The sequence below is a fragment of the Rosa rugosa genome, chromosome 7 (genome assembly GCF_958449725.1).
Source record: "Rosa rugosa chromosome 7, drRosRugo1.1, whole genome shotgun sequence".
NCBI lineage: Eukaryota > Viridiplantae > Streptophyta > Magnoliopsida > Rosales > Rosaceae > Rosa > Rosa rugosa.
In genome coordinates this window covers 25,354,603-25,420,379 of record NC_084826.1, presented here as the reverse complement: position 1 = coordinate 25,420,379, position 65,777 = coordinate 25,354,603, and the positions used below count along the sequence as shown (strand labels likewise).

Below are 65,777 nucleotides of genomic sequence, written 5' to 3'. Positions count from 1 at the left end.
AACTGTTGTTACCAGCATTTTACCTGACCCATCTTGCACTTTGGTTCCCGAAAGAAGAAAAGGGTTTTTTTCATATACATTCACTGGCTCACTCTCACCTGACAAGCTTGACTCATCAATCAACAAGCTGTAACCTGATATGAAAAGTCCATCTGCTGGAACTTGGTCACCCACTGCCAAATGAACAATATCTCCCACCAGCAAATCATAAATGGAAACTTTTTGTCTTTTCCCATCCCTAGTGACCTGAATAAAAATCTTTTTCTTCTCCCTGTCCAAATCCTTGAATTGCATGGATTGCCTGTAATCACTAATGGCAGTGACCAAAACAACTAAAATTATACTGAGTAAAATTCCCACCCCATCATACATGCCTTCTGGCCACCCTTCAGTAGCAAGTCCTACTCCAATTGAAACCACGGCACAAACCATAAGAATAATTAAAGTTAAATCCTGTAGAGCTTCCCATACAAACACCAAGAATGATCGGGGAGGTTTCTCCGTATAGCGGTTTAAGCCATAAACATTTTGCCTTGTTGGTATACTGCTACTCCTGACACCTTCATCTGGTACTACGGATACTTTTGTTAAAATCCCATCAACTCCACCGTGTCTTTTCAAGACCTTAATATCATGGCTGCGTATGATTGATGCAAGTTCATCTGGGTGAATGCTGAAACCCTCTTTTTCGGCCTCTTCAGACAGTTTGTATTCAACCTGATCAGTAACTGGTTGACTACCTCCAGCTTCATAAGATTAAAACACAAAATAAAAAAGGGATCAAATATATGAGATCACATACACATTAGTTGACTTAAAAGTTTAAAGATGATACCCTCAATGAATGTTAGTGCTGCTTTTTGAACATAAAGAGCAACTCGAATTTTTTCCTGCTAAAAAAATAAGAATAATAAAGTCAGTCAGTGTTCTAGTTGTAAACTGCAGTAAGAGTTCATGAGTTATGAATGAAACTGAGAATCACAGTAACAATCAGCTACATACCTACTTACGTTTTACATATCTGTAAATGCATAGCTTAATCATCATTTGTGTGTGGGTGTACACATATGTTCTATTGTTTCTCTTGTAAGGTTCTTGAATAATATTTTTAAATCAGCATCCTATTTCAGATTTAGACAACTCTCATATTGTCTAACATGCTTGTCTATATTGGAGAATGTCATTTGGATACAACTTTTGTTTGCAATGTGAAAATGAAAATAGGAAAATAAAAATATGTGTACATATATATATGTGTACATATATATATATATATAAACAAATTTATTGATTGAATATTGACTGAAAACAAATGAGGTAGAACTTAATTCTCCAATGTTCTTCCAATCCTTGTAAAAATTGATTTATTACTTCCCTAAGAATCACTTGTGAACAACAGTTAGACTGCCTATTTCTTGTTACAGGAAGGGTGATATAGTTGAATGTGAACAGAGTAAAGGACAGGTCCATGTCATGTAATGGTCACCCCAAACTCAGTAACTTCCTGTTGGGTTTCAGTTACAGTGTTAAAATTGTCTCCTCTAAAGAATTTAACAGAAGGTCAGCCAAAAGGTTTCTCAAAATGCTCCAATTGCACCTTATTATTTTTCAGATCATAGTTTTTCCCAACTCTGAAGCTGCTGCTTTCAAACAGAAAAAATTATTAAACTGTCCAAGAAATATTGGAAACTCCGACCAAAAGAGCTGAATTTTAGCAACATGGCGAAGTCCTTCCAGCCAATTCCAAAACATCAAAATCCTTTCCCACATTTGATAATACTTATAATGTTTGACCATCATTTGAAATACCACAAAAAAAAATAATAATAAAGAGAGATAAAAGGTGATGCTAATACTGTCCCAAGTGACTACCCCCCCCAAAAAAAATAACAAAAAAACAAAACCAAAACCCTTAACAAATCCATGGACATGGCTGATATAAAAAGTAACAAATATTATATACATTTTAATATTTTATACAGAACAAACCAAGGTTTTAGGAATCTTAGGAGGGCACTGTGACCAGTTCAGAGGTGCAGACAAGAAAACACCTAAAAACACTTTCTAATTTTTGAGTGAATGGACAATTACTGAATGTCATAGAGAGAGTAAACAAAACAAAGACCAGAAGACAAACTCATCCGTAATACTTGAGTATAGAATAAATCTAAGCATACATTTCTTTTATTTTTATAAAGCGAATCAAATATAAGTGCTGACAAAAACAGAGCGGCATTTTTGTTTGAGTGAAGTTCATTATCAACAGAAATTTAAAACTGATGTAATGTTTTGAGAATGAGCCAAATATTAGAACCAGTTTTTTTATTGCTTATAATCTAAACATGACATTGTTACAAAAACAATTTTCAAGGAAAGCCCAACAAACCGTGTGTAAGCCGCGTTCGAGTCAACATCATATCAAAGACTAACTGCCGTAACAGATTTCAAGACAAAAAATAATAAATGGTCCACTACGAATATGTAAGAATTTTTTTGTTATTTAACTTATTTTGGCCAATAGTAAGACCTTTTAAGGGGGTGTATGTTACATAAATGTATATGATAAAAAAAAGTATGAATAATTGGTAATGTGAGTGGGTAGGAAAGAGCACTGATGGCTATTCTAAAAGAATCATCCAAAAGAAAGAAGCTTATCTTAATTTTCTAGGGGACAAGTGGGGTGAAAAGAAAATGCAAAGTAGGTTTATCACTTTGTGAAGGGGAAATCTAAGCCTACCATTTAACCATTCAAGATGTTAAGGATCAAAGAATACGGCATCTTTATCAATATGCGCCCACTACCTGTACATAGGTCAATCTCATTTTCATCAAGTCTTTTTCTAATATCTACCCCCATACTAAACGCATTCCTTTTTCAATTTTTGCCGTAAAGCACGAAATTTCCAGGAAATTTCGTGGCTGTGGCTTGCCATTATTGGGAGAGAGGTCAGAAAGTCTTTTATTAAAATGCTACCCATGTTGATTGTTGAACAAACATAGGGGGTAACATGGGCCAACGGACCCAGCACCACTACCAACCCTTTCATATACGGTATCGAGTCACGTGGGTATTCTAGAAAACTTCCAAATGAGTAATAACTTTTATTTTTATTTAATAAAAATATTAAATAAAAATCTGTGATTTCATCTTCCCTCTCCCAAACATGAAAGACCAACTTATCTCAGTCAGTCAGACGAGCGTGGGTTCCCACCTAAGCCTGCCTGGAGCTTCAGAAGAATCAATCCATAATATTGGGGTCTTTGAGCTCTCTAGAACCACTATATAAATCAATAGATAATATTGAGCTTTTTGCAGGGTGTTTTTGATATATTGATTTATTAAAAAAGAGATAATTTTGAAATATATAAATTTTTTTTGTAATTTTAATTGGACAGCCCTGCGCTAGAGGCTCACATTTTTTGTTTGGAAGCTAGCGCCATGACTTGCTTAACCGGATATCCCCACGAAATTAGGATCCTCTTTCGCATGCAACTATTTCTATGTGGCAGTACGGCTGTCCTGCCTAAGACTCTCTGTGACGTAAACGACTACTATTTTCACTTATAAGAAAAGGGAGATTTTAATTCATCTTTTGTTTGTTTGACAAAAATATTATAAATATAAAAAGTCATATTAAACGACTAGGACCATCGCCGCGATGGTTCTAAGGACTGCCAAAGCTCGCCCCACAAATTTGAATCCCTCTTCCCTACTCCCAAAGGGCAGCGGAGAAAATCAAGCACGCAAAACAATTAAAATTACTTTTCATTTTTCTTATCTCAGTCCCTCCTAAATTCAAATGCTCTCATCTAAATCTCAGCCTAATAATCCTCCTCTATTCTGCTTCCACTACCGTAATAAAATCAAACTAAATGCTGGAAATTATTTCGGTTACTGAACACTAACACCTCTAGATCTAAAACGCACCGTTTGATCGCTCGCAATAGAAGAAAGAAAATAAGAGAGAAATTGAAGGTTGTACGGACCTGGATTTGCTTCTTCTTCCTCTCACCCTCGGCGCGCTTGGCAAGATCGGCGACATGTCGGAACCTCCTGGCGGGGTTCTTGACGACGCGGCCGACGGCTCTCCTCCAATTGTTTGAGGCCTCCGGCGAGAGGTGCTTGGCCTGGACGTCGAAGTCCTTGTGCAAGTAGCTTTCCATTGCGATCTTTTGGCTCGGAGGCTAGCTAACCCAAACCAACAGAGGAAGTTGTGGAGTCGTTTCCTTTCATATATATAGACGCGTAAATCAGACGATGGACCAGAAAGCCTTGACTTCCAAACCTTTTATGAGGCTCTCATCCAATAAATGGAGGCCATGTCATCAGCGTTGATCTTTTCTTTTTTTTTGGGTCAATCTGAACGAAAAGAGTTTTACTTTTCGTTTTTAAGGTTTTATGAAGGTTTTACTTCACTTTTCGACAAAGTCTCAAACAAAATGATTCGTGTTTTATAATAATCATGAATTTACCCACTAGATTTCGCAATTACAAAATTAACTCATGTTACATGACATAAACTGCCAATTTCAACCTCTTTAGTTGAATCAAACATTTATTTATTAATATTACTTGATGTGGCACTTGTAAGGTCTCCACTTGTTTGTTGATGTGGCTACTAGCTATAGTGACAAATTAAAGACTAAAAGTTAAAAGATTAAATCAAAATTATATAAGTTATTAAAACATTTTGGAAGAAGAAAAAGAACAAATGACTAAATATATGGATGAAAATACCTAATTTGATGAAGAAGATGTAAATTTAAGGACTTATGGATGAAAAATCTCTATTTAGAAGGAATCATGAACGGAACATTTCTAATGTCATGAAAATGGTGTAACTTGACAAGTTGTGTTAAGTAAAGGGTGCTAATTTTTGCAATTACAAGTTCGGAGTGTAAATCAACAATCATGACCAAGTTCAAGGGACATGTTCGATAATAAGCCTTATAAAAATGAATGTCTTTGACTTCATAAAATTATAAGATACTTATAATGCTCACGATTATAAGAAAGAAGAAGCTTGTAAAGATTCGATCTAATTGGTGATTATTGTATAATAACAGAGAAGAAAATTAAATACAAAAAGGAAAGGAAGAACGAGAGTGAGATTCTACACAACTATCTAAATTTATTGATTCTTTTTTTAACGTTTTTAGTAGAAATGCCAAAGTTACAATAATAATGATAAACTCAGAGCAATAGGCTAAAGTTGGGTAAAAGTTGTTACCAGAGTTGGTGTATCGTGCCTCCTTATATAGGAGATTACATGTCAAGATAAGATGGTCTTTGCCTAACCTAACCCTAAAAAGGTTACTTGTCTTTCAAGTAAATGAGATAGAATTTGATTCTACATTCCTTACTTAGGCTATCCGAGGGTAACTCAAATACCACAAGCTTTTAGAGAACCATATATAGGTCCAACCGATCCATCTTCTGGAGGTGCCCTTCAGGGTATTAATATGTAATTAGGATTTTCTTCCCTTTTCGAGGTATCATATGGGATACTTTCCTTATAGCAATATCCAGGCTATGTATCACTCTTTGGGCTTCTTCATAGGGGATCTCTAGCATCATGGGCTTTCCCTTAGACTCTCTGCCCTTTAGGTTACCTTCTTCATTTATATTGATCTATCTCTCGGTAGTATTCTATTGGTAAAATCCATGCTCCCACACTACCCAAATCACCAAACAAAACTCCATTAATTAACATCAGAATGCAAGTGACATTCATCATAACTTAAAAAGCTCTGCGTCTGAAGTTCTAATGTGTAAAATATGAACTAAAAATGTAAAAAAATCATGTATATACATATTAAACAGAAAATTACTATGTTTGCCAGTATTTTCCCACTACTTTTCACATTTTAGATTGTTTGGCTCCAATTTTGCTGCAGCTGGTCAACAGTCTCTTTTCTGTGCGGGCGTGCCAGCACCGTTCGGGTGCGGTCGTCGGGGGTGTCCCTTGACCTGACTTCTATCAAGCGATTGTAGACGAGGAGAGCACCAACCTCGTCGCGGGATTCTTTGTGCCTTGTGGTAAGGACTTTGCTGTAGTTTCTTCTTGTTCACACAATCGATACTCAATATTGCAGATTGAGCAGAGCGAAATCACCGGGAAGTATTGAGATCTTGCTAAAGCGTGACTTTAGCTTGGCTGGGTTGCTAGGGCGTTACCCTTGCTTGGCTGGTTCTGTAACCGTTGTGGTCGCGGCACTACCGTCGGCTCCCGAGGAGACTAGGACCGAAGCACGTTGACAGATGGTTTGGTGGCACTGAAAGTCGGCTTCTGAGAAGACTAGGACTAGGAGTGTGATCACCGGTAAGAGAAAGAGAAGGAGAGGAGTTGCTCTTAGAGAGGTTGCTCTAGAGAGAACTTAGATCATCTTAGAGATGTTGTTGTTGTATGTTGTGAATGTGTTTTTCTTGGTGTCGGTGTTTGGTCGTGGTACTACAATCGGCTCTCGAGGAGACTAGGACCGAAGTACGTTGACAGAGGGTTTGGTGGCACTGAAAGTCGGCTTCTGAGAAGACTAGGACTAGGAGTGTGATCACCGCTAAGAGAAAGAGAAGGAGAGGAGTTGCTCTTAGAGAGGTTTGCTCTAGAGAGAACTTAGATCATCTTAGAGATATTTTGATGTTGTGAATGTGTTTGTTAGAATGAGAGGAGAAGGTGTTTATATAGGGAAGAAAAAGAAGAGTGAAATGATGAGTGGAAGAAAAATAATGAAAGTAGATCTAAGTTCACTTGTAAAATATGGAAAAGATAGAGAAAAGATGAAATGAAAGCAAAGCATGAAGGTGCAGAAACATGGAAGTGGTGATGATCTATTAAAGAGATTGTAGAAGAAAAATATATCCAAGGAAAAAGAGAAAAGCATCTAGCTTTCTTCATGTGGGTAGGAAACATGAACATGTGAATATTGAGCTGGTTTTAGGTCAGTTTCTGCCCCTTTATTCCTTCAATTATTTCTCCAACAAGCCTTCAGAATGAGCCTTCTATTTCTTCATAAAAAATGTTCCACTATGAGTGTAGATCATCCTGACAAATTTTCAGAGCTTTATTCCATGCAGTTGGTCTGGAAATGCTGCTGAACCTCTTACAGGTCCAGTTTTCCAGTTTTGCTTCTGTAGAAAATTGGGCTGATTCTTTGAAGGCCTTCCACTCAAAAAAAGCTCTGGCACTCTTCATAAGAAATGATCCTTGGGCTGTCTAGAATGGATCTGCAGAGTTTCAGCTCATTTCAAGTTCATTTGGTCAGTCTGCCGCCCCTCCTTCCTTGTTTAGCTCGGTTTCTCCTAGCCGAAGTAGGAAAATGTGCTAAAGTTGACTTTTCATGCTTCCATGCTTCCATAGTAGGCTTTATTTAGCCTCTAAATATATATTTCGAGCTTGTCGACAATATATAGCTTGAGCCACTGACATTGGCTCAATTTCTCCAACACATGCCTTGTTAGGCCAAAATGTTCATTTTGGGTCCAAACATAGATAACTTCTCACAACCATTCATGTGATTTATCATCTTCACTACTATAAATGTAAGCCAAAATTTAGTGTCAAATGCTTCACCAAATTTTGAAATACCTAAAATATTTTTTAGAAAAAAAATTTACATAATAAAATTATCTTAAAGGGTTATTATGATAAACTAAAAAAAACATAAAATTGAGGGAGTGGGTGAGAAGAAAATTTCCATGATCTCCTCCTTTTAACAATAATATGTACATCTTACAGGTATAAAGCTAATTTTCATTTAAGTGAGGAAGTTTCAAATGTAATTTCAAAAAAAAAAAAAAAAAAGAAGAAGCAATTTCCTTTAAACTCTAAATATATAGTAGTGCATCAATACCACTTGGTAGTTGGTACGCGCGAAATTAAAATGGATGGTATAGTTGTCCGGTATACATAAATATGAGTATGACTGATAATGGGCATCCTGCTCATTTTCCTATCCTAGTAAACTAATTTTAAGGGAAATGGCACTTGATGGTGTCTGCCATGCCACTCCAACTTATTTAGAAAATAAAATTAAAATATTGATGACTCCAAGCTGTTCATAGTATTGGACCCTTGAAAGCACTTGGACCTGATGGTCTACATCCAGTCTTTTACCATTCCTATTGGAATCAGGTAAGAGGACCTTTGTTCAAACTTGTGTCAGATTTTTTCATACATAATATTGATCTTTCCCTGATTAATAGAACTAACATAGTTCTTATCCCAAAGACTGAGAATCCTGAAACTGTTAATCATTATAGGCCTATTAGTTTGTGTAATGTTGCTTATAAGGTCATTACTAAAATAATGATTTCTAGATTACGACCCTTGGTAAAAAAATGTATTTCTAATAATCAAAAGGCTTTTGCGCGGGAAATCAATTCATGACAATATACTGATTGCTCATGGACTCTTTTCATCTTTCAATAAGAAAAAAGGCGGGTAGGTTGTATGGCCATTAAAATAGATCTTGAGAAGGCTTATGATTTCTTGAATTGGGATTACTTATTACCTTGTTTGAAGGTGACAGGACCCTCCCCGAATTCCACACTGAAATCCGAGGTGGCCCTGTGGGGCCCACCTTAGGAATAACTCTACTGAAAATTCAGCAGAGTCACCCCTAAAAATGGACTACCCAAAACCTGTAGAAACACATTCACACTTCTACTAAACCATCCTTATTCTCCTGGAGCCACCCTGCTCCCCAAATCACAACAACTCCGTACTAACCAACTGAAATCTAAAATACAATGTGTTCCAACTACACAAATGTAATTCCCAAACTTTAAAACAATTGTCCCACAGGTTATCAGAGCAATCTAAAAGTCGAAAAGAATTCAAGATACAAGTATGTTCAATAAATAATCCACAATATGATATACAACAGCGGCAGATGTTATGCCCTGAATCCTACTATGCCGAACCAGCACTCTGCAGACTGAATATTTGAAACCGAATGGCCCATGGGAAAGTAGATAAAAACGTTAGTGTGGGTGGACAAAAATAAGTAATTGAAAAGCAAAAGAATTTTATACTTTCCCACGTTTATTCCTTTAAAAACCCGATGCATGCAATAATTAAGGAAAACAATCTGAATGATGTTCAGCTCAAGAAAACCGACTAGCCCGGCTAGTCACAAACAGTGTTCTAAAAATCGGCCGCCTAGGCGCTGGGCGGCGGCTTCCCGACTCGATTAATGTGTTGTCAGTGGCTTTGGGCGGGCAGGATTTGGGCAGGCGCCCAAACGGCCTAGGCGGCTGGGCGGTAGATGCTGGGTCGTCGTGTCTGGGCTAGGCGGGGTTGGGTATTCCTGCTGCTGCTTTTGTAACTAACCATACGTGCATCATTCCTTCTGCTGCTTTTGAAAGAGAAACCATATCTTTGAGAGAGAAGCCATATCTGCCTAGGATTTGAGAGACCTAGGACATTGAAGTTCAAGAATCAAGATCTGGGTTTAAGATGAAGAAGATCCAGATGCTTGGCATGAGAGAGGGGCTTGGCGAGAAGAAGGGATCTGAGAATTTAATATCTAAAATATGTAGGACTCATTGAGAGAGTACCCAAACAGAGAGAGGAAGGCATCTGGGGATTTTAGATCGTAGAACAGAGAGAGAGAGAGAGGGAGAGTAAAAACTTGGAATGCTTAAAAGATTTCCACTGTTTGCTTTTTTGTTTTAGACAATTAAGGCATAGTTTGCTAAAATGGTGACAAAAAAAAGGCTTTTTAATTCTGCAAATACTTAGGTGGGGGTTTCCCCACCACGTGGCCTTATAGCCACCCAATCAGAACAAAGGAAATTTTCCATCTCTTCCGAAACTGCCCCTTGTTAGCCAAATAGTCACCCTCAAGTATAAGGGGTACAAGTAATAGTATAGGGATTTAAGAAAGGTTGTCGAACCCACGAGGATTGGATTCCTTTCACTAGCTAGGGTGTGAACCTAAGGAGAGCTAGAATATGCAAATGTACAATCACAAACCTAAATTCACAAGGAAATCTAGGTTCATGGTGAGTATGTGCAAGATGGAGTAGTGATTTGATTTTGGTTTTTGAAGATAGTTTTGAATTGAAAACAACTAGATGCTCAAATGTAAACTAAATTACTCTCAACTAAACTAGTGATATAATGGATGAAGTTAGGGGTTGGATTGTCTACCACTAACCTCCCTTGCAAATATTGAAGTTTAAATACAAGTGATGCTATTCTAATTTCCCAATTACCCTCTTTGCATCCGGATAAGACTACAAAGGCTTAAACTCCTTTAATGTTATTAATTCCAACAGGATAAGTCTAGAATTAACTACCTAAGAACAATTCATATTACCGGTTAAGTCTCAATTCATTGTTCCTAGATGCATAAAGCTTTGAGTTTAGATAATTATGCAAGCAAACCAATCCTAGATCTAGGTGATTTTAACTCACAACCTTCACATGCACATAGAGGATGCTATCATGCTATCAATGCTCAAGGTTAACTACTCCCTAAACATTTTTTTCATGAGATGACAAACACAACACATTCAAAGTAGTTAAGTTTAAATGAATGCATTCACTTCTTGAATTAGCATATGAAGATGAAAATCACAAATAACATCAAATGTAAATTAAAACATCAATTCATACAAGATTGGCTAGGGCTTTCAACCCTAGCCCCAACAAAGTACTACTCACTCATAGTCATACAAATTGGCATCAAATCTATAAAGTAAATCAAGGTAAATTAAAGAGTTAAGGAAAGAATGAACTAGTTGAAGCTTGACAAATCAATGGCTAACTCCTTCTTGTTTTCCTCCTTCAATGCTCCTTGAATCCTCCTTGATGGTGGAATGGATGGATGATAAGCTTCTTGATGGTGATGATAAATGGAATGGTGATGAAGATATGATGCAACTTTGGCCAATTTTGAGTGGTAGTGATGGAGTAATGGTGGTGGTGATGGTAGTTGTGGGATATGGATATTATGGGTTTGGATTTTGGGAAGTGGAGATGGAGGTTTTATGAAGGAGATGAACATAGAAAGAAGATGTAATGGGATGGAATGGTTCCTCTTGAGAGTGAGAAGAGAATGTGTTTATATAGGGAAGAAAAAGAAGAGTGAAATAAAAATAATGAAAGTGGTTTGTAAAATATGGAAAAGATGGAGTAATGATGAAATGAAAGCAAGGCATGAAGGTGCAGAAATATGGAAGTGATGATGATATATTAAAGATGATGGAGTAGAAAAATATATCCAAGGAAAAAGAGAAAAGCATCTAGCTTTCTTCATGTGGGTAGGAATATGTTGAACTGTTTTTTTTTTAGGTCACTTTCTGCCCCTTTATTCCTTCAATTATTTCTCCACCAAGACTTCAGAATGGGCCTCCGATTTCTTCATATCAAATGTTCCTCTATGCGTGTAGATCATTGTGTCAAATTTTCAGAATTTATTTCCATGCCATTGGACTGAAATCGCTGCTGGACTCCCTACAGGTCCAGTTTTCCAGTTTTGCTTCTGCATAAAATTGGGCTGACTGTTTGAAGGCCTTCCACTTCTATTTGGCTCTTGCACTCTTCATAAGAAATGTTTCTTAGGATGTTTAGAATGGATCTGGAAGGTTTCAGCTCATTTGAAGTTCATTTGGTCAGGTGGTCGCTCCTTCTTCCTTGCTTGGCTTGATTTCTCCTAGCCGAAGTAGGAAAATGTGTAGAGTTGACATTTTTAGTGCATTTCCATTTTTCTCCATCATTTTCTAGCATGATAAGGAAAACATAATAAAGGTTAAGCAAAAGTACAAGATTAGGGAAGTCAACATTAAATTTGGACTTTAGAACAAGTAATTTCCATGTTTTAGGGGACAAATATGTATATGAATTATGATCCAACACCCCTGCTCCCTAAAGTGAAATACCCAAAACACCCCCGCTGCTGGGCAGTGATTGGCCCTCCCCACCACGTGTCCCTACGGGTGCCCCACGCAAGATCTTCTCTTTTAATTCTTTACATGTCAGATACAATAGCTCTAAAATTATATTTTATGCCACTACCCACGTTTTGCAACATTCATGATAGTAATTGACCAAGTCAAAGGTGGGGTTGATGAATATATTTAGATTTTATATAACTATATGTCATATAATAAAATAAAAATTATAAAAAATAAAAACCGCCTAGGCGCCTGGGCGCTAGTCTCCTAGTCACCGCCCGACTAGAGCCTAGCGATTTTTCGAACCTTGGTCACAAACAACCAAGTAAAAAGACTGAAACTCTAATGCTCAAGAAAATAAGACCAGCCTTACTGGTTAAACAAAATCAGACCAGCCTCGCTAGTCAAGTAGCAGTAGAGTATGGGGAAGAAGTCATCACCATACGAGAAAGGGAGCCTCCCAAGCTTGGGTCGTAGCCTCCCAGGCTCTTTGCTCAACTCACCCACAAACACATAGTAAGCGGGGAGGAGTACTAATAGGCTAACTAGCAATCAAATAAAACGACCCAAGTATGGTGGGTTAAAATCATACGAAAACCGAAAATAAGTAAGGCTTCCCCAAAAACTCACGAGAAAAATATATTTACCAATGACGTGACCCTGCACGTCAAAATATTCTTGAATTCATAAACCAATATGCGAGAAATAATAAATAAATATAATTCCGGAATCACCTCGGAAAGACTCGTCAAAATTCAATAAAAATCATAAGTCTAAAATCGAGCATAAAAATTTTCAATCCGAAAGTCCAAACGATAAAATAATTCAATATTTAAAATCGATTAATATGCTCAATAATTTAAAACGATAATTTAATAAATTCTTAGTTCAAAAAATAATTGCATGCATTATTTAAAATCAAACGTTCACTCACAGTATATGGCTAACGTGGTACCCAAGCGTAAGGATCCTCGTCGAGCGATGGGTCGGTACCTCGTTCTGTACAAAATTATATTTCGTAAAGAACAATTCGACACTTAAATACGATTCTAAAACAAAACCCGAAAACCCTACGTAAACCAACATCTTCATTTCTTTCTGGATTCAACCCAAACTTCACCACTAATAACGATCCGTCGATTAAAATATTCCATAACGGAAACATGAGAAATCCGAAGGTCGGATTCTTATAAATCGACATCCGAAACTCCAAAATTATGAAATTCACAATCGATAACAAACTTTTCCAATTTCCACTAAAATCGCATTTACAGATTCTACAACTCACAAGTAATTTATCTAGTTAAAAATAGAAGCCAAAATCCTGCCCTACACGCCTCCACAAGCCACCCACAGTGGCCCCGGCAACTCCACCTCAGGCCACCAAAATTTACCAGCAAGCACGTGTACATCTCAACATTTGCAACAACTTTTCCCACTGTGACAAAGCTTGAATATACCTGGATTGGCCAGAAAACACCTTGAACAGTGAGTAAAACACCGTGAATAGTGCCAAAAACTTCTAAGCTTCGATTCTCCTTCCACAGCTTGATCTGGGTTATGAAACTTGGAGGGATTCACGGGTGTTCCAAGGCTGCTAGTACCAGTTTCGTCGCCGGAGGTGGTCGGATTTGGGAGAAATCGGCGTTGACCTCCAAACTGCAACAGTGATGTTCTTGGCCTTGATTCATAGTTATCCGGTCAAATTTCCGTGAACCACCACTATGGGCGTGTGCAGGAATAGGGGGCTGTCCTAGAATGACCGGTGGCACGCCGTCAGGTGGCCGGACGCGCGGATTTAGGGTTTAGGATGGAGATCTCGTATCGAGGTTACGCATCAACGAGACAACGACTTCCTTTAGTGGGTCATCGCTCTGTGGAATTCGAATGCGGGGAGTTGGAGTTGTGGTGACCTGTCTGTGCAGATGATTGATTACATAGATCCAGTGATGGCGGATTTGGGGTTTTTGATCTCGTGTGATGGTGGTGGTTTATTATCTGATAGAGACAGTTGCTAGGTCTTCTCTTTATTCAAATGGTGGGCGATCAGGATTGATTACTGCTTGGCTGGGTTGCTCGATTCTTATGGAGATGATGTAGGTCTGGAGGTCGAATTTCGCTGGCAGGCTAGAGGTAAGAGATCAAGCCGGCGGTGGAACTAGAACCTGCATTCAGTTTGGAACCAGAGCAAGAGGATTTGGATTTGGGATCCGGGTGAGCTGTGGCATTGGACTTCAACCTGTTCTTGACTTTGGGCTTGGACTCCGGCTCATTGTCATTTTTGGGTTTGGTATCCGGCTCACTCTCTTTGTTGAGCTGTTCCTCATTTTTTGGATTGGCCTGGGGATTCTGATATTTACTGGTATTGGATTACGGACCCCGGGCTATGGTTTCTGTTCGTGAAAGATTATCTACCAATATGGCCATGTTCTGACACCTTTGGACGGCTTCGATCTTTAGGTGGGAGAGTGCCCTTATTCCGGAACCACGTTGGTTTTTGTCAATTTGTGCGGAGTTGCATGGGTAGTCAAACCAGCAACTACTCAATGCACTATACGGCTGCAATCTGTAGTATTAAATCATTGTTGTGTCTCGACGTTGCTGCTCTTGCGTTATTAATTTTTTCGATTTCATATGTTATTTTCCTTTCGTACTGTTTTATTTCGTTATTGATGTCTTTTGGCATCGTATCGCTTTAATCTTTCGATGTCAATAAACGGCTGAACTCTTTCGATTCAAAAATTACACTTAGTATGAATAATACAAAAAATAATCATTGATGGTTCTACTTATAACAATACGTTTGACTAACAGGCCTGAACTACTTAGCCTGTTCGGTAACGTTTCAAAAATAGTTTTCTTAAGTTTATTTTTAAAAACATAAACGAGAAAATATTGTATTTTTCAAATTTGAAAATGTGTTATGTAGATTATTGTGAAAAAAATATTCTCTATATTTTCTAAGGGTGGTTCTATTTAGACCTCTCAATTTACTCTTTGGACCTCCCCTCTTATTTTTTTTCATCGCACTTCCTATTTTACCCTTTGCATTAAAACATCAAAAGCAAGCTGCCCCAATTGGTTGCCACTACAATGCTAATTTCAATTGGCCAAATCCAATCTGTTGCGATGGTTGAGAGAGGAGCATTGAGATTCATGATCCAGAAAGAGATAAGGATGAAGGAATGAAGGTGGGGTTACTGAAGAATGAGTTTTCAAAGAGAGAGGGGTTTAGTATTCTCATGAATCAAAGCCTCAAATAGGGAGTGTGGATTACAAATTAGAGAGTGTGGATTTCAATCCCCTAAAAAATTTACAATAATCAAAACTACACAAGGCCATCTTGTTCGGGATCTATTATGGATAATCTCATATATATATATTTTATCTTCTTCATGTTGCTCTCCCATTGCTGACTTTATTTATATATAAGTTTCGCTTTATCAGAGATGTGTTCATTACTTGTGTTCATAACTACTTTTAATTCAAAAAATTTTATTTGATGAGTATTCAAAAAATTTATTTGATGAGTATTCTATTGTCTTTGATTCAAGAGAGAAACCACGTTCAAAGTTCTATACTAGAGAGAAGCGTTTTTTTTTTTTTTTTTTTTTTTCTTCCGGTGGAATATAAACCTTTGCTGCAATAATCACTTTCATTTTTGCTTGAGGGGTAGAACAGGGATTAAATTTGTACAAAAATTGAAGGGGATCTAAATATCAAATTTGGAGGTCTGACTAGAATCACCTATTTTCTAAAATTGGAGAAAGAAAAAAAGTGAAAACGTGGAATTGTTGTTTCTAGTTTCTCTGAGTAAAAACTAAAAATATCTTCTTCTTCTTCGTTTTTCACGTTTTTAGAAATAGATTGCCTAACGCATTTTCACCCTATTTACATGCTTCCCTATCACGGCTATGAACATCATTGTCAGTCACTGCAACGAAATAGGTGCTAATTTCAACCATGTGAGACAAACTGTTGGACTTGATTATAGATGTGGGGAAGCTTTTATAGAATCCATATTGGAATTGGGGGGCGGGGCTTGGTGAAAGATTTGCATTACTATAAGTTGTCTCTCAAGAAGAGTGGATTAGATGCTCAATCACAAATGCTGCAGCAGGTTATTAGGTTGGATAAGAAAAAGCAAGAGCAATTCGTGAGTTTTGTGTTGACCAATATGACAATACTCAGTGGGAAAGAGATTGCAGTGGTGGGCGTGACCTATAAACCTAACCTCTCTGATCTAACCAACTCACCTGCCATAAAATTCTGTGAAGCACTTCAAAAGGAAGGCGCTCTCCTTTGAATAATTGATCCTTTTAGAAACGAAGATCAAATTCTGGGATGTTATTCTAACCCCGTAGGAGTTCAAGTTGCTGATGACATGAGAGAAGTATGTGATGGAGCACATGCAGTCTTATTTTGTGTGCTAACAGATATGCAATTCAATTTACCAGGAATGATGCTAATATGGCACAACCACCGCATTTGTTTTTTGCCCACAGCCTGTTCAATATTGACTACCAAGCACCTAGGCATATGGGATTTATAGTCTATGTTTTTGGAAATTAGTATGCAAGGAGATATGAAAATGTGCTTAGTTGTCTGTAAGTGTAGGAACGAGGGAAATGCTAGCTATTGCTTAATTACATATAGACAGTTGATTTTGAGCCTGACCTACCCCTACAAATTTATAATGCAAAAATAGATTGCATAAAAAAAAATAATAATAAAAGAACATGCTTCTCTAATTTCAGACTTGGTTTTCAATTACTTATTTAAATTGTTGTAGGGGCTAGGGGCTATTTCACCAAAAGAAACAAGATGTAACTCGTGCAATGATAAAGACGTATCCAGTACTACTAAGTAGCTTCATGGACGACAAAGAAAAAGTAGCACCGGTAATTGAAGTCATTCTATACCTGCATTATTGCTTTGCTCGTTCATGTTTTTTAATATTGTTTCACAATTTATCCAAAAGCAAATATTTATACACTTTCAGGAGTTTCCAAATGTACTTGCACTTAAAATCATCCGCATTTTTCCAGCATGAGAAGAAGAAGGTGCTTAGATCATGCTTAGAGGCTCTCGAACACTGTATCTCAAACAGTCAAGAAAAGCTAAAAGTTTAAATCGGAATGATAACTCGAACACTTTTGGGGACATTATGTCTAAGATTAAATATGCGAACTTGTATTTCAACCATACTCTATCATTGCTGCTTTAGATTTCATTGTAAGTTCCAGAATCTCAAGTACTCTCAAGCATTTCTCAAAATAAGATCATCTAATTTGTGCTATTCTTCTTTCATTATTATATATTTTTTTCCTTTTGTTTAAAGAAAGGCCAGTGTGGCTACGTTCAACAATGTGTTTCTAAATGTACCTAGCAAATTTCTATATAGACCCAGCAAGTTTTGTACGCCCAATAAAAAAATAGAATTTATAATTGTATTCAACAACTTTTCCAACAATACCCTTAGCAAAACTTACACCCAGCAAAAGTCATACCCAGCAAAACTTGGATTATCTCCGCATCAATTTTTGTATCTTGCTAGGTGTTTGGAGATTTTGGCTCTGATTCGAGCTTCCGTTGATGCTTAATTTTGTTTTTTGTTTCACTATAATTAGGTCTGCATTGATTTGGTTTTCGTATCGATTAGTGATTAATTATATATGAAGGAATTGTGTTTGTTTGTTGGTCAATTGAATCGCGTTGGTGAATACTAGAGATGATATAGGAGATAATGAATGTTGTAGGATCGTAAAGCCGTAAAGGTGCTACCTTTCTGAAGGAAGGTGGTATCTTTGGCAAAGCCCTGTTCTGGTTTTACTGATATAGGTAATATTCATATCATTTAACATCTTGGGACTCATTTGCAGGGTCAATGAGGATCCAATTATGAGTTTTTTCTTCACATATGGTTATCTGCATAGCTTATAGGAGGTAAGTGATTCTCATTCTAAGTAAATAAGGCGGCATTACGGGGAGGGATTTTTGTTGTTATACATTGAGGTGAGTGGTTAGGCACTGGAAAGGAGTTGGAAGGTGGGAGTTTGCGGCTGTCAAAGAAGTTAAATGGGATATTGTGATTGTAGTGGAATCAGAGTCTGGGAATAAGGAGTGATTCAACTTTGCTGGGTGTGAGATTTGCTGGGTATGACTTTTGATGGGTGTGAGTTTTGCTAAGGGTATTATTGGAAAAATTGATGAGTACAATTATAAATTTTATTTTTTTATTGGGTGTAAAAAACTTGCTGGGTCTATATAGAAATTTGCTGGGTACATTTAGAAAGACCCAAACTTATAACCCAATTAATGCTACAACTCCACGCCTCACTTAATTTTCAACTTAAAGTTAAAGTCCAATAGTAAAATCTATACACCAAATTCAAATTTTTTAAGCCGATTAACTTCACTTCAAATAATGAGTTGTGTTAGAGATCCAAAATCTTATACCGAATCTTACACTGAATTAAAATTAAAATTTGGTGTCTCAATCATTTTCCTCAAATAATTAATACATTTATATATAAAACCTGAATTGATATTGAAATCATGGCCAAACCTTAGGTTGCTGCATCCTGATCTTGAATTTCGGCTGCCAAATTTCATAGAAACATGGGCATGTTCAGTAACGTTCATGAAAACGATTTCTAAAAATAATTTTGAAAAATAAAAACAAGAAAATGAGATTGTATTTTCTAAATTTGAAAATGAGTAATTATATTTGCACATCCTTCGTTTATAGAAGTACACCCTGAAATTTTTTTCATCCAAATTTTCACTCAGTCTCCCTTATATTTAAAAAAACAAACCAAAACAAAAAACAATATGATGTTTTGGAAAAATAAGTGCATACTGTATAAACGATGATGAAAAAACCAAACTTGTTTTTGATTGCTATATGGTAATCATTTTTTATTTGTAGGTGCTAGTTGTTTTGAAGTGAATTTTTATTTTTTGGACAGTAATTGTTGTTATTAGCAATCCCAAGGCCCCAGAAGTGAGCTCAATTTAATCCTCGTTGTAGTCGTTCGATTGCAGTATATTGGTAAAGGGATTATTCACTCTAAGGATTCAGAGGGAACTTTACTTTTCACGTTTTTTTTTTATCAAATACAACAACTAGTTTATTGTGAGTCGAATTCACGACCTCCCACTTATAAAGGGGAGACGTATGTCACTAGACCAAATGGTGCTCGGTTGCTTTTCACGTTGGTACTTGAAAAAGAAAACAAAAACGTCAAAAACAAAAGAAAAGAAAGCCAACAAAATTAAATAGGGGGTTTTGAAGATTGAATTTGAAAACAAGAATCAATAATATTTTAGAACCGTTTAAAGAGTTGTGATCAATGAGATGAACAAGTTAGAGGCACCACTAATCCACCACCGTTTACATACAATACTTAGATTATAAACTTAGTAACATTTAATTAACTCGTGATTAAGAACAAACAAGAACAACGATGAAACACATACAAAATGTCCTTATTACTTTCCTAAAGTTATTTAACTTGGTGAAACACATAAAAAAGTCATGCATAATGTGTATACACCATATTAAACAGGAAATTACTAACTATGTTTGCAAGTATTTTCCCACTACTTTCCACATTTTTAGATAACTTTCCACAACCATCCGTGTAATTTATGATCTTTACTATTATAAATGGAAGCCCAAATTTAGTGTTAAAAGGGTCACTAAATTTTAAAATACTTAAAATACCCTTTAGAAAAAAAAATAAAAGTTCATAATAAAATTATCTTAAAGGGTTATATGGTAAACTAAAAAAACAAAAAGAACATAAAATTGAGGGAGTGGTAAGAAGAAAATTTCCTGGATCTTCTCAAATGGGCTGCAACTTGGCGTGGTTTGGAGGTGCTGCTAGGTGGTTCTGGCATGGTTCAGGTGGTTCTAGGGATGCAGCTTTGGATCCGGGTACCGTGGTTGGCTTCCATGTCAGAAACGAGTTACGAGAGACTGACAGTGATGTGGTCGTCGATGGTGGCATTGGCGGTGCGTCATAGGGTTTGAAGCAATAGGGATGGTCTGGTGGTTCATCATCGTGTTGTGTACTGTTGGGGATGCCGGTGTAGCCTTGGTTTCTTCTGTTACAGTGCGGCAACTGGAAGGAGCAAGAGCGGCTGTCCATCAGACTGTGGTGGGCTTGGGGCTGGTTTCGGCCCATGGACTTGGTGTTGGTGGGAGTGCTGCTAGGGTTTTTTTAGACCCCTTGATTATGCTTTTGGGCTTATGGGTTTGGGCTCTTGGTTTATCTCAGGCTGTTATAATCTGGCCTGCAGCAACTTGGTCTGCTGGGCGTCTCTTTTTTATTTTCATATATATTTTTTTACCTTTTCATTGAGCCTGGAGACTCCTCCTCTGTGTAGGGTGGTTCTTTGGGAATATGAATAATATTGGGGAAGGGTCTTGGTTGCGTCCAGAGTCTTCCCTGGTAGCGTCAGATTACTTGATCACTTAGAGCTTCATTCTAGGGTTGCATTATGTTAGTTAGCTCTAGGGCTTTTCTCTAGGGTTTTCTTTCATGGCTCAATATTGTCGTAGCTCGGTGTTCGGGTGAGTCTTCGTGTAATGTGACTCTCATTAACTATAATGGATTAACGTCCCTCCTGTAAAAAAAAAAAAAAAACAATAATACATGCATCGCATGAGATTATTCTATTTAAGTGAGGAAGTTTCAAAATATAATTTTAAAAAAAAAAATCCTTAAAACTCTAAATATATGGTAGTGCATCATACCACTTGGTACGCCCAAAACTAAAATGGATGGCATAGTTGTCCGGTATACATAAATATGAGCATGACTGATAATGGGCAACTAATTTAAGGGAAATGGCACTTTATGGCGTCTGCTATGCAACTCCAACTTATTTAGAAAGAAAATTAAAATATTGACGACTCCTTCAATCCTAACCTATTTTATTTGTTCCATCTGCATATATATATATATATATATATATATATATATATATATATATATATATATATATATATATACAGATCTTATCCAGAGCGGAGCTCCGCTTTGAAATTAACGTGTGAAGTTCGAGTTTTGGGTCACTTTTTGGTCGCATATCCACATCTCGACCGTTCAGTTTTTAGGTACTACTGTGTAGATCATCTCTGCAAATTTTCAGTCAAATTGATTATCGTTAAGGTATCTAACTCACTTAAACCAATGGATGGACTGAATCTGTCAACATGAACCGTACTAGCTTTAAGGAAGTTATCAATGTCTTAACGATCATCATTTTGGCTGAAAATTTGCAGAGATGATCTATACACTAGTACCTAAAAACTGAACGGTCGAGATGTGGATGTGCGACCGAAAAGTGACCCAAAACTCGAACTTCACACCGTTAATTTCAAAGCGGAGCTCCGCTCTGAATAGGATCTGTATATATATATATATATATATATATATATGAACACATTTGTGCCCTTGTCAATTAATTGCTTTGCATTCTCATCTTGTGTTGTGTTCTTTGTACAATTGAAAGGCCAAGAAGACTCTTAACCTTCAAATTTCAAGCTCTGCAATTGATTTTGTCCAGTAAAGCTTGGCCTTCTTCTATATTTTTCAGTGTTAGGAAATCTAATAGAATTGACCAGACAATGATGCTTAAAAAAACAAGTGGAAGCAGAGAAAACTGAACCTAAACAACAAGTAAGAGCATCTTTCTTTTTGATTATTCAAGATTTTTGTTTTTTTTGGCAATGAGATTATTTAAGATTAATTGAAGGCATAAATGGTGGGTGGCGTGTACAAAAGCTGTCTTTTGTTCCTCTTTTAGCGTTGAAATAGCTGCTAGCTTCCTTGAAATTAGCTTCCAAGATGTTTATTTTTTCGAATGAATGAAAGAGGTAGTGTTCATTCAAGTCACAAGTGAATTGAGGTGAATCAGGTGATGATGGAGAAACTTGACTCTTTGATGCAAAAAGTATAGCAGCTTGGGAAAATAATAGAGAAATTCAAGCATATGCTAGCTATTATGGACTGATAAAAGTTATGCAGTGCATGAATATACCAAACTACCAATACATCAAGTAGACATAGTTCGATATAAAGATAGAGTTAATTTAATACAGAAGTAGACTAATTTAATATAAAAGTAGAGTAGTTACATACTAATTCAATATCAGTCGAGTTGTATATCCACTGTTTGGCATAGCATGCTAGGTTTTTTTTTTTTTTCCTTGGCATGAAAATAGTATGCTAGTTAAAACCCTCCATATTAAAATCTTACACTCAAAATACCGTATTGTCATTCTGCTAAACACGCTAAGCTTGCGGCATGTCTTTTTGGAGCTCGGTGGCCTTACACCAAAACATAACTAACTATATGTGGCCTTACATAACTAACTATAATCCAAACATTATACAGGTCCAAACTATCAGCTTCAAAACAGTGATGTTTCATATTGATAAAATTTAGAAATATACCAATAAGGGTGTAAAGTAATTTGCCCAATTACATCCCAAGGAAAAAATCAATGGCAAAATTTAAACCCAACTCAACTAGCTATACATAATTACAAGTGATACCTTGTTTATATATTCTAATCTATTTAAGGAAGAGTAAATACTCTAACATTGCAAGAGCATAATCGACGACAAATCTAGTTGCATCTCTTGAAGACCAATCATCGATCTCGTTGCAACGCACTTTTTCCACCACTATTCTTATCATTACCAGCAAAGCTATCACCACAGAGGCATAACCATAGTCAACCGCAAAAGTAAGCCAAAATTTGACGATGGTTGTAATACCATTAATATTCTGCTTCACCAAAAATGTCAGCATGGAGAAGGCAAAATCATTGTTATCCCCAACCCTTACTATAACCACAAAAGTTGCCAACACCACACAGGTACATTGCATCATTTGAGCTGAGATTCTAACTTCACCAACAGATCTAAATATGGCACTGTTATTGATCTTCAGTAGTGCTGTTTTTGGACAGTGGAAAGCGACTTGAAATTTTTCCTGTTCATAAGACAATAATCATCAACTGAGAATGACAGTAGTGACCAGTTACCTACTGCATACATATACTTGTATGGATACAAATTTCATACACACATAACTTGAGCTATGTGTAATGTGTGTGGAGATATAGTATGTATGCATGTGTATTTGCATACTTGTTTCTCTTCTAATGCTCTCAATAAGATCTTTTAAATTTTCATTGCAATTATTTACTAACCTGGACCAACTTCATAACAGCATTCAGCTGCTCAGCAGAGAATCTATGAATTTCCGGTCCTTCTGTGGCCATGCCATCACCAGTCCCTTTGGCTGAACTTCCAACAGGCGTGCACTCCAGGACAACTGCAACAGTCATGCTAACTGATCCAATAAAAATCCCGAGTAACCATAGTGGCACAATGCTAGCAACCACTCCCAAGAACTCAACTATGACAACTTCGAAGGCCAAAGTGCAAATCATGAATCCTACCAATATCCAGTTGTCAAATGTGTTTATCATCTCTATTTCATGCCTATTCATCTGAATCATCTCATTAATCATCTGACAAGACAAAAACAAAGAAAAAACATGTATGATTCATATGTGGAATTTCAGTGTTAGAGTTACTGTATTCTACTACATGCTATCAATTCACCACAATCTAAATAATATATAACTGAAACAAGATTCTCTGTCCCCAATGATTATATGCATGTGTCTAGATATATACACACATATATACAAGAAATCAAATTTTGATTAGTACTGAAGTATCAAATGAACCCTGTGGCGGATGCAGTAGAGAACTAGCGTTTCCTTTTACCAGTTAAAGTTACCTTGCAAAACACTATTGAGTTGAATATCACAGTGTCAAGAACAGCAATTGCATCTCGACTAGTAAGTCCTAGTAGCTGCGTCCCATAGAAATTGAGAACTCCAAGGACAGTCAGTTGATAGATACTCTGGCCAATGATATTCCTCCAAATGCCCCTGGTGACGAAGCTTGTACCCTTCAAAAACTGGGGCATTTGTATAAGTGAGCATGCACCAACAGTGTACATATTCAGGTTGACCCAAAGTAATTGCACAGTAGTAAGGGGAACGTTTCCTGAAAGTGGTGTGTAATTTATCACGGTTTGTGTCTTTTCATAATAAATATAAGTGTCACATGGAAGAAAATTAGACAGACGTCCCAACATACCTGAAACACGTCCAGAAACAGCATTGATCACCAGAGCAACTACGTTAATTGCTAACTGGAACTGCATAAAATTTTGGATGTTTATGTATGCACGATTCCATCTGGCCACACTTGCTGCAGTTCTAAAATTGTGATCCAATTTGATAACATCAGAACGTCCTCTGGCAACCTGTATATATTAACCATCAATTGGCTACTTAAAATTCGGAAGAACAAGTAATCAAGAAGCGGAGACAAAGAATAGAGAAACAGAATAGAGAACCAGAGAAAGCAAGACTTTTCAATGAAAATCGACTTTAGTTCAGATGCCATGCCAACAACAGCATGCGGTCAACTTTTCCTTTTTATATTAACTTCCCCATGAAATGGTTAAGAATGATACTAAGTTGATAATGATGAGAAATTAATCCATCTTTTATTTACACATGGTGGGATGTTGAAAGTTACGCCATCAAGCAAATTTGAGAAACTAAGTCTGACAAATTTAAAGACATCAGCATGAAATCTAACAAGTTTCAAACTATGTAAAAAGATATGGAAATGAAGGAAAAGAAAGAGAAAAAAAATGTAACTAGAGAAAAATGCTACAGGATTGTATCCAAAATAGAAGTGCTACAGGATTGAAGAAGAAAAGACCCAATATGGCAGAATTAATAAATAAGTAGGACAGGAAAGACTTAAGAATGCAATAAGTAGACAAGTAGCTGAGACACAAACCTGGGTTCCTGCTATACCCATAGCAAGTTCATTGTTTGCCACCAAATTTTGACCTGACCCAATATCATGGTCACGTTTGATAGATGCAAGCTCATCTTTGTCAAACTGTAGTATTGCTGCTCTTTGAACCTTAACAGCAACTTCAACTGAACCCTGAAAAAAAAAAAAAAAGACAATCATCGTCACATAGTACTATAGTTGTAAACTTGCAGTCTAATTTGATAAGACAAAGCCCTTAACTGAGAATGACAATATAATAGGCTATATACCCACCTACATACATATATAGACACACAGAAAAATATTCCTACCTACATAGCTTAACCTGCATATGTGTATGAACATCCACAGATTCTACTACACACATAATTTATACAGAGTTGCATTTTGATAAGGTTCTCAAGTAATTTGTTAGATAGATTTGGACAACTCTTGATGAATCTCAGTTGTATATATATGAAAAACCACAAGGACCTCATAGGACCTTCCAAAATGATTTTTATGTGTACACAAGGAACTGAAATTGGAGACATGGAAAAGTCTGAACAGTTAACAATGTTGACATCAATAAAAGTATCTAGAGTAAGAGTTGAGTTGTTCCCTATCTAAGCATCGCTTGTGAACTGAACTAGCATCTTGTTAAGCCTATTGTGGGTGAAAATTGATCAGGCTAGTTATGAACTGAACGCTGGGGTCGCATTTTATCTACTTGGCACTCTTATTTCATATGAGAAAGCAACAAACCCACAATCATGCATGTAACTAATCAACATTCTAACCCCATTGATCACAGTTTCCTGGAATCTAAACTAACGCATGTCGTCCAATGCAATTCAACATCTAATCGAAACTAGCTAGTAGAATAATACAATTCGTACGGATCAAATCTGATTGATCCCTTGTGAAAGTTATGAAGAATCATCTGAAACTGACATACCATAGTTAACTATAGGGTTAAACTCATTTGACATCTTTGGACTTTACACTTACAATTGTTTGTGCCCCTGATCATCTATGGCCTTATACTTTCCAAATTGATCAAAACCATCAGTCAAGTAATTCATCAGTTTCTTTTCATGAATTGCTGACTTGACGAGTCCACTTGGGCTAATTTTTAACTTTGACGATGTAATTAAATAGTGTGTTTCTTGGGTGATGCCATGCAACCCAAGAAATTGAAGGATTAGATCATAGTTGGCTATGATCAGGCACGGAACCAAGGGGGTGCTGGGATTTGTTGCAGCACCCCCCATTCTTTTTAGAGAAAAAAAAAATATCTTAGATATATTGACTGTACAGAAGCAAGTGAATGCATGAAGATAGAGGGAAGATTAGAGAAAAGCATGACAAAAACAACTATATATGAGTAAATGCATGCTAATACAAAAATATTAAAGGATTGAAAAGAAAATATATATTAAAAGATTGGTACAAGCAAAGCCCAGGTACTGTACTTCCTCAAATGACAAAACATGTACTTTGAAAAACTTTGACCCAATCACAAAGAAAATCAAAAGAAGCTAAGCTGCAAGTCACAAACTACAACAGAAAAATCAATCAAACTGAAATTTCTGATAAATCTTGATGCTACCAGCATCGATGCCCTGGGTACGGAGTAGATGTAGAAGATAAAGGAATAGTTTTGCAGCATGAAGCCATTGATATCATACGGACTCATCGAAGTGAAAGTACGACGAATAAGCTTTATATGAACTTAGGAAAACTTGACAGCATCATAAGGTAAAAAATTAGCGCCCCTCAATTTAAATTTCTGGTTCCGTCCCTAGCTATGATTGATCAAATTGGAGAGTAGAAGCAAAAATGTATAAATTAAGAGTTTGGGGCACAAATGAAGTTTTGTGTAAAGTAAAATGAATTTAGCTCTTAATTATATAAGTTCATTTGAAGTGATAGTTAAGCACGAAATCAATGCTGTAACCAAATTCAACAACAGGTCTCTGAAGACACCATTTCTAGTTTTCTACTACTGTAAAGCCCAAAGCTAGCTCTCCCTAACATTTCCAAGAAGAATAACAAATATACATCAAACTGCAAAAGAAAAAGTGAAAGTGAGAGAGAGAGAAAGAGAGAGAGACCTGTATCTCAGCCCTGGCCTGGTTTGCCAGATCAACGACACCACGGAACCTTCTAGAACGGAGAAGAGCGGCTGCTTTCCTCCATTTAAGTCGAGAATCCCAGGAAAGGTGCTTCTGCTCAGCTTCCAAGTGTTTTTTCAAGTAGTAGTTCTCCATTTCTGCAAAGCTCGCATGCAGGAGAGTACCCAGGCCAGGAGATTCACATTTGGTTCCTCCTATTCACTAAATGAGGAAATGGACGTGATTCCCTACATGCACCCCCAAACATCCCTACATGCACCTCCCAAGCATCCCTACATGCACCGCGTTTTTTTTTAGTCCTCCATTATTACTGTTCTTCGTCGCTACGTTGGCGAAAGTGATACCACATACAATTCTTTATTTTTAGGTTTTTTTTTGCACATTTACTAACAAATGCATAAACTCATAATCAGTAACTCCCAAGTCTGCAATTTTTTTTAAAAAAAAACTAAAGTAGAATTGAGATTTTCGATATGTTGAGCGTATAATAGTATTCCTATTTAAGATAGGAACATTATGTAGTTGTAGCTTGTAGGCAGAGATAAACAGGCACTGACCTTCGGATCATTATTGATCATGTTAAACAGGATCCGAAGAGTGAACAAGTAGGTTAATCTGATGTGATGAGACTTATAAAGTTATAATTAATTGGTTTACGGAAGCTTAATTTGTAAAATTTATAATTATGGGCAATATGATAATGCAATGTGGCAATAAAGACCTAATTTCTGTCCTAAGTGAGAAAATGCCCGTGTGTTTCTTTCTTCTTTTGGGTATCGAGTACTTCAGAGCTAACTTCGGGATAGTTGGAAACTGACTGGATCTACAATAAGGGTTGAACTAACACACGGCAAAGTGCAAAGGCATCCTCCCAACCCCGATTTTGTTAACACCAACTTCAACGGTTTGGCTACAAACTAAAAAGCAGAGCCGCGACTGGTTTTGTGATCCCCCTGCTTGCTGGTGTTGCAAAAATAGGCTTCAATGATTTCCTGATTACACAAGCAGAGTTCAGAGTCTTCTCCAAGCAATATTCAGTGGGGCCTCCAGAAACTCGGAACACTCCAGGATTCTAGTAAACAGCATCTATCAATGGCAGTTTGGCAACTCCCTGGATACTTAAAAAGATTGTCACTGATATCAAAGAGACATTGCAGCTGGCTTTGACGAAATTTTTCACACATACTTAAGAGGCTAATTCCACAACGGGTAGTTTCATCAAGATTGGACACTCAATCGGTCCTCACTCTTCTTGGAATAGAGGAACTCCTACTACTCAAAATCCCCTGGGTCCAAAACCAAAAAGAGAAAAAAAAAAAAAAAAATACCCTTGAAAAAGTTCCAGGGATTCTACATTTAAAACCCTGCCCAAGTGGCAAGTGACATGAGTTGAGCCTGGAATAAGTCGTGTTCGGTCCTTCCAAAGCAACCAAAAAATGATGGCATCTTTATGGTCTAAGTACATTACCTACCTAAATTCTTTAGTTACATCAAATGATAGTGATCGATTTGACGATTCCTGTCTATGACTCTGGTTTTGCAACAAATGATTCAAGCTTCTGTAGCCAGTTCACATATTGCCCTTGTTCTTTTTTGTGTAGGTGGTGCAAGAGGAAGTTAGTAAGCTCTTCTCCAATACCCTTGGCCACTAGATATTCCTTGAGTGCAAGATGTAATTTGATATCCACATAGCTGCCACAGATAATAGAGACAGAATATAATACATTAGAGTACGAAAACAATTATAAATTGAAGTTACATTATTCAAAGAAGGAAAGCAAACATATTATTTGGTAGATCAATACCATTTTATGTGATACAAACAAGAAGGTGGATGTGCATAGGAAAGTCCCATCAAACAATTTAAGCATGCAAGTCTTTTGGTACAGCCACCAAAAATCCGTTATTCATACTATAATAACCCCAGGGGATAAAAAAAAACAGGAAGACCAGATAAAATTGGAAAAGCTAGAGCAATGTCGCAATACAGTAGCATTGCATAAGCCCTTTCACCTTAATAATGGCAGCAAGGTAACAAAATTATATCTCTATCGCACAAAACTTCCTCCCCTGCTCCCTTAATGCTGTCAAAAATCCTCTTCTTTCATTCTAGCACCACTCAAAAGTCAAAACACAGCCATCACACATCTCCATAAACACCCTTCTTTTCTCCCTCAAAGCTTGGGCTGCTGGTTGCTCCAACTCCACCCCAAAAAGCTCATGACAATCAAACAAACATGCAACATCAAAAGCATAGCTAATTCTAAGGTAACTCCACTACATAAGAATTGCACTCCAATATTTGGAGTGGCCCAACTTTCTTAGAGGTTAGCTAAATCTTTTTCCTCAAATAAACTGAAAATTTATCATCTTCGGTGATCTTCTTGAAGTGGCAATGTTTTACATGAGCAACATAAGCATCTCCTCCTTCATAATGTGTGCTTCTTGAAGTAGCGAAACAAAATACCACAGATACTGCAGCTTCTACGCACAATCAACCTTAAAGGATCCTTTTCCCTGCAATTGACTTGGCTCTCATAGGCAAATTCAGTGTGAAGAAGAATCATGTGCACATTTTTCATATAATTCTGGTAATGCATTGCAACAATTTACCACTACTATTTATTGACTACTAGTTTAGCCATGGTCTTGTGGTTGGCAAGTGCTACAGTATTGCAATTGCTTCCGAACTTCCTCACCAACTTCCACCCATTAGTTCCTAAGCACTTTGCAACTCTATCATGAAAATTAGACGTATGAACTCAATATAAAGTTATAAACAGACCACCAACGATTCAGTCACATGTGATTCTCCTTTATACAAGGAAAGGAGAAAAAGAATACTGTAAAGCAACATGGAACAATGCCATAAACAAAACAGAACTCATGTCCCATTTTTTGTCTAAAGACCTATGAAGTCCATGCAATGAAAACCCTAGTTGAAGAAGGAATTGGTAATGGTGTGTACATTCCAGTAATTAATAAGATATATTGATATACTCTACATCTCTTCTTTGCCTAAAATATTTTTCTTTTCAATAAGAACACACTTTTGTTAAAAGAGAAAACAAAGCAAAACATAGGGGACAAGATGTCAACTGACAATGTTGGCTGAAAGATCTAGGCTCCAAAGTAAGAAAGCATCAAGTAAAACAACAGATGAAGTCAAATAACTAGACCCATTACCAATCCAATCATTAAGAATAGAATAGTATGGAAAGAACTATGTCTGAAATCTGAGGAAATAGATGCCCAAAGATGAAGTATTAGTCACAGAATTCTCGAAAATTCTCTTATTTCTGTGATTCTGTCCATCCAAATAACCCAAAATACAGCAATTACAGCGCATCTGCCCAACAACTCATATTAGACTCACTAAAGACCCTTTTCCATATAACTAATGCAACTGGACATTGTAAACACAAACTTTTATCTATTAGCCACCACTTCCCAAGTTTAATGTTTAGCCAAAATGTCATCCTAAAATCATTAGCATGTGCCTCCAAAGTAATTTAGTTTGCAGCGGGTCTCTAGAATGGACTGGTAGCTAATAACAAACCATCAATCATACTCAGGGCCGCTCCTGAGATTTGAGAGGCCTGGTGCAAAATTATAATTGAGGCCTTATACAAAAAAAAATTCAAAATTTTTTCTCAAAGAAGCGAAAATTGAAAAAGGAAAAGAAAATTTTCAATTGATGCCTTATTAATTTCAGACTTAAATGAACATAAATTGCAAAAAAAAAAAAAAAACGTATTATGATCAAATTGATAAATACAAAAAAAATTTACAACTTTTTGTTCTCTCAAAAGAGCAAAAACTGAAAAAGGAGAAGAAACCGTACAGAGGAGTTGCTAGATTTTGAACAGAGACCTAAAGTGTGGAAACAAGGAGCCTTAACCAATCAAACTACAGCACAGTTTAGTATAATTAACATGTTTGTTTATATATAAATATATACATGCTTTACTGATCGGAGGCCTCCCGGATCAGAGGCCTGGTGCAGCTACACCACTGGTGCTGCCTTAGTGCCGGGCCTGATATACCAACATGTAAGATATAAAATAAATAAAAATATGAAAAACTCTACTAACAAAGTCAGTGGAATACTGTTTGCAGAACTGTAGCTGCATATCTTAATGTCTTCTTGGGTTTCTTTTTATTGGCTTATTTCAGTGACTGAGATGATATTCCTTCTATATGGGATTTAGTTGTGGGTCTTTAGGATTGGTCTTCTTTTACTATTTTCTCAAACTGAGTGCAGTTGCTGTCTAGGGTCTTTGTTTTTGCTTTTAGCTCATTTTCTTAGGTTACTGGATTTCTTATCCAGTGTTCCATGCATTCTCTCTATGAAACAGATGTCTGTTTCCTATCAGAAACATAATTAACATTATATTCATTTCAAGGGATAGATTTGATTTTATAAGGGATTATTGGGAATATATCTTCTTATAGATAGATGGGCTAACTATAATTCTGCTAGACTCTTCTTACTTTTGGCTTTCTACTTCTCTTCAGAACTGCAGGGTACTCTAATAGCAACCAAAAGAGGTATTTCCAGCATTTCCTGCAATAAACATGGGCTAACTACAATTCTGCCAGACTCCTCTTACTTTTGGCTTTCTACTTCTCTTCAGAACTGCAGGGTACTCTAATAGCAACCAAAAGAGGTATTTCCAGCGTTTCCTGCAATAAACATGGGCTTCAACATCCATCACAGTATGCTTGCAGGGCTATGCTTCATCATGCAACTGACTACATCAGAAACTTTTTAGAAAGGATGTCATACCAAATCACTAACAGGGCTTTGATTCTGTCATAAATAGAGGGCTAACTACCAAGTCTGCTAGACTCTTCACTTCTTATTTTTTGCTTTCTAGTTCTATTAAAAACATCAGTGTTAACTCCACTAGCAACCACAAGGGGTTTTAGTGTTTCCTATAAGAAGCATGGGCTTGAACATCCATCAAAGTATGCCTTTGTGGCTATGCCTCACCATGCAGCTGACCAAACCACTATGCCGCAACGCCCTTGTCATCTTTAAAAAGTTCCACCAAAAGATCCACTCACAAACAATTAGACTTAAAATTAACTTACGATCATCCATACCATATATGCCCAACAATAGCAACAAGATAAGTTTAGATTTTGTTGCGGTAAGAAGAATTCATATGTTGACATTATGCAAGATGAAAACTGATATCCATTTGCAATTTATCTGGTAACCGTAAGCACGCTGATCAAGCTGTATATAGAAGGAAGAGAAGAACTAGTGATCTAGAGTCCATTCATGCTCATCAATCTACCTTTTAGGAAGAGAGAGCAGCGACCACCCCAATTGCTCAGAGCCTCAGAGACATAATAGGTCAACAGCTAAATTTTCTCCAATGATCCATGTATCTTACTACAGAAAACAACCAAAATGCTGGACTATCACAAGTTTCAGCAGACAGAAACAATGAAAAAGCCACCCCTCTATATGTTGAGGCACTTTGTTGTTAACGCCACATATCCATGCCATTCTAGCAACCCTTTTGTTTTCCTTTTTTTTTGTTCTTTCTTTTGGCTTTATGTTTACAGAGAACTGAAAATAATTGGCAAGAAGCAAAAGTTTCTGGCCACCAACCCCCGCCCCAAAAGAAGTGATACAACAGTTTATCTTCACCATCTGTTGAAGTTGATATACAGTAAATGCATATCTGACTAACCTGAATGAGGGACCCCTATAGACCGAAGGGCCAATTCGAGCTGGTGATTGAATATAATAGAATTCCCAGATTGCAAACGAAGAACCAATACCGTCTTGCTCAAATATCTCACAGTCAAACTGCAGTATAGAGCTCAACCCAGGCTTCTTCACGCATACCTTCATCACAACATCCCTTGGATACAAATACTCCTCTCTGTCAGTGGTATCAGAAAAGGGACCCAACATAGCTGAAACAGCAACCTCTCCACCAGACTCCAATTTTCTCCTCAAAACCACATCTTTGGACTGCGGTGAATCCCATTCCACCACAAAATCTCCCAATGAACTGCTTCTGCTTGTCTGTACCAATTAATTCAATATCAAATCATAAACATTCTCCATTAAGAAAATAATGCATAGGCATGCAATCACATAAACCCTATACATATTCATGGTTATTCATTGAATCACTAGCATGTGCTCTTACACTATCAGTTACTAATGAGGAACAGATACCCATTTGTTACTTACACGTTAAAGCGAAATAACAAGCAAATTTTTAGTTGAACAAATTCTGATTTTCTTGGGTGTCGAACGAAACGTAAAATGAATATGAAGAGGGAGAGGGAGAGTACCGGATAATGGTTAGAGGAAAGCTCATGTTGAATTTCAGACTGGAGGAGCTTGACCAAGTTCAGATCCTGAACAGCTTTGCATCCCTTCCGTACTAAATTGCCCACCTTCCGCATTTTCCCTCTACTTACAACCCTGATGGAGAATCAGTAGAGAACTGTCGTTTTTGTTTTTTTTGGCCAACTACGTAGAATTTATATCACTTGTTCATTGAATTATGTTCTAGTTCCGTACTTTAGTCACTCAATTTTAAAAACATCACTTTGGTCACTCAATTATCACTCAATCTCGGTTGACGTAGAATTATTCTTAGGATTTTTGAATAGGACTTGCTACTTTAGCCTCCCTGTTACAAGATTAATGTAAATGGTGGAGAAGGAAGCTAATCGATGATGATCCAGTAGGTTAAGAACTTCTATGAAATGGCTAAGGAGATTGTTTGTGAGAAATTTAGAGGTGATGGAAGTGGTTGTGATAAAATAAAGGGTCGAGAAAGTTTTTCTTGGTTTTGTAAAAGTGTTTCTCTATTTCAAAAAAAAAAAAAAAAACTTTGAGGAAAAATCTTTTGAGTTTTCGTTGTCTTGCGAGTTGTTTCGATTTCAAAAGAAAAGGATTTAAGAAAGAAGTTTCAAATCACCTGTGACGCCTAATCCCAAACCATCACATGATTACCTTTTCATAACTAGCAACAAAAAACCCATGCTAATGTTTTGTCATCTTCGATCATGGGGCAATGCTTTGTTTATTCAGCTTTTTTCCTCTGATGAATATGCTTCCGCAAGTGATTGTTGACATGGAATTTCATGATACACTTATTAACACAAAAACACGTATGATAATTAAATCAATCCATAATTAACACTCACGTGTATTTGAATATTTTCCATCAATTTTGTACTAATCACAAATACTCCTACATCTACACAAAACATTTCATCAATTTTCATCGCCTCAGCATAAGCATTTTCACAACTCTATCCATATGAATTGCCACATTGCTGAACATTAGACATTCTATTTTCATTTGCATTGCCATCTTGCTAAACGTTTTGAGACCTTGTCCATTTGCACTACACCTTGCTGAATAGTTTGTGAACCCTGTCCTCTTTCATTATCATATACACTTACCTTACCCTACCCTACATTTAAATCATTAGCATTTGCACTTGCAACAACACACAATACTTTCAAATTTATAATCAAATAAAAATTAAAATACTAACAGCTTGAGAGGTACTTCCTTATTAATTGATTGCACTTGTCACAAGTCCTCATGTTACACCATTTCTTTCCACATTTTCTACTAGTAATCTTTCTAGTGGTTCTAGCAGCTAGTCGTCACCTTAACAACAACAAAAAAAATTATTAATAAGGTCATGTTCAAATTTAAAATTTTTGATTTTTAAATTGACAAATGCATAATAAAGAGTACACCTAGTTCCTTGTTTCTTTAGAATTTTCGCCTACCAAGTTTCCTAGTATATTTCAGAGGCATGATAGAATTGTCAATTACTTCGCTGCAACGAGATCAGATTTGAAGCCGAAAGCCACCATTGTCTCGCCTCTAAGCAAAACCGCCCGAAAGCAAGTCCTAATTGAATACCCATAGAATTTTAAAGTATAAAAAAATCTCATCAAACAAAATTTTGAACTCAATTCCTAGATTTAAAGTGGGTATTGTCAGACTTAAATTTTGTTTAGTGTTCCATATCTTTGTTTGGGCTTTTGCCTCTATTCTATTGCTACCAAAAAAAAAAAAATCTAGAAAAGAAAGAAAAAAGAAAAGCAAATTGTTCCCAAAAAAAAAAACAAAGGGGGAAAGGGTAGCAGTCAGTCTGCACTGGGATTTAAAAGGCGTTAGGGCTTTGAGCTCTTAAACCCTTTTCCCTCTCTTTCAGAATTGAGAGCTAAATGCTATGGCGACCGATCAAAATATGAGTAGCTGGACCGATCTCCTCCACTCCTCCACCAAGCTTCTCGAACAAGCCGCTCCCTCCGCTCAGTTTCCCCCTCTTCAGGTTTCTCCTCCTCTCCTTTTTCATCTCTTCACTTTTTCCGTTTGCTAAATTCAGCTCCACCAGAAACTGAATGCTAGGTTTTCAGCTTAGGCATTGTTCGATTGACTCTTTAGGTTGTTCTTATCTCTCTCTGTTTACAGACAAGTCCATGTTTATTCGTTTGGATTTTGCTTCACTTGCGCTAGTTGAGCAAACAGAGATCTAGGCCATCTCTGAATTCATTTTCTGTTTGGTGTTTCAGAGAAATTTGGACCAGTTGGAAACATTATCTAAGAAGCTCAAGGCGAAAACTCTTCGAAATGAGGCTCCTCAACAATCCATTGCTGCCACGAGGTACTGTCTCAAAATATATTATGCTTCTCAAATTTACGCTCTTATGTTATTGATAATTTTACCTTTACTTCATCGGGTTGCTCACAAAACATACAAAACTAGTAAATTGGAACTTTGAATTGCTTTGAGGTTCAGACCTGCCTTAAATATTGGAAGTTGCGTTTCTGCTATTCATTTTTAGGAAGTATATGTGTTCACTTATCCATATCAATACATTGCAGGCTTCTTGCTCGTGAGGGATTAAACGCAGAGCAGCTTGCACGGGACCTCAAGTCTTTTGAATTGAAGGTAATCATACTTATATGTTCCCTTCTTTGTATAGACGTCCAGCCTCAAAACAGTTGATTAGTCACTTTGCATCCTGCATTTTAAAACCTTGCCCATTCTCAACTCTCAAGACATTATTGTGACGAACAAATACGTTATGAGAGAAGAACAAATTAATCGAGCCATGTTCTTCCTAAAGGATTTCGTCATACAACTATATTATGAGAATCTCCATATGAATGATAACAGAAAGAGGCATTTATACTTTGTTTCCAATAATATCAGCTTAGTTGTAACTTGTAAATCATGCTTCTCTCGGTTTTCGGATCAACTCAATCAAGTTCAAATTCTAACTTTAATTGCTTTACTTTTACATAATCTTTCTTTTCTGTTATTTTCTGGGTCTCTATATCTTTAGTGAACAATTGTTTCTTAGGGTCTGAAATGCGTTACTCTTTCTTTACCTTTCACACTAATTATTTTTGGCGATCTGTTCCTTTCTTTATACACTCGAAGACAACATTTGAGGATGTTTTTCCTGCCGAAGCAACGAGCATTGAAGACTATCTGCAGCAGGTAAATTTTTAACTATAAACTTTTTAATGATGATGTGATCAGATTACTATGTGCTTCTCTCATTATTTTAATAGTTTGTCCTCTTTGATCTGCTGAAAGATGATTTTACATCATTGCTAGCTTTAAGCTGTGTAGTATAACATGATTGAAGGAAGGGGCTACCGTTAGACACGTTACAGTTTACTAGAAGGATTTCTCTTTTGACTTTCCATATAGATATTACAGAAAGCTCTAAATTTTATGATGTGGGATAATTTAGCTGACTTTTATTCGTAATCTAGTAACATTTTCCTCTTCAATGCCAAACTGCATGCATCTTCATCTACCTCCAAGAATAAAGGCCTCTATTCTATTTCTGAATGTATGCACGTCTAGCTTTAGGGGATCTATTGCTCCTTTGTAGAGTAGTGGTTGACTATGTTAGAACAGATTGAGTTTATGATTTCTTTTCATAATTTTGTTTCTATATCTATGTATCGTGCTGTCAGAGTGAGGGTTCTAAAATTGGATGAAGTTTTGTAAACATGATCATACGAGCTGCTTTATTTTGCATATCGTACAATGCCTTTAGAGGCATGCTTTTGACGTCTATATTGATTAATGAGCAAATGTCCTGATAAGTGGAATAATTTGTGTTATGCGTACCTTAAAATGCTTTTATCCACTTTTCAGCTGCATGCGTGTAGCACTTCATTGTGATTGATAATGTTACCTTGACCATATTGTATATAATTCTTCTTTTCTCCTTAGGTCCATGAAATGGCAATGGTCTCAGCTGTTCAAGAAGCTCAGAAGGATAACCTTAGAAGCTTTAATGATCATATGTTAAAAGTTTTGGAGGTTAGTGTACTCAATGGTCTTGTTGTGATGCCATTATGACTGGATTTTACTGTGTATAGATTTATACTATTCTGTGTATGATCATTCTCATTACCTATATAATATGCATTGCTATCCTTGGAGTAGCATATGAATTTCCCTCATCATGTTTATTATTTGTAATTTTTTATTTTATTTTTATGGATGACATCAAATCTGATTTAGTGTCAAAGGGTATTCCTGTGACCTTTATTATTGTTAAAAAAAAAAAATTACATAGAGAAGGAAAAAGTTAATGGAGATGATGGTGTTTGAAAATCATAGTTGAGCTTATGATTTCATTCTATTTTCAACATTCATTGTTGGTGAAAATTGATATTTGGCAGGAGGATTGGCAGATGGAAAAACGTGATTTCCTTCAAAGCTTAAGCCAGATTTCAACATTACCCAGGACTAATGTGACTTATACTGTCAGCGGTGGTAGTCGTCCTGGTCAAGTAGCATCCATTGCTTCCAGCCCTCATGTTTCATCTGGTCCATCTAGCATGGAGCTTGTACCCCTAGATAGCAAGCCCATCCTTGAGAGAAAAGCCTCTGTTTATGCGGAAGTTGTAAAGAATCTCAACAATGCAAGGCAGCGCAGTTTACCTTTTAAGGTGAGCTTGTTTCTTTTTAGCTTAAGAAAATTCTGTCATGCTGAGAGACTTCTGTGATCATCAGCTGGAACAGTTTTGAACCCTTATCTGTGGGCTTTTCTGGGTATGAAAGAAAAGGGGAAAAAAAATAATTCAATTGGCTGTTTTAAATTGTAATCACAGCGTAAAAGAAAATGCTGTGCTCTTGATCCAACTGCCAGCACATGCATACTGTATGTGAGATATGTGCTGGTTTCTAATGTCACCCACCTTTTGTTTGGTGGCTTTGGCCTTTTGCTGTATTTTCTTTGGCAATAGTCATTTTGTAGAAAGGGGATGCTACAAGACTGAATTTAGATATACTTATGAAATGATTGTGTTTATTTGTACTTTCCGTAGCCCGCTACAGCTTTCAAGGGTGCGTATGAAAGTTTGGGCCTTCATGCATCTGGAGGAAAATCAGTGAACATGCAGAAGATATGGCACCTTCTTCAGGTAACTTCTAATCATCCACTTATTTTATAAAATGTAAAATGTATGATTTCTTCTGAGCTGGCGACTTTTATGTGTATAAGATAAGCAGCTTTTGACTATATCAATCTATTGACAGACGTTGCTGAGTGAAGATATAACCATACAACGAAGTGTTTCAAAAAAGATGTCATTAGTTATTGGTGCAAGGCGCCACCTGGAATGGGGGCATGAAAAATACATCATGGATACAATTCAAAGTCACCCTGCACAGGTAGAGAATTTGTTTTGTATGCTAATTGCCTAATTCATAAAAAAATTTGCTAAAATGAGTTCCCTTCACAATGGTTATGTGCTATCTTATTGGCCTATCAACGTTGTGTCTCTGTTTCTTGGATTTACTAATCTTTAATGTTTACTTTTTCCTTACAAAGTTTACTTCTGCAAGAAGTACCTTATTTTCTTTGTACTCTTTGGGCACAACTTAATTGTCATCTCTCCATCTCCATGCAGGCTGCTCTTGGAGGGGTTGTTGGAAATTTACAAAGAATTCGAGCCTTCCTTCGGGTTTGTAATCATGTTTAAACGTTGAGAACATGCTTGTTGTTACATGTTATGGTATCCTTCCAGATCTTTTATCTTGCAACTCAGTTCTATTTTGTTTCTTTGCAGATTCGTTTAAGAGATTATGGAGTTCTAGATTTTGATGCAGTCGATTCGCGGAGGCAGCCTCCTGTTGATACCACTTGGCAGCAGGTCTTTACTTCTTAATCTTTTACATTTCTGAAGCTACATGCTCTAGATTCTCGTCTTACAAGTTTCAAAGTAAATGTTATATGGGATGGACAATCTCTTAGAAACTTTTTACCTTCTGGACCACCAGGCTATCTTAATGGAGCGATTCATTCAATTCATAGCTGTGTTCTTTCTTGGTTTGTTGTTTTTCTGTCTTTCTTTCTCAAGATTGTTTGGGCTCCTTTTAATTTTTAAATTTTCTTTTTGTTTTGCTGAGGGAGATCTGACAATTAATTTATTCATACCTTCTTTATAAGATGGAGAAGGAGTAAGCAGTAGATTTTTGTATTTGGGTATTTTGATAACTAGTTATATAAGCAAGTGTAAAGCAGAAAAATAGTATTTTAACAGAACATGCCACTGGTCTAAATTTCCGCTGCGAATTTCGTTTCTGTCCCCATATTTCTTCAGTACAATGTGTTGTTCAACAATTTGTTCCTCTTGTAGTACATTATCAGGGAACTGAGTAACCTCTTCTATATGTGGCAGATCTACTTTTGCATGAGAACTGGCTATTATGATGAAGCAAGGTCCGTTGCTTTGTCATCTCGTGCTTCAAACCACTTTGCTCCTCTGGTAAATATTTTTTCCCTAATTTCCATATGCATAAACTATCATATATGGAATAGCCTTAGTCAATACTTCAGTTTTGGACAGCTCACGGAGTGGATTAATACTGGAGGCATGGTGCCTGCCGAGATTGCAACTGCGGCATCTGAGGAATGTGAAAAAATTCTAAGAATTGGTGATCGTGCTGGTCGACCTGCATATGACAAGAAAAAGTTGTTACTGTATGCTCTCATATCTGGTTCTCGTAGGCAAATCGACCGCCTGCTACGTGATCTACCAACTCTTTTCAACACTATAGAGGATTTCTTGTGGTTCAAATTGTCAGCTGTAAGAGACTGCCCAGTTGGAGCTACATCCATTGTTATGAATGAGAGCTTGGTACCATACACGTTGGAAGATTTGCAGGCTTACTTAAATAAATTTGACCCATCATATTACACAAAAAACGGAAAGGACCCTCTGGTATATCCATACATTCTGCTTTTAAGCATCCAGTTGATACCAGCTGTTGTATACTTGTCTCAAGAATCTGGAGACGAGGGATACAACATTGATGCTGCCCACATATCAATTGTGTTAGCAGACCATGGGGTCCTTTCTGAAGGTGCTGGAGCTGGACAAAAGATGGGAGTGATGGATGCTTATGCAGAGGCATCTAGCATCATCAGGCAGTATGGATCTGCATATTTACGTGTTGGTAATCTATCAATGGCATTAGAATATTACGCACAGGCTGCTGCTGCAGTTGGTGGTGGCCATTTGTCATGGTCTGGAAGAGGTAATGTGGATCAGCAAAGGCAAAGAAATTTGATGCTGAAGCAACTACTTACAGAGCTATTGTTGCGGGATGGTGGGGTATATCTTTTACTTGGTTCAAGAGGTGCTGGCGAAGAAGGTGAACTGAGACGATTTTTGATTGATGTAAAAGCAAGACAACAATTTCTGCTTGAAGCCGCTCACCATTGTCAGGAAACTGGGTTGTATGAAAAAGTAATGCTTCTTTCCCTGACCTCCATGCTTTCAAAATTTTCAGAAGCTGTATTAAAGTCTTAGATCTTTAATGGTCTGAAAAGGGAATATATTCTTCCACTCAAGTATGGCTTTTGGTGCCTTTTCCGTCGGAAAAAGGTGCTAGTAATACTGGGGTTGTGTTATGGTCATGTTTTGACCTTTTGGGCTCCATTGAGTTTAAACATGACTACAAATTGGACATCTTGTTTGAGCAAACATTTGGACCCCATTGATATATTTATTTTTTTCGTTGGGGAGGGTTACAATCAAGTGTAAAATATTTCTTGGGAGCTCTATAATTACCTCAAAAACCCCAATTAGATTTGCGGTGGAACGCTTAGTATATTGAATACTTTTAATCCTTGACACTTTGTTGTTATAGTTTTGATGTTTCATGTATGGTTCCCTCTCATCTTCTTGCTGTCATTAATAACTATTCTCCTAGATGCACTAATCCTGTTCTCCTCTCATTTTATCCAGTCCATAGAAATTCAGAAACGAATAGGGGCATTCTCAATGGCATTGGATACCATTAACAAGTGCCTCTCAGAAGCAATTTGTGCCTTGTCACGTGGCAGATCGGATGGGGAGAGTCGAACTGCTGGTCTCATTCATTCCGGAAATGAGATCTTGGAGATGGACAAATATTCATCTGAAGTCAGGTATGTTGACACTACCATCTTCTTTTTACTTATTTATTTACTTTTTGCCTTGATGTTAGCTATATTGAAGTTTAAATAATGTTTAAACAATGCCTAAATATTGTGAGATGCTTGCTATATGAAGAATGGACAGACCTTCCCACAGAGGATGTCTGGTAATCTATTATTAGACTGTAGAGAGAATTGTATGAATCACTAATCATAAGTAAAACCCTATTTGAATAACTGAGTTAGCATTAGAGCTTCCCTTGGCACTTTCATAGAGTTAGCAATGTGTTAGCAGTAACTGTCCAGAATGTTGCAGTGTTTACATGGTCATGCTTATTTTGCACAGTATGTGCATTTCGGTTTTTGGATGATTTTTCGATTCTTACGACCTTTCTCGGATTATATCGCATTGGTAATGGATTTTCACTGCTTAATGTGTATCCAATTTAGCTGATGAAAGTCATTTGAATGTACCCTTCAGTCCTCAAGAGAGGGAGAGTGTTTTAGAGCAGCAGACTGTTTTAAGACAACTTGAGGCCATACTGTCAGTACATAAGTTGGCAAGACTAGGTCATTATGTTGATGCTTTGAGGGAGGTTGCCAAACTTCAATTCCTTCCTTTAGATCCTCGAACACCAGATACTACCACTGATGTGTTCAAGAACTTGAGTCCCCATGTCCAAGTTTGTGTTCCAGACCTCTTGAAAGTTGCACTGACTTGTCTGGACAACATGGTGGATTCTGATGGATCACTCCGAGCCTTGAGGGCTAAGGTATGCTTTAAAAATTAGTTTCATCATTTATCATTTTATGTACCTTATTTGCATGTCCCATGTATGTTTGACCTTTCTCTCTCTCTCTCTCTCTCTCTCTCTCTCTCTCTCTCTCTCTCTCTCTCTCTTTTTAAGCAATTTATTTTACTTGATGGGTGTATTTCATAGATATCAAGCAAATTCAGTCCCAATTCTGGGCTTTTACCATGTGAAAGTTGAGGTTTGATGTTATAATGTGATTCTAGCTCTGTTATATGCTTGGTCAGTAAGCCATCACTGTTATCGAGCTGTTGACTAATATCTTGCCAGCTTGAGCTATGGCTTGGATTTGATCTGCCATGGTTTCTGATTCCCCTCTCCCTATCTTCTATTGGATAAGCCTTTCATTTGAAGGTGCCTTAATAATGGAAAAAGAGTAGCTGCTGCCTTTAGTTTTCTATTTTATTTGATTTTATTTATTTATTTTTGTCTTTTGGGAGTTGGCCATTCATAGTAACAAACTTGTAATGTCGTCTGAGCGGAAGTTGATCTATGGTATGTGTTTATGATTGATGAGCCATTTGGTTTTTGCAGATTGCTAGCTTCATTGCAAATAATTCCAATAGAAATTGGCCATGTGATTTGTACGAAAAACTTGCCCGGAGCTTGTGATTTGTGAAGGCAGGACTTCCAGAAGATTAGCTCTCTCCTGTTTGTTTTGTTTGACAAAGAAATGAGATGCATGTTGAACTGAATCTTGCTTCTGAACTGAATTGTTTTATAGGCATAATTATACAATTTAAGCATCTAAATTACCTTTATCATCTAGCTAGGGTGTCTCATTTGTTTTTCTTTTCAGAAGGTGAAATAGTCAGTTGTGAGTGCCTTAAATGTTGTAAGTTGGCAGTTGGTCACAACTCACAACTCGACCAAATATAGCAAGATAGCTGATTAGGGTGATGAGTAGTTAATCTACTTGCAGGCTAGCTGGGTGAATTATAATTTCAATGACATTTTTAATTTTTGAAAAAGAACACATGGCAGTGAATTTTAACATAGATAATTTCATCTCTCGACAAAATGTTTCACATTTTTAGATTTATTTGAAATTGTCGAGCTTGCAACCTTATCTCTCGGTGGCAGGACCTAGCTTGGCAAACAATTTGGCAAGCTGCTATTAAGAACACAGTCCCCAGGCAACTCCTTTCCCTAGCTTGGTGCTACTGTCCTTGTAGGCATCTTCTATCCAAAGTCGGCCAAGTCATAGGTGTGAAGTTTCGGTGTGGATCATGTCCTTGGAAACTGCTAATGCTTTATGGATGACTTAAGTGCGCTATAACGTTTAAGGGCTGATATTTTTTGTTTTTTTTTGTTTTCCCTCAAAATCTGATGAAAACAACTTTCTATCTGAGAAAGTATTATGAGATGTGAATAACGGTTTAAGTGAATTAATATTTCATAAACCCTAAAATATTTCTTGAAAGTTTTCATCTTCAACTGAAGTAAGTTGCTGATTATGAGGGTTTTGTTGATTTTAAGGATTGAGAAGGTTGTGTTGACTTTGAGGGTTGAGAACTACAACAGTATAAGAGAGTTGGGCAAAATCTTTCTATTAAAAATGTTGAAAATGACATAGTTGTGTGATAGCATGGGAAACTCATGATTCTTGCAGTTGATTTGTCGATCATGATGATATACATACCCTAAAATTGACTAGGTTCCTAGACATGCATTTCAATCCAACAAAAATTGATATAAGCATCCATTAAAGTAAATTGCATAATTACACTAAAATAGACATTCTTCACATAAAACTTGGACTAGGGCGCACAATCTTAGCCCCTAACAAAAATTCTACTCACTACCCATAGTCATATACACCATCAATTCCATCAATTTTATACAAACACAAGAGGAAAAGGTATAGAAAATGAGACCAACCAAGACAAGTTACAAATGCTAAAAAGCATACATAACAAGCCTTGGATTTACAATATCTCCCTTTTACCAAAGCTATAAATCTTGATGGAGATGAATGATAAAGTAATCTGGGGTTCACATCCAAAACCAATTGGCAATTGATGGAGTGGCCCAAACCCTTATAAACTCATAAGCAAAGTTATATTTTTCCAATGTGAGAGTTATATTTATACACATTCTCAACATGCCCCCGCACGTGTGGCGTTTTCTCAAGCCATACACGTGGATAAATTATATTGGGTGACAGTGAGCACGTGTGACCATAGCTGAAACCAAACATGTGGGTAACGTAACCCGCTCTGATACCATGATAAAGTAATCTGAGGTTCACATCCAAAACCAATTGGCAATTGATGGAGTGGTCCAAACCCTTACAAACTCATAGACAAGGTCCCATTTTTCCCATGTGGGATGTATATATTCTCAATACGCCCCCGGTTCGGGTTCTACAGAGCAGTCAACAAAGACCATATCCATGAACTACACCTGCCTTAATTTGACCAACATCTTTAGATCTAGCAACGGAAAAAGAGACTTCGTATAAAAAGAATATCGGATATCGTTCCAAACGTGGATGCATCACTATAAAAAGAGTATCGGATACCTTTTCGAATATTGAGGATTTCACTTAGAAAACTGTCATCCTCATAGGCATGTTCTCCAATGTCTACTGTAGAGTAGTAGAGGAGCAAACTCCTATACTGCTCTAGGAGTGAAAGCTGCATCGGAGTGGAACAATAGGTCCTAACGATCATCAATCTATTGCCCAAGACCCTCAACATGCTTGGATCAAGTGATCCAAAGCAAGCCCCGCTTAGCATACTGTCAATAACATCATCGCCAAGATAGGAAATCAACTTTGATGATAAAGAGAGAGATCAACTTTAGGAATGGATCAAACCACTTCATTTGGATGATGAGGAGGGCAATCCATCTCCCAGAGTTGCTGAACAAGCACGTGCGGAAGGAATGAATGTAGAGCAAGTAATCGAGAAGAGAGTATAGGACCTTATAGAGAATCTATTGAAGCCTCGATGGACCAATCTAATCTTTTACCTCATTCCTCTTGTAGAGAGTCTCATGGAATAGCCTTCAAGGACAAATGATAACTTTAGCATAAGATCATGAGGCTCATCAAGCATAAGAGCTGGAGATAGTGGAAGTTACAGCGGAGGTGGAGGTGATAATGGGGTTGGAGGTTATAATGGAAGTCAAATTGGTCATATGAGCTGATTTACTTGTGAGCCATACTTCACACATGCAACACAAGATGAAGATCATGAAAGTAGGAAAGCAGGATCAGGTATTGGTGCTATTAGAAAGCACTATACACCAAGGGAAAGAGGTCAAGGAAGCATGTCAAGGCATGAAGATGATTTTTTATCTCCCACTTTTGACTCATTTGGTATGGGAGGAAGCAATTATGGACCTTACCCTTAAGGGCAAAACTTGGCAATGCCTTATCCAGCATATATCATGCCATATGAGAGGCAATCAAGTACAACTGATGGACACAATTTGAGGGCAATCTTCAAATGATTATGGTCATGGCCAAAGTCGAGCAATGCATGATCCCTACTATAACTCAATGCATGATCCGGACCATCGATATTTCCTCAAAATCCGATATTTTGATAATGAAATAAATAAGATCGATTAAGGTCCTAAATATACATGAACTAAATAGTTAAAACTATATATTTTAGAAGCATATCCTAGAGGGCAACAAAATTTTAGAAACCCTGTATGTTGCTTTCATGAGTCTTTTACATATCTTTCCGTTTGCAACACATCAAACAAAAGCATTTAAAACTAAAGCAAATAAAAAGATGGAGCTAGGAATGATTAAACAAATAAAAATGAGACTCGATTACCTACCTATGGACTTGAATAAGGTATTATCATGCGAGTATCCATTATATTTCTATATAATGTTCAAACATTCCCATAATCAACGGTAAAACAATTGATGTAACAAAATCACTAACATATAAACCATCTTAAACAATAAATAGTTGACATCATTCCAGTTACTTTAAAATATTGTCCATGTTTCTCAGATGAGTACAATTCAAATTAGTAGCAATTTCCTAACTTTGGTAAATTTCATACTAAATATAGCTGTTGATTTTGAATTATATCATTCGATTGGAGTAGATCTGTACAGATCCATATTAGACAATAATATGTGCTTCAATTGAACACCAAAATCCTCAAAATTTCAGTCTGAAAAACCAGCAAGCGATTGATATATATCTAAAAGATCAATTACCGCTACTAGACTTGGTACTTTCTTCTTGCAATCCCTTGTCGTTTTTGTAATGTATTGAGAAGTACTACTCTCCTTGGTTTGTAGGGTTGAGTGTGTAAGGAATCTTCTGTGGCTAAAAAATAGTAGTAGTGGTGGTGGATGTGGTACTAACTGTAGGCATTGCTTGTGCAGCCGTGAATGGTGGCGGAGACGGAGGTGGCGTTGGGAATTGAGGGAATGTAACAAATCTTGGTCCAAAAAATACAGGCGAGTTTGGAACGGAAGTTGATGGAACAGATAGAAAAGGCAGTAATGTTCCTCCTACTAAATTACCACAAATATTAGCCATTCCCATTCCAGACCCCATGGGCATATATGGCATGAATTGGGGTATTTGTTGAGTGGTACTGCCTTGAACCCCAGAATGCCACATAGCTTCTATAGCCATGTATATCATCTGGAACACACAAATACATGGCACATTAGAAGTCTAGTTTTTTGTTACACCAGAGAGAGAGAGAGAGAGAGAGAGAGAGAGAGAGAGAGAGAGAGAGAGAAGTTAAAACGAAAAATGAAAGTATCTGCACTAACAAGTTCAATATCAGCATATTTGGATTTCCTTCCACTTGATTCTATCTTCTCAGGATTTGACGAAAATAACTTTGTATTTGAGAAAATATTATGAGATGTGGATAACGGTTCAAGTGGATCAATATTTGATAAACCGTGGCCTTCAAATATATTCAAATATTTCTTTTAAGTTTTCATCTTCCGCTGAAGTAAGTTGCTAACTATGAGGGTTATAAGGGTTTTATTGACTTTGAGGGTTGAGAAGGTTGTGCTGACTTGTTAGGTTGAGAACTAGAGCAGCATCGGAGAGTATACCAAAATCTTCATATTGAAGATGCTGGAAATCATATAGTTCGGTGATAGCATGAGAGACTCCTGATCCTTGCAACTAATTGGTACGGTATGGATGGTGTCCTTGTAAACCAGACAAATACGTTAAGAAAAACCTAGAGATTATGCAGTAGTACATGCATAGTTATATCACTGTTAAAAAATCTGGAGGAAGGATAGAGAATTCCTGTGATACCATTGTTGTTGAGCACCTGAGAGGTTGAGATCCTGAGAACTAACAAGAATATACTATTGAACTTTTAAGATTTTTTTTTGGGTGAAAAATAATATACTTGAATCGGAGGTAATTAAGGAAACGATATATACCAGGCTTCTCTCCAAGCTGCATGTGGAATTATTGTAAACTAGGGGCTTAGTTTCTGATCGGGTTTGCTCAAGAAATGAGTCCAATTTTGTAATAGTATCTTCTGGCGCTCCATTAATATTATAAATGCTAGTTATCCATGAACACACGCAGTGGCAGACACAAAACGACTTGTGGTAATGCCCCAGTTAACTTCCATCGTTTCAAGGAATAAAAATTCAGAAAAGAAGAAATAATATCTTTTGCTCGATCGAAACTACTAAATATTGATGAATGTCTCAGCGAATCATAGTCGAGCTAAGACTTGTTTTTCTTTCTATTTTTTGAAAACATTTCCAAATCGCGGATATCTAAACCATCCACAGTTTGGTTCCAATTCCGCCTTATCTACTAGCTCTAGCTCGTGATTCCAATTTGAAGTCTTCAGTTCGTTTAAGTTGGTTCACCAATGCATTTCATCTTTACCATGTACTCATAATTGTCACTGGTTGGAAGTGTTTGTAACTTTGTATTGAATTAGAACTCTGGACTTTAATTCTAATCATGATAAGTGTGTGGTTTTGCTATAATTACTCTACTTTTTTTTTTCTTTGTGTTAAATATATTGCGTGACAGTTGCCAATTGGATATTTTCGATGTAAATACATATATAACACCCATGCAATTACAATTTCGATGACCAGATCATTTACTCGAATAATAACTCATTTTACACGGTTGATGACCATTTTGTTCCCATTTTAAATAAATTCTACTCCAAAAATCACTATTTCATCACTCTAATCAGACAATCAAAGCTCACAATTAGAAGAATAACATCTTGGTTAAAAAAATAGTCGGCTCAATATCAGCAGATTTGGATTTCCTTTCACTTGATTGTATTTTCTCAAGATTTGATGAAAACAACTTTTTATCTGAGAAAGTACTATGAGATGTAAATAACGGTTCAAGCGGATCAATATTTGATACAATGCCCTCTTGGGCTTCGAGTTTTGCCCCAGTCCATTAGTTATTAGTGTAGTTTTTTACAATAATTTCTTTTTAGGAAGCTAATGCACATTTGTGCACTCTATGTATCTCTAACGCTTCTGGAGTAGTACAAAATGAGGATCTCCGCTATGTCTACGTACATGACATGTCTAATGAGTATGTCTATTTCTATGTATCATTGTGGGTACTATCACTATCTTCTTGTCTGTCTGTAGATGACAGCATAAGGATATATAACAGCCTATTCTGGCTTTAGATGAATATGTTGACACCCGCCCTATAAATATGGGTTTGGTTCAAAAAAAAAAAAAATATATATATATATATATATATATATATATATATATATATATATATATTTGATACACCCTCGTATTTTTCTTAAAAGTTTTATTGTTCAACTGAGCAGTTCCAAGTACCAACTAATAAGCATGTTTCAAAATAATTTCATATTCAATTTTATGTTTTAGTGGCATTTAATAAATTGAAAAATGATTTTTCTATTATTATTATTATTTTTTTCTATGGGCAATGCGGGAATGAAGAATATTAATAGAGTAAGGTATGAAAAATATTAATAGTTGAAAATAACCAACGGAGAGGGGGGGTACCAATAAAGGACAAACGCCGATTTTGTTTCTGAAGCAAGCCAGCCCCTTCCTCTTTCCCTCTCTAATTATTAATGGAGGCACTGGATTCTTTGGGAGAGCCTGATATCAATGATGTCGAAGAAGAACAAGTTCACTATGCTTCTGGGCCCGCATCCAAATTGCAACCCAGGTTGGGAAATCAGTTTCTATATAGTATCTGAAAATGTTTCAGCGTTCCGATTTTGATGTTGGCGGCTCTTTCAGGGCGGTTGTGTCCAAGGCTCGCTGGAATGATGAGATGGGCATGGCTCAAGTTGTAGTTCAGAAGGGCACATTTTCCAAGTCTACTGGAATTGTTCGTAGTGGCAACCTCTATTACTCCATTGAGGAAGTTCTGTAAGTCAAATACCCACTTCCTTTTTTTTGTTGTTGCGATTCTTCCTTATGTTGTTGAGATGGGTTTATTTGCAAATTGTGACAATCGTATAAAGGTTTTTGGTTGAAATAGGGGCTTTAGTTCTCTTGGATGAGAGTGATACTGGCCGCCTTTCCTTGGAAGATGTATATGTGAAGATGTCAGGTGGGAAGTATGGATGCTGTTGGGAGGAATTTCGAGCTTATAGGCAACTCAAATCTCTTGGTTACATTGTTGGGCGTTATGGTATTCCCTGGTCTCTGAAGAAGGCTAAGAGTAATTGTGAATCTATTTCTTCCCAAGGTTGTCCTGACAGTGATGAGGCGGTGAACTTGGAATCAGAAGAGATCAGGTCTGTCATTGGATTGTTCAATGAGATGCAGATTAATGAAGCCAGGCCGGTTTTTAATGTGTATCTCCCTAACAGCAAGTTCAGGAAGTCTTCTCCCGGTGATCCATGCTTTGTGCTCTGTTTTACTAGGTATTTCTTCTGGTTACTTGAAAGGATGTAACTCAATTTATTTCATTTGTGAATGCTTGTTTTTTTATTTGTGTCTGTGTGTGTGTGTGTGTTGGTTTTAGAAACTAATCCTCATCATCATAAGACATGTTTGGTCTGTCAATCGTCTGAATGTTATACGTATTTTGTAAAGCTAATTGTTCCTCTTTAACTAGAATATTTTTTTTTTTGTCAACAACTAGAAAATAATGTTAAGTTGCACTATATTTAGGCACTGAATTATACAGGGGAGTACTTTCATAGAGGGGTCATTGTTATAAGTCTTTTTATGCAGCAGAACAACATCCACTATTTTTATTTTCTGCTCTTTTTGTCACTCTTGCAATTCTTATTTGGGAATGTTTTTAATATGAGATTACAAAATGTTCTTATCCACATAAATTGACTCCTGCACAGCTTCATGCAAACATATGAAGCCAATTCTTTTGCAAAGGTTTTGCAGAGTAGCAGCAAACAGTAAAACTTTGCTTCCACGAAAATCATTTCATCTTTAAATATGAATTTGGAATTCATAACTGGGTCCAATAAATGTCTTATTATTTCATTTTTAGATTTTTATAATTCAAATTTCATTTTGAAGTGTTTGATGTCGTCTTGATAACTAGATAAGATGAATATTGACACTATAACATACAGAAGCAATTCAACTAATTAATTTCAGCATACTCACTTTTCTCATTAGCTTTCACCTAATATGTGTGTTTGTATAAACCATGATACTAAAGTTTCAACCTGCTAGTTTTCATGTGTTTGAGCATCTACCTACTCAGTATTGTCGGTTAGTACAGTTCTAAACATTTTTTTTTTGGGGGTGCGGTTTTAACTAGCATCAAACAATTGGGTTTGTCCTATGTACGTTTTCACTTCCATATTTTGCTCATCCCTTATGTTTTGCAGGAATTTCATTTTACCTTTTGTTTCTTAACTGTTTTTCTTTGAGGTCCATTTGCGTGTTGCAAGAACCTTCTTTTGCCTTCTGTTTCGTAAAAGTTGTAAGAGAGTTACATTGTACTATTATTACTCAGGATTGATCTATTGTTGTCATCGCTGAGGAAAGCTTCATTTCGTAGAAATGGGTTATAGTATTTGGCATAAACTTAATTAATGAATGTTTGCATGGCATGTGATGAAGTGGTATTTCATGTGATGTTTACCTGACAAATACTTATTTGAAGCATGTATATGAATTGACATCTTGAAAGTTCAAGGAGGCTGGATTTATATCGTCCTTCAAAAGTTTGATTCCCCAAGAAAATGAACATTTACCTGAACAAATTATGAAAATGATTTTAGTTTGAGCTTAGATCCGATAACTAAATGTTCTTCCGATTAACTAGTGAACCAGAATCTAAATGTTCAGGAAAAAAAAAAGTAAACCAGAATCTATGTCTTTTCTCAATTGATCTTGGTATCTCATTCTCTTGTAATAGTATTTAATTATAAGCTTGGCTTCTCTTTTAGGGGATATCCGCCATCCAGAGCAGAGCTTGAAGCCCTCGAGGGACAATGTAGGAGCATTCCTTTGAAGTTTTGTAATGTGGAGCAGGGACGGGTGAGTTTCTTTTCCTTTGACAAGGTGGAACTTCCTATCCTAGATTGACATTTGGAGTTCATTTCGTTTTGTACCGAGTTAAAAGATCCAGCAACAAGATATTGACAATTTTCGCTTGGCCGTGTAGGGATAGGTTAGCGTATGACATTGTTGTCAAAAACATAAAATTATCTATCAGCTAATAAAATAAAGCCAACCAGTTTTCACCTTTGATTACTATAAGCATTTCTCATGAGCCCATAAGTCAGTTCTGGGGTATCCAATTTTTCAAGTACTGATAATGTCCAAGTTGTTCAATGACCAATTTATGGGAGCTCGCATTTGAGAATGCTTCATTAATACGAGGTTGGAGCTGTTTTTGCATAGTGATTCAGTTCATTGTTTGAACAGCTGAGGAAATTCACTTCATGGTTAATTGTTGATGTAGTAAAAGAATTTTATGCCGAAGATTGGAAGACAACGTGATTCTTATCGATCATAGAGAACCGCTTCAGTTTAAAAATTTAGTAGTGAGTTCTTTATCTAATGCTGAATTGACATTTTTTGTTTTGGTTAAAAGGAGGCCTAAAAAGGGCCAGAACAAAAAGCAGAAAAAAGCCAACTTATAATCCCAGACTTCCTGGGTCTTGAAACATCAACAAGGTCATCAAGAAGTGCAGCTTTAGCACCAGTCAGGAGGGGAGGAAAACATGCTCAATGCTGTGCTTGGCTAATGGAGCATTGTTGTACATTAATCAATTTAATTGCAGTGTTCTTTATTTTTTAAACTTGTTCCTAGTTGTTTGGATACTTCAAATTTGAGTTTTGGGCTGCTTGGCCCCAATTTGGATGTATAGCGACATCCACATAAATGGCGCAAAATATTGACAGCTTTATGACGAGAATGTGAGCTTTGGGTTCGGAAAAAGACGAGGCTTTAACAGTTGGTGATTGATTAAGGGTACTCATGTTTTTTCCCTACCATAGAAGGTTATTTTTCATTCTTTTCAAAATTGGAGGTCAAAAGTCAATTTAGAAGCAAAATAATGGTTATTTATCAAAATTTCTCTTATGAAAAAGAGGGTTGCTTGCTAGACCTATCACTAGATCGGATTTTGACCTGAATTCATGGTTATTACATGGCTTTTGATTGAAAATTTGATCCGTTGATCCGGTAATGGTCCGGATTCGTTAATTCATTTATTTAAAATATCAAACACGAATTTAGGTTGATTTGAGATTTGATTACTTAAAACCTATACTAATTATCTCTTTGTAGGGTAATGTTGTAGTTTGTTAGGCTCCTTGATTAAGTAAGCTTCGATGTGTTAAGCGAATGGTGCATAATTCTCGTTTCTAAGAAATTTGTAAGTGTCATTGAGGCCTGCAATTATCAATGAAAATCTTCATTTACTCAAAAAAAAAAAAAAATACACATATTAATTTTTTTATTAATACAATATTTTGGTTACCTGTGGTGTATTGTTCTAAGGAGTATTGTGGTATTTAATTCAACATTTGGGGATACTTTTCATATTGTTTCAATATTTTATTAAAATTTTATGAGGCATCATATTAAAAAAAATTAATAATATTATTTAAAATTTAGGGTTAAAATTTGTTTAGTCCCTGTACTTTGCCTTCAACATCATTTCAGTCCTTGACATTCCAATTTTATCCAAAAACTCTTTGATCTCTCAATTTCTCTCCAATAGGTTCCCTCCGTCCAAATGATCCGTTAAGTTACTGACGTGGCAATTCATTCCACGCCAACTCAGCTCTATAAAAGTGAAATTTCCAATATAGCCCTGTATTTTTTCTCCCTTCCTTTTTTTTCTTTTTAATTTTTTTATTCTTTTCTTCCTACTTTCTTCTTCTTCACACCCAAAAAACCACCGCCACCTGCCTACTACCACCATACCACCACCGAGAAAGGGGGATTTGCTCCTGAATTTCACATCTTAGAGCATATATACACTCATATAAGTAGAATCAGTGAAAGAAATCAAAAACTTTAAGCTTTTGAACCTCAATTCAATTGCATATCCAAACCAAATCACCCTCTCAATTAAATTATAAAACATAAACCACCAAAATTAGCTGACAAGCAGAGTTTCGTAAGAATGAAAAAGTTGTTCATTCTCCACTTTCATTCTCCACTATGTATTTCCAGATCAGGCCTAGTAAATCTAAAGTGATGAAGTGGGTTTCCTGAGAATGTAAAGGGTAATTTCATGAAGATATGAAGGCATTTAGGCTTGGTGTTGATTGCAATGGGATTGGTGGTTAGGTATGCAGAAAGAGCTTAGTGGTGGTTATGGTGATTAATTTGGGTGTGAAGAAGAAAAAAGGGGGAAAAAACGGAATAAAAGAAATTAAAAAGAAAAAAAAGAAAGGGAATAAGAGAACATAGGACTAGATTGGACATTTCATCATTATTGAGCTGAGTTGGCGAAGAGATTGTCACGTCAGCAACTTAACGGAGCATTTGGACGGAAAATTAATGGAATTGACCAATTGGAGGGAAATTGTGAGGTCAGGGAGTTTTTAGATTGTTAGAGACTAAAACGATGTTTGAGGCAAAGTACAGGGACTAAACATAATTTAACCCTAAAATTTGAGTACCATTACCAATTAACCAAAACATACCTTGCTATAGAAGAAATCTGGAATCCAGGATTCCTCTCCAAGCCATAGAACTATCAGAAGATTTTTTAACAGACCAAAAGGACATGTTTCTCAAATACTTAGCAGTCACTAATTTTACCTAAAGATTATCAGGATCAATAAGGATTTTCCAACCCAGTTTAGCTAGCGCAGCAGTATTGAAATGAGCAGCAGGTCTGATACTAAGACTGCCTTTGGATTTAGGAAGACAAGCAGCAGACCATGCAATAGGAGAAAAGTGATCCTTACCCCAGAAAAAGTGTCTACACTCATTATTGTCTAGAGCAGAGGTGATTTTCTTGGGACACTTGAAACAAGAGAGAACATGATTAGGAAGGCCAGAAAGATTAGCTTTTAAGAGAGTAAGTTTACTTGCTCGAGAAAGGATATCCGCTTTCCAACTAGCCAGTTTTTTTTTACGTTTTGAGAATCAGATCTTTTGAGTTGACAGGGTCATTCCAAAAAATAATGTTATGTATACCTAAATACTTACCAATAGTGGTTTTATGCTGGATCTGGAGCAAATTACTAATATGCAAATGATTCATGTTAGGAACATTGTGAGAAAAGTAACTAGTGGATAGGCCTCATCATATGGCCCTTGGGCCCAAAGCCCGCCCTAAGCCCTGCCGGCCCGGCCCTTCCATTAGGACAGGCCGGCCCAACCCTTTCTCAAATAGGGTAGGGTATGGGTCATACAAATGAAACCCGGCCCTACCTTACGGCCCTAACCCGGCCCTAAAATTTATATTTTGTTTTTGTTATTTTTCTATTATATATGTATAAAACTATAGAAGTATGAACTTGTAAACTATAGAAGTATGAACTTGTTTTTCATATTATCTCAATCTGCCACATTTTGAGGTCTTCACTGAGTCTGTCTGTTTGAGGCCCAAAAGTAGTGGACTTGTGGTAATTAATCTATTGGCATGTAGCTGTGCTAAATAAATTTAAAGTGTTCAGAATGTGACGAGCTGCAGTAGTAGTGGCTTTAGAGAAAATTAAACAATCATCAGCAAAAAATAAATTAGAAATCCTAATGCCATTAAGAGAACTTAAAATACCTACCTGAGACTTGGTGTGTAGAGACAGATTATTAAGGGAATAGATTAAAGGCTCAAGACAGAGAATAAAAAGGTAAGGAGAAAGATGATCACCTGTTAGCCCGTTTGGGCAAAAAAAGGAGTTTGAGGCTAGCCATTTAAGATGATAGAAAAGCTGACAGAAGTGACACAGTTCATAATAAGGTTTATCTAGGTAGAACTAAAGCCAAAAGCAGCAAGGCGAACTTTCAGATAATCCTAGTTCAGAAAATCAGAGGCTTTTTCTAAATCTAACTTAATAGCCATAGCACCAAGTTTTTTTTTTTTTTTTTTTTTTTTTTTTTTTTTTTTTTTTTTTTCAAAAAGAGGGATAAGAGAGGCAAAGAAACCTCCTTACCACCCCATGTTAATAAAGAAAAAAAGATACAAAAAGAGGGGGACGAAGCCAAGACATCCATAGCAGAACACACCAAACATTAAAGAACAACTAGCTAACGAAAACGAAATTGTGGAAGACCTAGACAGTCACTATTGCAAGTCGAAACAATGAATGAAGGAGTCACGTCCCACCAAACTAAGCTTGTTAAAGTAGTACCATGATTTGCCAAGATGTCAGCAACTATGTTACCTTCACGAAAGATATGTGAGGACCGGAAATGCATCTGAGAAATGCGGTGCAAACAATTCATCCACTCTACTCTAAGTTGCCATGGCACCAAAAGAGGAGAGCGAAGAAAATTAAGAATAATGGAACAATCCACTTCTAGCCATATATGCTTCCAATCACGGACCCATGCTAACTCAATGGCCTTAATAACTGCCATGACCTCAGCTGCAACCGAGCTAGGGATGTCAAGATTTGAAGAAAAAGCACCAAGAAAATTCCCCCTATAGTCACGAAAAACAGCCCCATAACCCCCCAGGTTGGAGGACCTTTTCCAAGCGCCATCTGAATTAATCTTAACCCAACCAAAAGGGGGAGTATGCCAATTTACCTCAATTATTGTAGGGGCACGCCGTGGATTACATTGAGCACCAAAACTTTTCACAACTCGAAGGTCTTGCACAAGATGTGGTTAGGCCATAAAGACTTTCGGCCTTTCATAACTCATTGTTGGTCTTCAATCAATACTCATGGGTGCCCTCTATCAGTCTTGCAACACAAATTACGTGTGCTACGTAAAGCTCTCAGATCCTGGAATTGGGAGGTTTTTGGGAATATTCATCATAGAGTTCGTGATGATCTGGCGGCTTTAGCTGATTTACAACAAGTCATTTCATCTTCAGGGGGCTCTGATGCAGATTTTGCTAAGGAAAATGAACTCCAAGCCAACTTGAATGAGTCTATCAGATTGCAAGAGCTTTTCTGGAAGGAGAAGTCTAGATTGAGATGGTTGTCAGATGGTGATCGGAACACTTCTTTTTTTCATGCTATGTGTAGAGCAAGGAGGTCTAGGGCTTCAATTTCTCTTCTTCGAGATGGAAACCAGGTTTACGATGATCCAATTTCTATTCAGAATCATATTCTTAATTACTATTCAGACCTCTTTGCTAACAACGCAGATTATCATGATACTGGTCTTATTGGTCGTGTTATCCCGTCAATGGTTACTGATGATGAAAATAGTATTCTCATTGCTATTCCCTCACCTGAGGAAGTTTGGGAGGCGGTAAAATCTATGGATTCTGATAGTGCTCCGGGTCCAGACAGTTTTAATGGTCACTTTTTTATTTCATGTTGGGATATAGTAGGGGCCAAGACTACGATCCAACCTTATTTCTACATTACCGCGCGCGGAGACCCCTCCGACGAACCCAGGTAAACTCTGCTCCTTTGGTAGCACCAAGTTTGTTTTTAGTGCGATTGAAATTAGCAAACAGTTCATGAGCAATCAAAATATTGTCAAAAATAGATAAACCAGGCGAAAAAGCACCCTGAGTGGGGGAAATACACATGTGTAGTAAAGGTCAAAGCCGATTCACGACAATTTTAGAAATGATCTTATAACTAACATTACATTGACTGATTGGTCGGAAATGGTTAACTACTTTAGGATCAGTATTCTTAGGAATAAGGACTATATTAGTATGATTAATCATGTCTAACGAGATATTAGAAGTAAAGAAAGACTTAATAAAAGGAATTTTGTGGTATTTGATACCCTGCCAGTAGTGTTGATAAAAGAGGGCATGTAACCCATCAGGACCAAGAGTCTTAAGAGCTCCAATCTGAGAAACTGCATTAAAAATCTCTGATTCAGTAACAGGAGCAAGCAAAGCAAAATTATCAGTAGTAGTAATGACAGGGCGAATAAAACTAGTAAAATTATGACTATCAGAAAAATGGGGAACAGAAGTAGGAGTAAAACGTTTCTGGAAAGAAGCAATTAGAAGGTTAGAGATTTGAGAAGGATCAGATAAGGGAAGACCATGATCATCCATAAGGTGAGTGATCTATTTTCTTTTTTAGCGAATGAGGGCTTGTGCCTAGAAATAAGTGGTATTCCTATTACCATGTATTAACCAATTAGTTCTTGCTCTTTGCCTCCAGAAAAGTTCTTCAGAAATAGAGAGATTTTGTAGTTGGGTCTGAAAGAAAAAAAAAAAAAGGTTTGGGTTGGGAGAAGAATTAATTAGTTTTTGAACTTGAGATAATTGATGAATGAGATTACTTTTAAGGGAAAAAATGTGACCAAAATGAGTATGGTTCTAGTTTTTAGGAAGGAATTGGAAACAGTTAATGAAAGCAAGAAAATGATGAAGAGGAGGACCATTATACAGGTTAGAGGTAGCTTGGGAAACAACAGTATGAAAGTGATCATGGTGCAACCACATAGCTTCAAATTTAAAAGGACGTTTGAAACAGGGATTATTAGAGTAAGAAGACCAGCAAATTAGACCATGATCAGAGCAGACTATAGGAAGATATGCAAACACATGGAGGAAAAAATAGAGATAAAAGATCTCAAGTAAGAACAATTCGATCTAAGCGTTCATAAATGCGATCAGAACCTTGTTGTTGGCTACACCAAGTATAAGGGGGACCAGAGGCAGGAGGAGAAAATAATTGAGCAGTATTAAGGAATTGGTTAAAATTAACCATGTAAGAAGTAGTCCTTTGAAGGCCTCCAGATTTTTCAGAAAGATCAAGGATGCAGTTAAAATCACCAATCAACGTCCAAGGGTCAGAATCAGGTCTTAAAGACAGCAAATCAGTCCAAAGCGAGAGTTGTAACTCTCTATGAGGATACATATATAAGAAAGTAGTAAATGATTAAACATTAGAATGCACATCTGTAACTGTTTCTACTGAAGAATACGGTAACTAAGAAGCATGATGGAGAGAGAGAGAGAGATGACACCGGATGTATAGTGGTTCACCTTGCACTTGAGGCAAGGCTACGTCCACTTAGATATTTTACTATGAGTGAGGTCAAGTGACCTTTGTAGTGATACAAGTGTGGGGATCATGGATCCATCCCTTCCAAGAAGGGGAGGACTTCCCTTTATAGCTAAGGGAAGTCCCCATCTATTCTATATTTCCGATGTGGGATACAATGTACATATTGCTTCTCTTGAAGCCTCTTGGAGAGTATGGGAGGGTGGCCTCCCTACGAGGTACCGGCCGACCTCCACCATAGCGAGGTAGCTCGGGTGTCGGACTACCGGATGCATGTCGTAGGCGGGACTAGCCATGTCGCGGGGCCCACCTAAGAGGTCGTTGCTTATGCTTGGCGGTATGTGATATAGGTGGTATGTACAAGTCCCCCAAGTTCCCGAGTAAGAGGCGCTTCTTGGTTGGGGAGTTTAAATATGATGCCGCCAAGTATGAGTGATGACCTTGTTGAACGCTATACCCATACTAGTCCCCCAGCTCCGTAAGTAAGAAGGGACTCTACGGGTATGTTGGTGCCCCGGGGCCCTCATCAAGCTAGTACCTGCAAATAAGATGAGTGCACACAAAGCATATTTGATTGCGCTAGGGCAATTGAAGTGACATTTGAGTCAAATGCATCGAGGTGCATGAATGTTTATGTGAGATGCATGTTACACAATGTGTGTATGCACATATTATGTAATGTTTGAAGTACGAGGTATAAGTCGAAAATGTATGTGTTATGATAGTATAACGAAGTGCATATGATGCATAGATGTGTGATGAACACGTTGACACATAATGATATGTAATGTTGTATGCACGTGATACATGTGTTAGGATCGGGAGTGTAGTTACTCGCCGAGTCCCCCAAGTCACGTAGAAAAACAGGAATTTGGATTTAGGCTATGGTAGACGAAGCCGGTAAGGCTAAGAATGAAGCTCCGGTATCGAAGTAACCATTGACAATACTAGCAAGACTATGGCGTGACCATGATAGTCCCCCAAGTATAGGTTAGAAGAAGGAACTCTAACTTACTTAACCCGAACGTATAAGCCATAACCTGATTGTTTGGCTCATGTGTAACGGGAACGTAAGAGATGAGCTCGCTCATGTTGAGCGGGTGTGAGTTTTGTCCTATGGTCTTATTAATGGGATGTAAAAGAAATTTAATTGTTGCGATCAACAATATGTGAAAAATTTCAATATTTCCATTAATAGACCATAACACGAAAGTATGAGCGTGAAGCTCAATGATAGTCCCGGTCGGGTACTATCTCCACTTGTGATAAGTGGTATGAACAAGTCCCCCAAGTGTACAGAACGCTCGGGAGGTGAGATGATTCAAAAAGCAAAGGATTGGACCTTCGCTTACCCCGCCTCCGGTACCAAGTGGGATTTTCCGAGGGCTTGAGCCTATGGTACCCGATAGAGTAGAATGAGGATTTGGGTCTATGATACCCGGAAGGGTAAATGAGGACTCGAGCCTCTGATACCCGGAAGGGTAGAATGAGGATTTGGGCCTCTGATACCCGGAAGGGTAGATTGAGGACTTGAGCCTCTGATAGCCGGAAGGGTAGAATGAGGGCTTGGGCCTCTGATACCCGGAAGGGTAGAATGAGGACTGAGGACTTGGGCCTCTGATACCCGGAAGGGTAGGATGAGGACTTGGGCCTCTGATACCCGGAAGGGTAGATTGAGGACCAGAGCCTCTGATACCCGGAAGGGTAGAATGAGGACCAGAGCCTCTGATACCCGGAAGGGTAGAATGAGGACTTGAGTCTCTGATACCCGGAAGGGTAGAATGAGGACTTGAGCCTCTGCACCCAGAAGGGTAGAATGAGGACTTGAGCCTCTGCACCCGGAAGGGTAGAATGAGGACTTGATGCCTCTCGTACCCGATAGGGTGGCATGAGGGCTTGATGCCTCTAGTACCCGATAGGGTAGCATGAGGGCTTGATGCCTCTAGTACCCGATAGGGTAGAGTGAGGGCTTGATGCCTCTCGTACCCGATGGGGTAGCATGAGGGCTTGATGCCTCTCGTACCCGATGGGGTAGCATGAGGGCTTGATGCCTCTAGTACCCGATAGGGTAGCATGAGGGCTTGATGCCTCTAGTACCCGATGGGGTAGCATGAGGGCTTGATGCCTCTTGTACCCGATGGGGTAGCATGAGGGCTTGATGCCTCTAGTACCCGATGGGGTAGCATGAGGGCTTGATGCCTCTTGTACCCGATGGGGTAGCATGAGGGCTTGATGCCTCTTGTACCCGATGGGGTAGCATGAAGGCTTGATGCCTCTAGTACCCGATGGGGTAGCCTGAGGGCTTGATGCCTCTCGTACCCGATAGGGTAGCATGAGGGCTTGATGCCTCTAGTACCCGATGGGGTAGCCTGAGGGCTTGATGCCTCTCGTACCCGATGGGGTAGCATGAGGGCTTGATGCCTCTGGTACCCAATAGGGTAGCATGAGGGCTTGATGCCTCTGGTACCCGATGGGGTAAATGAGGACTTGATGCCTCTCGTACCCGATAGGGTAGCATGAGGGCTTGATGCCTCTCGTACCCGATAGGGTAGCATGAGGGCTTGATGCCTCTGGTACCCGATGGGGTAGCATGAGGGCTTGATGCCTCTCGTACCCGATGGGGTGGCATGAGGGCTTGATGCCTCTGGTACCCGATAGGGTGGCATGAGGGCTTGATGCCTCTGGTACCCGATAGGGTGGCATGAGGGCTTGATGCCTCTGGTACCCGATAGGGTAGCATGAGGGCTTGATGCCTCTCGTACCCGATAGGGTAGCATGAGGGCTTGATGCCTCTGGTACCCGATGGGGTAGCATGAGGGCTTGTACAACGTGGCCCGGTGGGGTCACGTGAGGGCTTGAGCCTCCTTAACCCAATGGGGTTGAATGAGGGCCTGTAGGCCTCCTTTACCCGGTGGCGTGGCCTCGGGAAGAATGATGATATTAGCCTCGCATGATAGGAGGAGATTTACACAAGCATTGGACCTTGACTTACCCCTTGAGGGTACCTCGCTCGGGGCGAGGATTTTTAAGTGCCGTACGTAACACGTTGTTTAGTGTCACATGCATATATGTAGCGATTTTGATTGGTTTGCAATTAAATTAAAGCACGACATTAATAAATAGGCACAATGAATATGCTATTGAAAGTATCAAATGTTGTAAGCATATGCTTAGATTATAGAAATCGTTATTGAAGCATGTAAAGCATTTGTATTAGCTCAAATTGAAAGAGCGTAAGTGAGAACTTACTTGGAACCGGTCGAAAATGATATAAACATTGTAAGCAATGACGGAGTTGTCCGAGTATAAGATTTCCCTGTTTTGAAAAGTGCTCTCATGGTGACATTCCAATTATGCTATTCAATTAAGGCTGAGTGCCTTAGTCTTATCGCATAGGCACAGTATGTATAGGAGGCTTATGTGTCCATACAGGAATAGAACAAGCTAGGTGTCAACTGAATATATCTTGCATGTGTTATTGAACAAAGTTGCAGGGCATGTGTAAGTATATCATGCTATAAAGAACCATGCAGGTTTGCATGGACGTAACTGCTTGATACGTAGCCTTAATTGAATAGACCATGCATAGAATGAAAGCATGGGTTGCTTGAGATAATAATTGAAAGTGTGTATACGACAACTTAGCTTTGCATGGAGGCGTTGTTCACCGGGTTAGGCAGGCAACTGAGGCAACCATATCCGCCGGGGCCATGAACTCCACAACCCGTAACTGTGACCAAGATGATGATGAGGATCCCGGTGGGGAAGAAGTCAGAAAGGTCCCGGTGGTGTGTAAGTACCCAAAGTGCCAGAAAGATGGCTTCTTGATCGGGGTCGTGTTCGAAACTGCTCTGGGACTCTTGGTGGTTGTAATATGCATGGGGTTACGATCTCACCGCTGAGAGGTATAGTGGGCTGAGGACGGTAGAGAATGCCGATAAGATACCGGGAGGTGAAGCTCTGAGTGCCGGGAGAAGATATTGATAATACCGGAGGCTTCGACCAAGAAGGTGAGTAGGAAAGGGAAAACTCCTGGTGACCCAGAGGGGTGCGAGCGGGTCCGGTGATCCTGTAAGTGGGAGCGACCAGGATGATGGTTGTGGTGTTACCGGAGGCTCAGGTGGGATGTGAGTTGCCGTTGCCGGGAGCTGAAAGTGTTGCCGGGGAGCAAAGTCGACATCGAAAAACGAAGCTGCTACCGGGATGAGCTGCTGATGAAGGTACCGGTGATGATCCGAGATTCTTGGGTGCCGAGAGAAGTTCTCTTTTTTTTTTTTTTTTTTTTTGAAACGCCGGACGTGTCTGATTCCTGGAGAGTAGTGGGTGAAGGAGGCCAGCAGGTACCCGATGATGGCAGGGGTACCGGTGAAGGCAAGAGCCCTGCAGATGTTGTGATGGCCAATGAAGGTGTTCCAAACCAGTCCCGGACGGATTGGGTGTCCAAACAAGTCCCCCGGTGCCCAGAGTTCGTTGTTTTTATTTTTTTATTTTTTAGATACCGCTGAGGATGCATTAAGCAAAGTACCGGTGAAACCACCACGCTAAATACTCTCAAAGTACCGATGCCGAGTGGCAAAATTGATGCCGGGAGGGGTGTTCCGCTGAGACTCGTGGTTAGTTACCGGACGGGAGCTAGCCGTGGGGTGATGGAGTTACTGGTGAGTCACCGAGAGATGTTTCTGAGATTGCTACCAGTATCGAGACCGAGACCGAGTGGTGGGTCGCTGGAAGATCATCGTAGGATTCAAATTTGGTTCCATTCTGGCAAGTCACCGAGAATGGAGGATGCTGCCGAAGACATGGATGGGTGATGCCGGTGAAGAGACAAATGCATCGGTCTCCGGGGTTGGTTACTGGTACGCGGACGAGTTGAGAAGCTTGGCTACTTGCAGCGGTGACCGTCACCGAGATGTTGATGAGATACCGGGAGGATTAGAAATCAAAGAGGTCCCGGACGGTGCGGGTATCCAAAGTGCCGGATAGATGGTTCGTTGACCAAGGTAGTGATGAGGATATTGGAAGAGGACCAAAAGCGGGGTCTTCTCAAAGAGTCCCGGTCGGGAACTTTTGAAAGTGGATCTTGGTTGTAGAAGTAAGGGTACGGGGTCCTGTGCGTACCCGCCTACTCATGAGTCCCGGAGGAGTGGAGCTTGGGAGTAGAGGGTGACTCATGTACCCGATGCCTCAAGTACCGGATGGATCATAGTACCGGATGGCTAGAGTACCGGATGGCTCGTTGGAGGCTTGGGGAGGGAGGTGGGGTGTCTTGCATGTACCCATGTACCCGATGACCTGTGGTACCCGTACATGACTCTTGCTCAAGGTCGGAGGCTCGTTACCCAAACTTAGGGACCCTCCTTCTAGCGCCAATGTTTCTACTGAAGAATACGGTAACTAAGAAGCATGATGGAGAGAGAGAGAGAGATGACACCGGATGTATAGTGGTTCACCTTGCACTTGGGGCAAGGCTACGTCCACTTAGATATTTTACTATGAGTGAGGTCAAGTGACCTTTGTAGTGATACAAGTGTGGGGATCATGGATCCATCCCTTCCAAGAAGGGGAGGACTTCCCTTTATAGCTAAGGGAAGTCCCCATCTATTCTATATTTCCGATGTGGGATACAATGTACATATTGCTTCTCTTGAAGCCTCTTGGAGAGTATGGGAGGGTGGCCTCCCTACGAGGTACCGGCCGACCTCCACCATAGCGAGGTAGCTCGGGTGTCGGACTACCGGATGCATGTCGTAGGCGGGACTAGCCATGTCGCGGGGCCCACCTAAGAGGTCGTTGCTTATGCTTGGCGGTATGTGATATAGGTGGTATGTACAGTAACTAAACAATTCAGGAAGCGGTTATGCCTAAAGGAAATAGAAAGATTAAACTGAACATCATTCCAAAGTAAAATTATTCCACCACACATGCGATGTACGTGAAAGTCAAATAACTGAAATTGCTTAGATAATGGTTGTTTTTGTGATAACATTGAGAGGTAGGTCATACCTTAATCTCTTTTATTTAATGAAATTGACATTTCACTAAATAAATAATAACATGGCTTAAACATGTGTCCAACATGGTATACCATGCCCAAAATGTCTTCACGGCGTTAAACTCTACCCAAGATGACCTCAGCTCGGATGGAGTTCTCGTTGATGAAGCAAAGGTACTTTTGAGTCAGTTTCAGTCCTGTAGTTGGGGTTATGTCCCTAGAGAGTTCAATAAGGCTGCCCACTATGTGGCAAGAACCGCGCTTTCTCTACCTTTCCCTACTTATTGGTGGAGGATCGTGCCGGAGTGGCTTAATTCAATTTTAATTCAAGAGTCAAGTAGTTGAGTATGTGTAAATGGAGTGTGGTACTCTTCCCATCCGACTTGTGGGGGGTTTAATGAGGCCACTATATACTCCTTGATGTATTTTTCTTGATAATGAATGAATCATTCCTTCTGATTAAAAAAAAAAATATGGTATACTGATGAAATATGGATGCCATCAAAGTATCAAACCACTTAGCTTATTTGACTGATCATTTTAATAGGTCATAAAAAAAAATGATAAAAATGAGAGCTATACTTTGTTGCTTTATGCACTTGAGTACTTATTCACCTTAAAACATTTGAATTATTGAAAGACTATATTACCCAAGTGCAAAATGACTAATAAGAGCATCTTTAGCAGACTCTCTATTTTTGCTTCTTAGCTATTTTGGAGAGCATGTTTAGCTTTTTATATATTTTAGCTGCTGCACCAGACTCCTAAGTGGCTCTCTATTATAACTTTTAGCTATCTCGCTTCTAAATATAGAGAGCGAGATGAGGCTCTCTATAATTTAAAACATTCCTATTGAGTTATTTTATATAACATATAAATATATTTAAACTATTTAATCTTCATTTAAAAAATAATATAAATTCAAAACTAGCTAAAATAGAGAGCACTGATGCAGACGTATTTCTAAAATGGCTAACCAAAATGACTTTTTAGCTACTTTAGCTAAAATTTAACTCAAAAA

General features: G+C 37.9%; 5 protein-coding genes across 8 annotated transcripts in view; 2 read left to right on the top strand and 3 right to left on the bottom strand.

Moving 5' to 3' along the window:
• Positions 1 to 4,235, bottom strand: part of LOC133723714 (putative calcium-transporting ATPase 11, plasma membrane-type) — a 7,844-nt gene extending 3,609 nt beyond the window's left edge. The window contains exons 1-3 of one of the 2 annotated variants that reach the window (XM_062150594.1): positions 3,988 to 4,235; positions 836 to 893; positions 1 to 746 (exon numbers count right to left, since the gene is read on the bottom strand). The exon at positions 1 to 746 is cut by the window's left edge and continues 1,206 nt beyond it. In XM_062150594.1, the coding sequence (XP_062006578.1) occupies positions 1 to 746; positions 836 to 893; positions 3,988 to 4,164 (981 nt within the window). In that variant the 5' untranslated portion in view covers positions 4,165 to 4,235. The remainder of the gene's footprint in view (positions 747 to 835; positions 894 to 3,987) is intronic. The other variant, XM_062150595.1, reaches the window with a different exon arrangement.
• Positions 4,236 to 22,320: 18,085 nt separating this feature from the next.
• LOC133721736 (calcium-transporting ATPase 5, plasma membrane-type-like) lies at positions 22,321 to 27,139 on the bottom strand. Its single transcript, XM_062148427.1, has 6 exons — positions 26,913 to 27,139; positions 24,817 to 24,969; positions 24,100 to 24,268; positions 23,735 to 24,006; positions 23,136 to 23,459; positions 22,321 to 22,915 (listed from the first exon to the last, which is right to left on the bottom strand). The coding sequence occupies exons 1-6, from the start codon at positions 27,066 to 27,068 to the stop codon at positions 22,493 to 22,495; spliced, it is 1,497 nt and encodes a 498-aa protein (XP_062004411.1). The 5' UTR covers positions 27,069 to 27,139; the 3' UTR covers positions 22,321 to 22,492.
• A 1,109-nt stretch (positions 27,140 to 28,248) lies between these two features.
• On the bottom strand, positions 28,249 to 33,440 carry LOC133723986 (uncharacterized). Its single transcript, XM_062150855.1, has 3 exons — positions 33,258 to 33,440; positions 32,642 to 32,982; positions 28,249 to 28,625 (listed from the first exon to the last, which is right to left on the bottom strand). Exons 1-3 carry the CDS (start codon positions 33,369 to 33,371, stop codon positions 28,457 to 28,459), a joined length of 624 nt encoding a protein of 207 aa, XP_062006839.1. The 5' UTR covers positions 33,372 to 33,440; the 3' UTR covers positions 28,249 to 28,456.
• Positions 33,441 to 35,069: 1,629 nt separating this feature from the next.
• On the top strand, positions 35,070 to 42,980 carry LOC133721255 (nuclear pore complex protein NUP93A-like). The gene is made up of 15 exons (XM_062147821.1): positions 35,070 to 35,273; positions 35,515 to 35,606; positions 35,828 to 35,894; positions 36,390 to 36,449; positions 37,200 to 37,289; positions 37,655 to 37,924; positions 38,303 to 38,398; positions 38,514 to 38,648; positions 38,888 to 38,941; positions 39,047 to 39,130; positions 39,659 to 39,745; positions 39,827 to 40,729; positions 41,231 to 41,412; positions 41,882 to 42,173; positions 42,747 to 42,980. The coding sequence occupies exons 1-15, from the start codon at positions 35,172 to 35,174 to the stop codon at positions 42,822 to 42,824; spliced, it is 2,592 nt and encodes an 863-aa protein (XP_062003805.1). The 5' UTR covers positions 35,070 to 35,171; the 3' UTR covers positions 42,825 to 42,980.
• A 6,216-nt stretch (positions 42,981 to 49,196) lies between these two features.
• Positions 49,197 to 52,524, top strand: LOC133721316 (uncharacterized). Of its 3 annotated transcripts, none has more exons than XM_062147892.1 (5): positions 49,197 to 49,378; positions 49,453 to 49,584; positions 49,680 to 50,084; positions 51,585 to 51,675; positions 52,235 to 52,524. In XM_062147892.1, the coding sequence occupies exons 1-5, from the start codon at positions 49,281 to 49,283 to the stop codon at positions 52,241 to 52,243; spliced, it is 735 nt and encodes a 244-aa protein (XP_062003876.1). In that variant the 5' UTR covers positions 49,197 to 49,280; the 3' UTR covers positions 52,244 to 52,524. The 3 variants fall into 3 exon arrangements, with proteins under 3 accessions (XP_062003876.1, XP_062003877.1, XP_062003874.1); XM_062147893.1 differs by lacking the exon at positions 52,235 to 52,524 and adding an exon at positions 51,803 to 51,881; XM_062147890.1 differs by lacking the exon at positions 52,235 to 52,524 and having other exon boundaries at positions 51,585 to 51,881.
• The last annotated feature ends 13,253 nt before the right edge of the window (positions 52,525 to 65,777 follow it).

Bases quoted from the DNA above. Each gene is read 5' to 3' on its own strand.
- LOC133721736 (XM_062148427.1), bottom strand. From the start codon at position 27,068: ATGGAGAACTACTACTTGAAAAAACACTTGGAAGCTGAGCAGAAGCAC. The intron at 24,269-24,816 runs GTTTGTGTCTCA...TAATATATACAG, and splicing joins TGGGTATAGCAGGAACCCAG to GTTGCCAGAGGACGTTCTGA. The intron at 23,460-23,734 runs GTAACTTTAACT...TTGTCTTGTCAG, and splicing joins ACTCAATAGTGTTTTGCAAG to ATGATTAATGAGATGATTCA.
- LOC133723986 (XM_062150855.1), bottom strand. From the start codon at position 33,371: ATGCGGAAGGTGGGCAATTTAGTACGGAAGGGATGCAAAGCTGTTCAG. The intron at 32,983-33,257 runs GTACTCTCCCTC...TAATTGGTACAG, and splicing joins TTTCCTCTAACCATTATCCG to ACAAGCAGAAGCAGTTCATT. The intron at 28,626-32,641 runs GTTAGTCAGATA...TATCTGTGGCAG, and splicing joins TATAGGGGTCCCTCATTCAG to CTATGTGGATATCAAATTAC.
- LOC133721255 (XM_062147821.1), top strand. From the start codon at position 35,172: ATGGCGACCGATCAAAATATGAGTAGCTGGACCGATCTCCTCCACTCC. The intron at 36,450-37,199 runs GTAAATTTTTAA...TTTTCTCCTTAG, and splicing joins TTGAAGACTATCTGCAGCAG to GTCCATGAAATGGCAATGGT. The intron at 41,413-41,881 runs GTATGTTGACAC...TGTACCCTTCAG, and splicing joins AAATATTCATCTGAAGTCAG to TCCTCAAGAGAGGGAGAGTG.
- LOC133721316 (XM_062147890.1), top strand. From the start codon at position 49,281: ATGGAGGCACTGGATTCTTTGGGAGAGCCTGATATCAATGATGTCGAA. The intron at 49,379-49,452 runs GTTGGGAAATCA...CGGCTCTTTCAG, and splicing joins GCATCCAAATTGCAACCCAG to GGCGGTTGTGTCCAAGGCTC. The intron at 49,585-49,679 runs GTAAGTCAAATA...AATCGTATAAAG, and splicing joins TACTCCATTGAGGAAGTTCT to GTTTTTGGTTGAAATAGGGG.